Source organism: Ambystoma mexicanum, chromosome 8, assembly GCF_040938575.1.
Source record: "Ambystoma mexicanum isolate Mex_15411 chromosome 8, UKY_AmexF1_1, whole genome shotgun sequence".
NCBI lineage: Eukaryota > Metazoa > Chordata > Amphibia > Caudata > Ambystomatidae > Ambystoma > Ambystoma mexicanum.
In genome coordinates this window covers 1,184,910,919-1,184,983,007 of record NC_090929.1, presented here as the reverse complement: position 1 = coordinate 1,184,983,007, position 72,089 = coordinate 1,184,910,919, and positions in this window count along the sequence as shown.

Below are 72,089 nucleotides of genomic sequence, written 5' to 3'. Positions count from 1 at the left end.
GGAACGGGACTGGGGGTATGGACGGTTTACGGGTTCACCTATTTCCCTCAGGTCTGTTGCCGTTGGGTGGGGGTTGATGGTCAAAACCACTCCCTCACGCACAAGTATATAATTGATGACACAACCAGTTCTATGATGTCATTCATGTATGGCTTCTTGTCACATTTGGTGATGGAATAAATGTATAATACATGCGGCCGAATGCCAACCAAAGAATATCTCTGTCTGGTGTCACTCACTGGCCCTGTCGCCTACGTTGCCCACCAATGCCTGCATACACCCCTCTCCCATCTCCCGCCTCCTTCCAATATGCCTATATCCTCTCTCCACCCACCCCTATCCTCCCTCTCCCTCTATATGTTCACCTCTGTCACTCCGCCTCCCCTCTCCATCCCTCAATTGCTTAATTTTGCTTCCCTTTGCTCCTTCCATCTCTCACACTCACACTCCCTCAGTGTCCCTCCTTCGCATCCCTCCTTCTTTCTCTGCACGCATCAATCCCCAAACCTCTTTCATTCTTTCTTCCTTGCTCGCCATTTCCCAAAACCCACTTAGCCATGCTCTTTAATTCCTCACCACTCTTCCCCCTTCTTCCTCTATCCTCCACATGTCTATAACTAGCCTTCTCCCGGCCTCTTTCTGTCCATATCTTTACCTTCCTTCGTCCCTCTCTTTTTCCCCTTTCTCCATCTTTCTCTACTTTCCAGTCTTCTCGCCCAGTCTCTTAGGCAGCGGCACCCCCTGGGTGCTCACAGCATACCACATCAGGCACACTGACATTCTGAGCTATCTTATTGGCGTTTTAGCATGCAGCCTTTGAGTTAAAACAGATCTCTGCAACAGGTGTCTGCTTGCATTCAAATATTGATCTATGTTACGGTGGGCTAGTCGCTATGTCTTATTGGTAGGGTGCAGATTACTGCAGCCTGCTGCCCGTATACCCTCTATTTTACTGACTGGAAAATGCAGCTACAAGCCCCAGACTGTGGTAGAATAAAAAGTCCACCCTAGAGAGGAGAAATATCGTTTGAAGTTGGGATCAGGTCCCACGTATTACCTCCAGCAGAGCACAAGACTAGCTGTCTTGGAAACAACCTCCTAGGGGTAAGGCTACTGGGTCTTACAAGGGGGTACTGGTCTCTCTGTCCTTCGGAGGCTTTTGCCCTGAAATGGGGCAGTCCCCGCCACACAATGCAAGGAGGGTACAGAGATAAGGAGGGGACAGTGGAGTGAGGAGGGGGTTGCACCCCCGCAGAGGGAAATGGGAGTGGTTGGCACTCATTTATACTGCACAATAGAAACACTGTAAACCGATGTATACATCAAGGCGCCAGGTGAAGATGTGGGCACCAGATGAAGAGTGAGGGCACGAGGAAGACTTCAGAGAGAGCTGGTGGGAATGGGGAGCAGAGGATAGGCTCGGCCAGGGATATGTGAGCCGGGAGAGAGGGAGGGTTGAGTCACTCTTTAAGAGAAATAGGGAGACAGAGACAGCAGCAAAATAATGGGGGTTAAGGGATGGATGAAAGAGGGAGGGAAAAAGGGAGGGCTGACAAGTGAGATGGGCGGATAAAATGATTGAGATACAAAGAAAGAAAGAACGGAAATAAAGCGAATGCAGAAAATCACAGGAAGAAAAATGTAATAAACAGAAAAAGGTAGGAAATAGTTAAAGGAGAAACTTAACAATAACAGGAAAGGAATGGGAGAGAAAAGAAAAAGAAAACAATATACATATATATTACATGGACGCAGTAGCGTCCATGTACTTATGGCTAAGTTGGTGTTTCCATAGGAAGAGCATTTTTTGGGTGGCTTATAACTACGCTCCCTCTAGAAACATTGCAAAGTATATGGCCCACTCTGAATTTATTTGCAAAGTTTGGAGAGGTTTGGTCCAGGGGGGGCAAAGTTATAGGGGCGGTCCCAAAACTTTTGTTTTTTCCCATAGACATAATGGGAAAAAACTTTGTGCATGCCTACAGCCCAAACCGCTGGACGGATTTACACCAAATTTGCAGCAGGAGCGGGGGCTTGATCCCAAAAGCGTGCTTTTGCAAATTTGGTGTAAATCCGTCCAGTAGTTTTTTTTAAAATGACGAAAATGTAAGGCAAAAAAATTAGTGATATCTCGGTTCGCTTCGCGGACGGACTTCCCGGTTCGCTCCGCGGACAGTCCCCTGATTGGCCGAGCGGCTTGCGCGATGTCCGCAGACATCCGACGTGTTCGCTGATTGGACGGCGTGGTGCGTGAAGCGCGTCAGATTTTCTGTGGCGCCCGCCATCTTGCATTCGCGGATGACCACGGACAGCGCAGTGAAACTTGGATTAAAAATTGTATTTAGTGGAGTGTGTTGGTGTGTAAGAGTGTTTGGGGAGGGTGGGGGAGTATGAGATAGGTTCAATGTTCTGTTTTTTTATGTGCTAGACACTTTTGTTGTGTTTGATTTTTCTGCGGACAACACGGTTGTTCTGAAATGTTCGTAAATAAACAGAATGGATTCGGTGTCAAGTTGAAAGTGTCTAAGAAGACTCGGGGGGTCCTGGAATGTTCGAAAATAAACAAAATGGGGGTGTTCTGAGGACGTTCTCCGTATTGTGTGCCTGCTTAGCTGTATCCAATGAGGGAAATGGCACAGAGAATGAAGTGGAAATGGTAGAAGGGCTGTCTAAGAGGTCTGCAGACAGGGCGTGCTACATCTGGGGTTTTCCAGCCGCCTCCTGTTCTGTGTCACCAATTATTCTTTGGTCACCCACCACACTTAGTCCACCCATGTCAGTTGCAACTATCTAGACTTAATCATGTACTCCTCCACACCACACTCCACCCCTTGCCCTGAGATCACTTCATACTCCACTTAATTGTATCCGTCCCTCAACAACCCTTCCCCCTCCACCCAACATATCGGCACACTTAAATATCAACCTAACTCCCTGCTACCATACCTTGATTAGGAGAGGTCCTCCCTCCAGGCTCTTTATTCCCCTTGCCTCCCATTTGAAGCAGCATTCCAAGAGTTCTACACTGCTCTTTTAACTGCTTTGAGCAACAATATCCCATTCACTCATTCACTCCCTGATGCTCACATCCTCAATGTTGGGTCTACCCTGCCATTCAGAAGCTAAGAAATAGCATGCATCTGCATCTTAGTTGCTAGCGGGTAACCCACCCACCCTCTCTCCTTACCTCTTGTAAGCAGGCCCTCCTCTTGCTCTCTCTCTCCTATGCCCTGAATGCATCAGACTCATCCTACTATACCACCCTCACTATATCCACTCTGACCCTCACCAGCTAGCTAGTACCCTCTTCTAAATGCTTGCCCTCCCTTGCCCACGCTCACCCCTTCCTGTCTCACAACTGAAGACTTTGCATGTTTTATTATCTTCCAAAATAGCCATGATCTGTCTTTCCCTCCCCATCCCCCCTTCCTGCCTCTGCTCCCTCATTCTCCACATTACCTCTATTACCCTACACATCTAGTTTCTGAGATCTCTCCTACGTCTTCTGCTAAACTGCTTCGCATTTACCAATCAGCCAATCCCTTCTGTGCACCTCTAAATCCCTTATACTACTTCTAAACTGCCCTTTTTCCTGAATCATTCCTTAATTACTTGAAATTTCTGACCTGCTTCATAAACCCTACTGCATTGTACCTTCTCAAGAAACCAACACCCGAAACCCAACAATCTGGCCAATTGTTTCCTCATATTACTACCCTGTCACCACTCCAATATACTCAAGAGCATGACCGTTTTCTAATTCACACCTCACTCGGAAATGCACAAATGGAAATATCCTGTTCAATGCATCTTACATAGCTGCCCCTCCACAGAAACAGCTCTCGCATATGTTTCTTACTTCCTTACCCCATCTCAACGCTCCTATCTGTCTTCCATTCTAATCCCTTTAAATCTCTGTGCCCTTCACCACTGTTGACGGCTCTTCACTCATCATCACATGGATAGCCTCCTATCTGACTGGCCGATCAATGTGCATATCGTGGAATGGGAGAACATCAACTCACACTCCCCTACCAATCGGGGTTCCCAAAGAATCTTTCCTTGGTTCCCTCGTCTGCACTCTGTACCCCTTCTCACTGGTAATCTCATCATTTGTGTTTTCATACCATCTCTTTGCAGATAACACCCACATCATTTCCTGTATTCCTACTTTTCCATAGAGCGTGCCTCCAGAATTACTCACTGTCTGACCACGATATACCACTGGATGGTGTCAAAGACTAAAATCATTTATATCCCGGGCTCTTGGATTCATCCTTTCCTTTGCTCTCCATATCCTTTCCTCCTGACACACTCATCCTGGCACCTATTGCTCACTACCTGCGAGAATTCTTTGACAGCGACCTGCAACTTCAGCAACTTTATCACCTCTGCTGCCACACTTGAACTGCTGAACATTCACAGAATTCATCTCCATCTAACGATGTCAGCGACTAGTTTCTAATTAACACCTGCGCCTAGATGCAGTTCTGCTTGGACCCCTTGGGTATGCGTGTTATAAATGTTAAAATCAAATCAAATCTTCTTACTGTTCTCTTGGCCAAAACTCTAATCTTCACCCTTGTCCTCAGCTGTCTGCATTACTGCATCAGCCTACTCGTAAGTCCCCTCTTATTCTTTCACTCTACTGCACAAGGTAATCAGCATTGATGTGCATATTCTCTTCCTTCCTCCCCAATCCTGACTCCAGCTTGGAGAGCTATCTATGCACAACCTGTCCATTTTCAAACTTCTTCTTTCCGATAAATCCATCCATAGCCTAGCAGCCCCTCCTCTGGTTTACTCCACCTCTCTATACTTCCCCCCATATACACTGAGCTCTCCATCTATCCTCAAACTCTCGTTTCCTCACCCTTCTTGCGCCACCTGATGCTTCTGTTCCCTCTCACTACTTGCACCCCATCCCTGGAACTCTGTACCACTAGATATTAAATACATCCCCACAGTGGATGGCTTTAAATGTGCCTGAACAAAGCAACTCGCCACTCTTGTAGGAGCACCCTCTCTTCCTCACAGCTTACCTCCTCCGCCTCCAGAATTCTCTCACTATGTACTTTAATGCTAAACCTGTTGTATGAGATGTAAATAAAATTGTACATTCAATTTGACAAAAGTTACCACCCCCATGAATACTTTCTGCAGGCCCCGATGCCGTGGGACCCTCATGCCAGGACGGTGTCAGAGGTCCGTATTGTCAGGGTCCTGGCAGGCTGTGCCCCCACACCCCCCAACTGGTGCTGGTGTCCTAAAGTACCATGGGGCCTGCCGGATGTCCAGGGCAGGCCCCAACCCACACAGGCACTGGGCCTGTGGAGTGTCACTATCCATGGCACTCAAAAAGGGGGGAGTCACCGGATGTCCATGGTGAGCCCCCCCCACCACAGCAATCAGCAACCTTGTCTGTGGCCTTGCATATGTAACTGCAGCCTTACCTCCAAGTCTCCAACGCTATATTTTGTTTGGGAGAGGAGTACTAGCAGCACTAGTAGCAGCGCCTTCTTGCAGCAGCAGTACCAGCAGCACCAACACCTTGCTGCAGCAGCTGCACCAGCAACCGGGATCGCCAGTAGCAGGCAGTGGCGTAACACAAGATGTGGGGGCCCCCCTGCGATCCATGCTGAGGGGGCCCCCCAACTAAGCAACAATCAAGGGTCGCGCCACACTCTGGGCCGGCCTAGATTATTACACTTGCACAATACATACAAACGTGCTGCTGAACGGATATGCTGCACACTGCACTAGGAGAAAGATATAAATATGTATTTTAATATAACATACAGCACACTGTCTGAGAAAAAATGGCTAAAAAGCCAGAGTGTTTGCAATTGTTTTGTAGGGTAACACCAATCCAATAGATGCAAGTCACCAACAATGCACAGGAACATTAAATATTTGGTATTAAAAATTCCATGCCACAATGAAAACATGTCCAACTGGCTTCAAAATGTAGACCAGTGTAGACATGTAATAACAATATAGTAAAGCTTGCCAGGCCACATTTAGACATATCTAAACTGGTTGCACCAAAATGGCAGTCGAAGCAATAACACTCATCAAGAATAGAACACACATTCAAGCCTGTGTCTCTGTGACCTCTAACAACACGGACAAACTCTTTAAAATCTGAAAAGAACTGGTCAATCCTGTTGCAGTCTTTACGTCTCCTGTTTTCCCCCAGGCCCTCTGTATGGCTCTGTCATCTCACTTCTACGCTAAAACTCAGGACATCCTGTCCTCATTCTCCTCTTCCTCTCCCTCTTCCTCTCTCGGCCCCCCTTTGGCCATCTCTACCTCTCTTCCTCCTTTCTCCTCTTTCTCTCTGACAACACCTGACAAGGTTTCTAGACAAGTCCAATCTATGAAAGTGTCATCCAAACAGGTGCTCTCCTGCTCCCCCAGAACCATCAAGAACCATATTGACACCCTAGCTCCAGCCTTGACCGATTTCTGTAATCACTCTTTCCCCTCTCCCGTTAAGCACTCCCTTATGCATCCACTCCTCAAGAAGCTTTCTGCCGATCCTGCCTGCCCGGCAAACTATCGCCCAATCTCCATCACCCCTTTCCTGTGCAAACTGTTGGAAAAGCTGGCAATCTCCCAGCTTACTCTCCGCACGGAATCTGTTGGTTGTCTCCATGACCACCAGTCTGGCTTCAGAGCTGCCAGAGACACGGAAGCTGCTGTCCTGAACACCTGTGATTCCAGCATTGATTCCAGCATCTCTAACCTTGATTCCAGCATTCCTTCTGTCCTCATCCTCCTTGATCTTTCCTGTGCTTTCGACACGGTCAACCATGCCATCCTGATCAATCCTGATCAATCAACTCCATGAGAACCTGGGCATCATGGATCAGGCCCTTGAGTGGCTGACCTCCTTCCTCTTGGACTGCCCCTCCCAGGTCCAACTTGGTCCCTTTCTCCCTGCTCAATCCTCTCACTCTGGTTTTTCAACCTCTATGTGGCCCCTTTGACCTACCTGATCTCTACATTCGCTTTCCTTCAGGCTCCCCTCATACTCCTCAATTTCTCGTTCATTCGCGACTGTCTATCCGCGATTCAGGATTGGTGTGCCTCCAACGATCTCTGCCTTAATGTCAGTAAGATCCTTCTCATTTGGACTCCTGCCCCTGCTTTCCCTCTCTAACTCTGGCCGCCCGCATTGGGCCCTCTTCCTTCGCCTTCCTGTGAGGCAAACGACACTGGTGTCATCTTTGACTCCACTCTCTCTTTCTCTCCTCACATCTCGGACATCGCCAAGAAGTCCCACTACCAGCTGCTCCTCCTCAAAGGGACTCTTCCCTTTCTCACTTTCCCCCAGAAGCTCACTGTCTGCAGAGCCCTGGTTCTCTTTGGGCTGGACTACTGCAACAGCCTCTTTCTCAATCTGCCTTTCTCTACTTTCCAGCCCCTGCAACTAATCCAGAACAGGACTGCGAGACTTATCCTTGGCCTTAAGCATAGGGATCATATCTCTCCAGCCCTGAAATCTTTCCACTGGCTCCCAGTTGCTGCAAGTATCAAGTTCAAGACCCTTTGCATTGTCCACAAGGCTTTCTGGGCCTGGGGCCCGCACTACATCCAACGCTCTCTTCCAAAATATCTTCCTTCTCGAGCCCTTCGCTCAGCTACCTACAACTCTCTAAGGGTTAGACGCTTCTCCAGGAAGAGAGTGGGGGGTAGATCTCTCTCCTCTGCAGGTGTCTCCCTCTGTAATAGCCTCCCTTCCCCTCTCAAGTTTAGCGGACCACCTGAAGTTCTGGAAGCAGCTCAAAACTTTCCTCTTCTCCTCTGCTTTCTCTCTCTCCCTCCCCTGCTGGCCTACCTGACCTACCTGTTTGCTTTTCCCGACTGGTTGCTTGGCTACCCTCAGAGTCTCACTGAGTCGAGACTCTTTCTTGATCAGTCACCTTTGCACTGCCTCTGGTCCTACCATGCACTTAGGGGCTGTAACTGTAACCCTACAGTCCCTTGTTCTCCTTGCACTACCCAGAGCTGTGCTGCCCTGACAGCACTTACTCAGCCTTTCTGCCCTGTTTTCCCCTCCCCTCTCCCTTGCACTTCCCCCGTCCCTTTCCCCTTGTGCTTCTCGTTATCGCACTTCCACGATCTGAATGACACAAGGACTAGTAAGATTGTTTGTCTTGTCCTCCCTCTATCTTCCATCCCTTGTCTTGTCACGCCTAGAAACACTTGTGTGCAGGTGCGTTATAAATGACTTATATCATATAATATGATCACAGATGCCCAGAAAAATATACAGTGCCACAGTAAGGAATGCCTAGACTGGCAGCACCCAAATGGCAGTCTAGCCAGGTAATTCACTTAGCAGGACTGCTTTATCATAAATGCCCCATTAAAAAAAAGTCATACCAAACTAAGGAATGACTAGCCTGGCTGCACCAAAATGCCTCTCTAGCCACTAATACCACATGCCTGGACATGGACACCCATTATAATTTGTCATAAAATCCTGCCCCCCCACACATCTCCTCTCCCTCCCACCCCAACCTCCAAAATCAGCTCCTTGGCCCAGAATTACCTCCATGTCCCTCTTCCTTGCCGCAGAGCTTACGGTTGAGGCTCCTTGCCTCATAGGTAAGTACTGGGATGAGGAAGAGTGGGACTAGGAGTAATGAAGATTACAGGTAGCTAAATCAAGCATTATCTCCATGTACCTCTGCCTCATCCCAGTACTTGTGTATGAGGCAGAGTGCCTTATACACAAGTACTGTCTCATACACATTGGCACGGGGAAGAATAGGGCTAGGAGTAATGAAGATTACCAATAAGTAATCCACGCATTAAACACAAGTATTGGTGCAACACCATTGAGTTGACTGGGATTAAGCACTCCCCCCACTCCCCCTGCTATGTTGAACTGGCTGACCTTCAGAGCAGTTGCCAGACAGAAAAGGACACATATGTTAAACAGCACATGGGTTTCTCTGTTAACAAGAACCCATAAATTACTAACATAAAGCAATTCACTGTTAGTACCTGCATTCAAATGCCATTTTTTTTAGGCAATTGAAATCGTGATGTGGTTTTAATACTTGCATGCCAGGGGAGTGCTTGGACGGGTAGAGAGGGAACAGGAGACCACTCATTCTCACGGCAGTCCATAAGTGGGTGCTATAAACCTTAAAGGAGAGAGTTAACTGCTTGTAACATTGAAGCTGCACTGGACTAGTCTCATAAAAAATGCATAAAGAAATTAGATGACCCAAACAAATAAGTTTGCCCCTCCTCCACCGCCCATGAAGTTGGCACCCCCCCAACATTTGAAGGGTTAGCCCCCAAAATGTAGCTTTTGTTGCGCCCCTGAACGCAAGCACACACACCATTCACCATATACAGAAACGCACACCCAGCCATCCATACATTTAAGTGTGAATTCTTTCACCATACTGGCACACCCAGGTAGCCATCCATACATTTAAGTGTGCACCCTTTCACCATACAGGCACACCCAGGCAGCCACCCATACATTTACGTGTGCACCCTTTCACCATACAGGCACACCCAGGCAGCCACCCATATATTAAAGTGTGCACCCTTTCACCATACACTTGCATAGGCAGCCACCCATACATTTACGTGTGCACCCTTTAAACATACACTCACACATGCACACATCATGGGGTCGAGGGGAGCCCTAACACTTAAAAAAGAAATTGGGCCTCATTACAACTATGTCGGACTGTAAACAACGGTGCTGGTAAGCTTACCGGCACCATTGTTTCCGGGCTGGCATATTACAACTCTGCGGGCAGTTGCCGTCCTGCCCGGCAGGTCAGACCTGCCGGGAAGAAAGGCACCCACCCGCATAGTTTTCACGGGAGCACTGGCACCGTTATTAACGGTGCCGGTGCTTCTGTGGTCCCCGTTCCCATAGAGTCTGATCGGACTTTATGGAAATGGGGATTTACCATTTGCCGGAGCCTGACTTCCCAGACCGCCAGGGTTGTAATCCCCCGGTGTTACTGGGATGTCGGGCGCCAGTAAATCATTACGGTTCCGGCGCAAACCTGCAGGTAGCAATGGCATGGTTGCCGCCAAACCCGCAATGAGGCCTATCGTTTCTTTTTGAAGTCACTCTAACTTCATAAAGAAATTATTTCTGTTACAGAAATAATTTCTTTATAAATGCAGAGTGAATTCAAAAAGAAAAAACAAAGATTTTTTTTTTAACAAAAAAAAACATTTTTTTTTCTACAAGTCATGGGAGGGGCCCCCACACGTGCTGGCGGGGCCTGCGGGGGCCCCTGTTACGCCAGTGGTAGCAGGACCACCATCAGCAGCAGAACTAACAGCAAGAAGGAGGAGCTGCGTCAGCGGGACCCAGCTCATGATGGCGACAGGAGGCGATTCCCCACTGTATGCAGTGAGCAGCAGGAGCAACACACCACCACAGGAGCAACAGGACCTGTTTCCTGAAAGCAGAGCAACATCAGCAGATGACAGCCTTGGTGACCTACTGTCCAATGTGGCCTTCAATGAGAGCATATTGGCCACCATCATTGAAATGCAAAATGAAGCAGAGGAGGAGGTGGCATACCAGGGCACCACTCCTTAAACGGTGTCCAGTCAAAGGATCGAAAACAAAAAAATCGAATACAATAGGGTCGAGTCAAAAGGAACGAAAAAAAAGGTTGAATGCCTTTTTTTAAATGTATTTTTTTGGGGGTTTCTGTATAGGAAAAAAAGTGGTTTTTACACCAAAAACAGGGGTTTGGGGGGGACCTCCCCAGAAACAAAACAAACCAAAAAAATTCGACCTTTTTTTCCCGGTTCTTTTGACTCTAAACTATTGCATTTCGATCCTTTGTATTCGATCCTTTCACCCACAACCTCCTTAAACCTCCTACTTTGCAGCCCACAAACTTCATTGGCAATCAAGGGGACTGAGAAGGACTCACAGCACTCACCACCAGTACAGAGGTGGAAGAGGGAAGCTACCACTTCCACCAGCACATCAGCAACCATCACAACCACTCCCTCACCAGCACGCATGATCACCACTACCAGCACTGGACCAGTAGCAGCCATAACCACATCGGAAGATGACACCACTGCACTGCACCAGAATATGACACTACCACCCAATCAGACTCTGAGGAAGCCACCATTGTTGTCTTGAAGGATGATGAGGAGGAGACATCCTTCACCAGTCAAGGGACCTGCAAGCAGGGCCTACATCCCTTACAACAAGCAGGAGGCGGAAGAGGAGGACCCAGTGTCATTACCAGGACAGAAGCAGATAGGGCAGCAACCACCACTACCACTAGACCAGAAGACGGCACCAGCACCACAGCACCAATATTTGTCAAACCAGCAGACACCCTCACAGCACAAGACCAGCAACCACCCCTGCACAACAGGACCATCAGCTGCTGGACCATTAGCCACCATTGCCGGGCCATCAGCTCCCACCACAACTTCCAGTCCACCAGCTCCAACAACCTCTGCTGGACTATCAGCTCCCACCACCACCACTGCCAGACCATCAGCCACAGCTGGCACTGCCAGACCAGCAGTCCTGCCACCGCAGCTGGAGGCCACTCACGGACCTCAAACCACTTCGCCCTTCCACCTTGAGTCAACATGTTAAAGGCTGCTGCAACCTTCACATGCCTCAACTGCAGAAAAGAAGTTAGAAGGGGAGTTGTTTCTGGGAAATGTTTGCTTGGCACATCGTCCGTGTCCCTACACTTGCAGAGAAGTCACAAGATCTTGAGAGGTTCCGAAGGCCCAGCAGAACCACCGGTGATGACGACCTCCGGCAGCGCTTTCACCACTACTGCAAGAATGACTACCTCCACCACAATGACTGGCGCTGCAGCAACGAGGGACAATGCTTCTCAAAGTGCCTCATCAAAGAGCCTATAACTTCCAGTTATGTCCACAAGAATGCCACTGAAACGTGCTCCTCAGGTTCCTGATGTTCCTGCTCTAATGGGTTGTGGGATCCCAGTAGTGCTAACACAAGGCTGTGAGTCATTCTTTGGTGGCTTGTTTCAATCATGCCAGTTCTGTGGGTTTCTCCTGGCGTGTGGTGAGATGCTTCTACAAGATATGTTGACTATTGCCTGTGAACACATCAAGATGCACCACCCTGGAGATTACCCTGATATGAGGAATGAGGAGCGATGCATCAGCGGACAAGTGCCCCACCCCCGGCTGACACTCATCAGAGAAGAGGAGAAGGACAGGACCAGTAGGGACCATATGTTTGAGAGGCGATGCATCAAGCAGACGAGTCCCCAACTCTCGGTCGACACCCAGCAGAGAAGAGGAGAAGGACAGGACCTGTAGGAGTCGGATGATTGAGGAGTGACTCAGCAGTATATACATATTTATATGCACACACACACACTTTCCCAACTAACCACCACTTAGTCTGTTTTCTCCCCAGGACCCTTGTGAGGGAGCGTTGGAATGCAAGGGGTGGTGGCAGGATCCAGTAGACGACAAGGAAGCTGTCAGACCAGCACTTCAGGAAAGAATAAGTACCAAGTCGTGACTGTTTTTTTACTCTCTCTGTCTTTTACACACAAACACAGACATACACACTTTCCCAACTACCACGTTGTCTTTTTATTTGTATTAGAATCCAAAAACACAGGTAAGTAACGAGAAATCAACACTACTACATTTAGACTGTCACTTCAAACACTTTACTTTTTAATAGGATACTATAATTGTTTATTGAAGTGAAGAAAGGAATTCAAAATGGAATACACTGCCATATTAATCACCAATCCAACCCATCTTCTCCATTGCTGCTTGCATGTCCATCTTAAAGGGTGGTTGGTGGAAATAAAGGGGTTTTGGGTATGCGTGTCTTGTTAATTTTTAGAAATGTCAGTCTCTTAACACTGGTTGTAAACAAGCATGTCCTCTTGTCTGCCACTAGCTCCCAGTAGCAATGAAAATACACTCAGAATTGACACTTGTTGAGGGAACACTAAGGACTTCAACAGCGGCATATGCCAATTCTGGCCGAAAATCCATTTTTCCGTACCAGTAAGTACTCTAGGGGTTCATTTGGGGGCGTAGACTCATCTAGCACATATGCTGCTACAGTGTCTGGTGCCCTGGCCCCAGGGCTGTCCTCCTCAACATGAGACAAATCCGCAAAGAGCCCCAGACTCGATAGGTGCAATAGCACAAAAGATTGCTGCATCCACCACCACAGGGAGACCTTCCATCACCCTCGACTGCAAGGGCAGAACCACTGCCTGTGTAGTGACAGACTTCCTTTAGTTTGTTCTCAAGCGTTTTTCTACAACTGCCAATTATGGAGCCAGACTGCTCTTCAGGGAAAAGAACAGACACATGCTCCCTACACCACAGATCCCAAAAAAGTAGCAGTTATGTATAACTCATCTCGTTGACTTGCAAAGATCCGTGGGTCTGCTAGCAACAACATCAACATTTTCCTGCAAAGTGTCCCCCTTTCCTCACCCTATGAGTCCTCGTGGGATGTGCACCCATGCTGCATGTTCCCCACACCCTTTTCTAGAAGAGCAATGAGTGACAATATTTCATGCAGGCCCCCTTCCTGGTGACTCACTCTCACAGTTGCCTCTTCAAATCTCCAAAGTACTTTGCAGACAATGCCAATCAAGTGCCACTGGTTTCCTGACAGAGGAGTGGCAATTGGCTGGCCGGTATCCCATGCAATAGTTAATTACTGCAATTAGTTGTTCTAGGAGGCGTTTCAACATATAGAGAGTAGAATTCCAATCAGTGACAAGTTCCAACCAGATGGTGCATATCCGGGAACTGGGTCAATGCTTTGCGGGCAGTAAATGAGTGGCTGAAGTGTACACATATCTTGCGAACACACAGTAGCTTGAGGGAGTGTGAACCAAGCCATTCTTCAATAACTGAATCAAGTTTGGAGTGAATGTCTGATGCCTTGTGTGATATCTGATCACATTCTGCAAGCAGAGCATTGAATGTTGACAGTGATTGTTTGAAGCAGTGCGTGGTATGCTTGGGGATCCATCTGTGCTGCTTGATTGGGTTTTACCAATGGAGACCTTGTGTGCTGTCACATTCATGTACTCAGTGCTCTTAGCACTAGTACACGTCTGTGGTGAGGTGAACCTTCTTGGTCTCCGACCCTTGCAATGCATTATGCAGCTCTTTAACCTAATTTTTTATAAAGAGCTGGAACAGTAACCCTGGAGAAATAATGCCAACTTGGGGTCTTCCACCTTGGTACAGCGCATGCCATGAGTTCTTTGAACCCCTGGTTCTTTACAAAGGAGAAGTGCAGCACATCAACAGCAAGCATCTTTCATCTGTGAGCCTCGAGTTGCTGTGCAATGTTTGTGGTAGTTAGGATTTTTTTTATCCAAAGTCTCTGTAAGCATCAGTTGGTGCATGTTGCCTGCAGTGTGTATTTTTGACTTGTCGCTGCATATTGGTTGATCACACTGCTGTAGGGGCCCATCACTGGTACTGCTCCTATTCTGGCCCACTTGGCTCCATACCCAGTTGTGGTGGTTTTTCATGTGGACTAACTGGCTCAAAGTGCCTAGATGTTTCCCTGCTTTGCCCTGCTCACCACCTTTTTGTATAAGGAACAAACTGCAATGTCGCTGCTTGCTTTGCCAGTAGTGCAGTAAGCCCACACTGAAGACTTTCTGTGGCATGGGATACTTCTGCATTCAGTTTTTAGGCATGGTATTTGTGCCAGTGATGTGGTATGTGGGCTTGCTGTTGCTGAGTGCTGTTGGCAGACTCTAGGCAAATGACATCCTCAATTTTGTCAATTTCAGAAATGTCTTCAAAAGTTGAGTCGTCAGAGTCGTCATCAGCCAGATATAATGCGTTTGTTGATATGTTTTTTGTATTTTGTGCAGGCTCTCACTTCTAGCACTACCCGCAACACCATAACCTGCTGCTGCTATGCGTTTTTCTTGGCAAACAACGTCACTGCTGGCTGCCACAGCCAGTGACTGCGTTGAGAAAGTGGAACGACTTTTGCAGATGCAGGGAGAATGCCAGACAGTGGGAGACAACATATTCCTATTTTTTGTCGGGGCAAAGTGGGACAAACACAGAGCATGTGGTGGAACATTGAAGGGGCTAGACAACAGTCAGCTTGAAGGCCATAGAAGAGGTCCAGTAGAAGGCAAATAAGCATGAGTGAGTGTTGGCCACGGAGAGGAGCAAGATGGGGCTGCACGGCTATAGGTTCAGGACCTTAAGGCAGGCTGTTTAACCAGTACCCAAGCAGGCAGCTAGACACTTGCCGTGGAACCTTCTCAGGAAGAACCAATAGTGCATGAGACATCTTTGCCACAATATCCATCCAGTGGCCACCCAGTGAAGGCCACTGATCCACCAGGTCATCAATCACTGGACCAACATTATACAACAGACTGGTTGTGACACTGGGGAGAGATCCACAGAGACTCTCTGAGATCCCTTTTAGAACACGTTTAGTCATTTGGACCCTTTGGCTTTTCCCATCCCTGTGCAAGGTTCTGAATAATGCTTGTAAATCTAATCCTCAAGTTGAATACTTTGGGGAGTTCACTTGGCTATCTAATAGATGGTGTCCAGAATGGGATCCAGAGAGGTCTAGTTGAAGGCCCACCCTGTTCCTACAGATGAAACATTGAAGGTAGTCAACATGCAATGTAAGGCACAGCTTCACGTCCAAGGCACCCCGGGAGATGCCAACTTCGTCCTCTTCAGAATAAAAGATGTTGATAACCTTCCCATAGTTCGAGAACTAGTGCCTCCACGGTTGACGTTAGAGTTTCCAGAGGGGTCATTTGGTAGAATTGCAGCCAAATCAGGCCTTGCCATGCAGTATGGAAGTGATGTAGTCGCGATACACAAGGTGTTGCTATTTAATCACAGTGAGACAGCAGCTGGGACATTGAACCTTTTAGCCTGTAACTTGTAACTGCCTAAATAAATGACTGATCATAATGGTCTGCCTTTAAGGGGGTGATCCCTGAGTAGAAAGAGCATCAACACATTTCCTACAAGTTATATACACAATCCTTCAGCCCCAACACAAGTACTGTAGAACCTACCTAGATGACAGTGTCACCCATAGTAAGCACTTACAGTGCACATATGCACCACTTTTAATAAGTGACTCAAAACTTGCAATAGTCAGGCCTGTGAGTCACTCCAAGCAAGTGTCATCTAGCTACATCTGTGAAGAAGTATCTTGGCTTTTAAGGTTGGAAATGGAACCCCAAAACATGTAAAAGAAGTGGAACACATTCAAACTCCTAAAACAAAAATAGATTTGTGAGCCTTCCTGGGATTATATAATTATAGAAGGTTCAGCCCAAGTTTGAGTCGTTTTTTGGACCCTTTGATGAATTGACTGAAATAAACAGGTGAACCAGCTGAAGTGAACTGCTGAAGCAGAAGATTTTGGGAGGTTGAAGAGTTCTTTGTCATCTACGCCTGCTCATAATGACAGATTTCTAAAAATTGACACTTCACATGTAGGCTTGGAGGCAGTATTCATTTAGGTCTGTAATGAGGTAAAACTACCAATGATGTCTATCCTTCACAAACGATTCCACATAGAACTCAATTATGAAAGCCTAGAAATAGAATGTCTTGTCATTAAGTGGGCTATAGAAGACACAATATTACCTGACTGGGTGGAAATGTGTTATAGCAACAGACTATGCTCACCTAGTTTTCTAACCAAAAATAAAGAGACCAATGTGCAAGTTATGCATTTGTTGCTGACTCTCGAACAGTACCCCTTTATGGTATTCCACCATTGAACCAGCTGCAGGCCAGCATATATTAGCTGCAATCCCGGTGACACCTCTGGGGCTTAAATGATGGATAAAATGTATGACAATGTCCTGCTTCACTCTTTGAGGGGGCGATTTAGAGAGCTGGGCGCCACAACTTTCTCTGAAATCTGGGGTCTGGGTTAGTATGGGGAGGATCCCCTGGTGCCGCCAGAACACAGGGGCCCTGTGACAGTGGTTAAGCACATTGCCTATATCCCGTTACTGTCCCTTAATAAAATCAGACTGGTGAAGCAGGACCCATCATATTAGCCCCATGTTGATATCCTTCTAAAGCCTATGAAGGTTCTCATGTTCATTATCCTCACACCTGATGATGTGTAGGCAATGGAACAGACAAGGGTTCCATATTCAGAGCTTGCCATCTTCATCCCACCGTGCATATGCTAGTCAGAGAGATCCAACCGCCTTCCTCCTTTTCTCCCATTAATGGTGTAACGCGGTGGTAGGTCCTCAAGGCCCCCTTCCAGTCTTCCAGAATCATCATCAATGTATATCTAAATGGCACTGTCAAGGTCCAGGGACCTCAGCCCAATCTCCTTCTATTTGATAGGCCCCTCCCTGCCTCATCAACTTCCTTCCTTTTCCTGCTATTCCTTCTACCACTGCTCAGGCTACTCGGCCTCCTCCTCCTTCTACCGCTCTGGCTCCCTTGCCATCCACTAGATCTCTGACTCCTTGGCCACCTCTGTCTTCCTCCACTCAGGCCCCCTTCCTATCCATTACCTAGCTGGCTCCTTTTCCGCCTCCTCCTTCCAAATCTCTGGCTCCTCTGCCACTTCCGTTGAGGACTCAAAAGTGTCAACCTGTTCCACGTGGCTACTCTCAACTCTCACTCTGCTGTCAAACACACCTCTGACATCTGCCAACTCCTTGAACTTCTGGATCTGGATGTTCTCGCTCTTACCGAGACATGGTTCAAGGCCAGCTCTGTCACAAGTTTTGACGCACTGCTCCCTGAGGGCTACAAGATCCTTTCCAAGCCTAGACACAACAGGCCTGGCGGCGGAGTGGCCCTGATCTTTCCTGAGTGGATTCCTACTCCCATCATCCCCACTCAGACTTATTCCTCATTTGAATGTCTGGTCTGTAGGCTCTCTATCTCTCCTGAACTCTTTCTGACCTTGACCACCATCTACAGACCACCTGGCATGGTGAACCTCTTCCTTTCTGAATGGGCTGATCTCTTCTCCTCTCTCCTATCCTTCACCTCCCAGCTTCTCCTGCTTGGGGATCTCAACATATTCCTTGGGGCTCTTTCACAACCTATGCGACTCTCTTTCCCTCTCTATTCAACCCGCTGGTCCGACTCAGTCTGCCGGCCACACCTTGGATGCTCTTGAGGAATTCCCCTCTCTAATCCTCTCACTACTCCTCTCTCCTGCATTGACCACTTTCTTCTCTCTTCTCACTTGAAACTTCCTGTCCTTTTGTCAAAGGCCCTAGCACTGCCACCTTCCTTCATGGTTATTCGTCCTATGAAGCAAGTGTCACCTGCCGCCTTTGCCTCCACCTTCTCCTAACCACCTGCTCTGACTCCCATCCTGACACAGCCCTTTCCAACCTTAACCTCTCCATCTCAAACACTCTGGATATCCTTGTCCCTGTTATGAGGATCCACCTGAAGGCCGCCACAAAGTTCAGCTCTTGGTACAACTCTGATTTGGCTGCTCTGAAACGCAAGTGCAGAGTAGCTGAGCAGAAGTGGACAGCTGCGGGTGCACCCTCTGACAAACTGGCCTGCCGCCTGCTGCAAAGGCAATACAGACTCTCCATTTTCTCTAAGAAGAGGGTCCACATTCAAGCCTGCATCTCTGCGGCCTCTAACTACACGGACACACATTTCTAAATCTGCAAGGAGCTGGTCAATCCTACTGCAGTATCCTGCTCCTCCACACCCACCCAGGCCCTCTGCACAGCTCTGGCCTCTCATTTCATCACTAAAACCCAGGACATCCTGTCGGCACTCTCTGCCAATTCTCCTCTCTCTCTCCCCACCCCTCTCAGACCTGCCTTGCCCCCCTTCCTCTGCTTCGCCTTCTCTCCTCCTTCTCTCCTGTAAAACCTGAAGATGTTTCCAGACAAGTCAGGTTGATGAAACTCTCATCTAATCAGGTGACCCCTTGCTACTCCAGAACCATCAAGGACAACATTCGTTCTCTCGCTCCAGCCTTGGCCGATTTCTGTAATCACTCCTTCACCACAGGCATTTTCCCCTTTCTTCTCAAGCACTCCCTTGTGCACCCCCTACTAAAAAAGCCTTTGCCGACCCCTCCATTCCGGCAAACCATCGCCCGATCTCTATCACTCCTTTCCTTTTCTCCCAGCTAACCCTCCACACTAAAATCTATTGGTTGTCTCCATGACCATCAGTCTGGCTTCAGAGCAGCCACAGGCATGGAAACTACACTCCTGAGCACCTGTGAAGATCTGCTCTCAAATTTCGACTCTAGCTATCCCTGTGTCCTCATTCTCCACAACCTTTCCTCTGCGTTTGACAGGGTCAACCTCAACATCCTGATTACTCATCTCCGCGAGACCCCTGGCAACACCGATCAGACTCCAGCTTAGCTGACCACCTTGCTCCTGGACCAACTTTCCCAGGTCCAGCTTGGATCCTTTCTCTCCACCATCTCTCTCTCTACATGTGGTGTTCCTCAGGGCTCTATCCTCTCCTCCTGGCTATTCAACATCTATCTGGCCCCTTTGGCCCTCCTGATCTTTACCTTCACCTCTAACTTTTAGTGTTATGCGGATGACACGTCACACTCTTTCAGGCTACCCTCAGCCTCATCCTCGCTCATCCCTGACTGTCTATCTGCTATTCAGTCATGGTGCGCCTCTAACGTTCTCTGCTTCATCACCAGCAAGACTGAGACCCTTCTCATTGGGGCCCCTGCTCCCGCTTTCTCTCTCTCACTCTGGCTGCCCTCTGGTGAGGCAAAAAATCATTGGAGTGATCTCCGACTCCACACTCTCCTTCTCTCCACACATCACAGACCTTGCCAAGCAGGCCCACTTCCAGCTGTAGCTCCTGAGAAGTGTTCTCCCTTTTCTCACTTTCCCCCAATTTTCTCCAGAGCTCTGGTTCTCTATAGGCTGGACTACTGAAACAGCCTCTTTCTCAATCTGCCTACCTCTTCTCTTCTCCCTCTTCAACTCAACCATAACAGGACCGCAAGACTTATCCTTGGCCTCAAGCCCAGGGACCACATTTCTATGGACCTGAAATCCCTCCACTGGCTCCCGGTGGTTGTAAGGATCAAGTTTAAGACACTCGGTATCGTCCACAAAGCTTTCTAGGGCTGTGGCCCCTACTACCTTCAACACACTCTCTCCCTAAGTACCTTCATCCTAGAGCTCTTCACTCATCTTGCTCTAACTCTCTGCAGGTGAGTCACTTCTCCAAGCAGAGGTTTGGGGGCAGAACTCTCTCCTCTGCAGTTGCCTCCCCATGGAATGGCCTCCCTGCCTCTCTGCGCCTTAAACCGGACCTCCTTAAGTTCTGGAAACTCCTCAAGGCCTACCATTTCTCCTCTTCTTTTGCTCTCCCTCTACCCTGCTAACCTTCCCTTGCTCCTGCTCCGTCTGCCAACTGGCTGCTTGGTTTTTCTCTGAGTCTCACAGGACACCAGGCCCCCCAAGAATAGTCCACCTGCGCTTGCCGGCTGGCCCTACTTGCACTGCCTCCTGGCTATCCTTGCACTACCGGGCTGGGATTACCCCTTGAAGTCCCAGCCTCCCAAGCACTTGACTCATGGGCCTGCTGCTCTGGGTGCACTTCTCCCTGTACCTTCTCTCCTGCATTTATTGTTTGTGCACTTGCACAAATCAACGACACAAGGCTTAGTAAGATCATTGTCTTGTCCTCCCTCTATTCTCTCTCCCTTGCCTTGTTCCGCCTTGAAAAACTTGTGTAAAGCCACATAATAAATAATAAATCAATCAATCAATGTGGAGGACCAGCCTTTTTTGGGTTCGATCCACAGGTAAAGAATGGTGGACCAGAAGCAGGACTCGGACTCTGGGTCATCATGTTTATGGATTTATATTATCTTGTTTTACAATTAGTCTGACCTCTTGGACAGCTTCCAAGAAAATAACAAACTAAAATAATGAAAATTAACTCAAAGTGTTGAGTTCCTTCTTCTAAAATTCAAATGTTCAAGGGAAGGATATTCTTGTCAGGATAAATCAAATCATATAATCCCTAGCCCAAATCCTATACTTGCCTACCACATTTATAGAAAAACAAACACATATAAATCTAAAGGGTTTAACAACTAAAAAGATGCTTGGATGCTGCTTCTGTTTCAGGTTGTAGTCCCCTGTTTATACATTTCCTCATGTGCCACTGTAATGGCTTAAAATTCCCAATGTAGTTACAAATAAAATCTTACTTCAGTCTCTCTTTCTCCTGACACCTCAGGGTGCAGTTTTCACATGTTTACCCCACTCTGGAGTGTTTCTGTCCCCCTTCAGGGCTTCACACAATCTTACTTTCCACTCTGGGCATTTCTCTCTTTCATCCCTGTTCCAGGGTGTCTTCACTCTCTCCCCCTCTTCTGGGGTCTCTTGACTCCCATTCCTCTCGCTTGGGGTATCTTCAATCTCTTAGGTTAGCTTCACTTTGAGTAAGGGGATAGGCCTCTTACGTGACTCCTTTAAACTGAGTTCACCCCTTTTCACCTCTTGCCCTCTAGGAGTAGTCAGGCTGCCGACAGTCCCTTCTTCACTGAGGAACTTCAGGTTGACTAGCCCCTTCCATAGGCTAGAAAGGGCTACCTTTCTTCTAGCTCCTCTGGGGTCCTGGATAAGAGGGGTGCAGACCTCTTCTCCATCTCTGGGTTCAGCTGGGCTCTTTCAGGATTCCCTCTTCAGCATAGCAGGCTAGCTACCATGATGCACAAGACAGCCTTCCTTTCCCTGCTTCAGGTGTCTTCTCCAGTGCTTTCCCTTAACCAGCGAGACGGGGGAAGAGTCCCCCGTTGAGACAACTTGCAACTGAACTGGCTCTTCGTTTATTCATCCCATTCTTCCCTTAGCTGACTACTAATTGGCTGAACTGTCTGGCTTCACCATTGGTGGAAGTAGTGCTTACATCATAGCCTCCTAGGGTAGGTCATCCCCTATTGGTCAGTTTGAATAGCAGTTTAGTCAATTAGGCTTTCCAAATAACTCTCCTATTTAAGAGCTCTGCTTTAGTTTATCTGGTTAGCTCCTCCTGGGTTGATGGTAGGTATGGCTCTCTGTGTTCCTCTTGCTTTATGAAAGAAGGTTTTATTTTATTTCCCCATGCCTTTGTGTTGTTGTAGATGTTGTTTCATTAATTTAGATTCAGATTACCCAAGGTCCTTAATGGGGAATTGAATCCGGGTCGTATTCATGGGAGGGATTCAGTTATGAGGGAAGCTAAAGTCTTTTCGATGCAGCTGATGAGTGATTTTCCTCTCTCCATGCTGGCAGTGCACCTCCCTGCATGTTGCCAGCTTGACCAGCCACTCCTCTCCCTTCGCTGCCACAGAGATTCAGCAATATCTTATTTGTGTGAATCGAGGACAAACCTTGATTTACCACAAAAGGGAATCTGCAATCTTAGGACACGTATACCTGTGCACAGGACGATAGGTTGAAACAACACATTCCTAAATTAGTAAGATTGCTACGATAAGCTGTAAGACTTTACCATAAGCACAGACCAGGGGATGGAAGATACCGCTTTAAAAACCTGAGATGGGGAAGGTCTGGTGTGTGAGTTTGGATAGCACAGCAGTGAGAAGAAAAGCAGAAGAGTTGGAGCTGGACAAGATGGAGGCAAAGGAGGAGTTGGTGATACAGGAGGATTCGGTGGTACAGCTTAAAATGTAGGTACAGAAGGAGTTTGGGTTGCAGGAGCGGTTGGGTTGGAGGAGGAGTGGAGGTAAAGGAGGAGTTCTTTATGCAGGAAGAGTTGGTAGAACAGAAGGAGTTGGTGGAGCAGAAAGAGGTTGTGGCATAGGAGGAGGTGTTAGTTCAGGATAAGTTGCTGGAGCAGGAGAAGTGGAGAGAACCAGAGAGGCTGAAATAGTTAATACGCTAAAGGTAGAGGAGGAAGGAGTGGAGGCCAGAGGAGATGAGCAAGCGATAAAGGTAGGTGGCCACCATAAGAGGGGAAGGCAGAGAAGTTGGAAGGACAAACGAGAGCTAGTCAGAGAGAAGGAAAAGAAACAAACAAAAAGTGCGAGGGGGGCGAGGGAGGTGAGGGGGCCGGGGGAAGTCCCTTGGAGGTGGAGGGAGAGTACCAGACAGAGAGTGGGAGAACATATGACTATTTGTTGTTGGGGAGAGATGGAGAAGGAATGAGCATGCAGTGGAGTATCGAGGAATTTAGATGAAAGTCAGCTTGAAGGGCAGAGATGAGGCCTATTAGCCTGCCCATAGGCACCAGTGAGTATTTGCTCAGTGAGGAGAAGAGCAAGATGGAGTGGTAGGTTAGAGATTCTGGACCCTAAGGTAGGTAGGGGAACCAGAAAACATGCAGGTATCCAGATGCCCTCCAGACCAGCAATAAGGGTGCCCAATGCATTCTGACAATGCTATCTATGCAATGGCCATCCATGTCAGGCCGCTGACCCTCCAGGACATCAATCATTCAAGCACCTCTATACAAGAGACCATGAGTGTCCTATTAAATTGAGAATATTATTTGCTTTTTGAGTTGCCCATCCTTGTCCATAGTCCCAAATAAACCTTGCGAAACAAATCCACAAGTTGTGTATCTTGAGGTGTCCAAATGGCTTTCTGGAAAATACTTTTCTATTTACTGAAAGAAACAGGTTCTAACCTCCTGGAGCCGGATTATAAAGTTGCAATGAATTAGCACTAGAGAAAAGTTTGCCCTATTTCTAAAAACACATATTAGAAAGCCATTGCACTAGGACAAGTGCAGTTTGGCATGCTATAAAAACCAAGGCAAAAATTGCACTGGCACAAAAAACCAAATTTGTTAATGCATTTTTGCACCAGCGAAATGTTTGCGCTAGTGCTAATACCATTCTGTATTAGTAACCCGGCGAGAGCGAAGCAGAATGCAACAAGCATTCTGATTGGCTTTCGCCAGGTCCCTACCTGGCCGGGAATCCCTCTGTCGGGATTCCACGGCCTTTGTCCCCGGTGGAGGGAGTGGCAGCCCCTCATCCAATGAGGAGTCTCGAAGCGGGGCCATCCCCGCTCCGAGCCTCCCTGTGGCTGAGAGGCTGCCTTCGCCCCCCCCCCCGCCGGGGACTCAGGTACGTTTTTTTTTTTTTTATCCCTTCCCATTACCTGGGACGGTAATGCCCCCAACGCTCGGGTTCTATTGCTTAATTACCACTAGGGCAAACTTTGCCCTGATACAAAGTTTCTATAATCTGGCCCCTATGTTACAAGAAACTCCGCTGCGTGCAGCAATTGGAAATGTCCTTGGTGCTTGCTGCAGCGCCGGGTAACTCATAGGGACTAAAGACCATAAATACCCCAGCACACCATTCACCGCATCCCATCGTACATTCTCACAGGACACAGCACTCCCAGGAAATCGCCCGCTGCTCCTTCATTACTATAAAGAGCCGATGTGAACCTTTCTCCCGTGCAAATTCTTTACTGACTGTTGTGCTGCCTTTGCCCATTTTACTTGAACTCGCTATTCTGACCTGTTGGATCATTTTGACTTTGCTTTTGGATCACAAAAAGGATTTGTTTGCATGGATTATTCTGCTGGATACTCTGTTTTTCTACTACTTGAGATACGGACTTGAGCTAAGGGCCCTTTAGGAAAGTGCATATATAATGGATGGGATCATGCAGAATAATTCAGAGTCCAAATAACCGGACCAACTCAGGAAGATGGCAAAGTACTGTTTTATTAACAATTATCTAAAACAGGGAGTTTACAACGAACGTCAACAGACGTACGCTCAGTCTCTCTCAGCGATCTTTACACAAAATATGACTTTTATACACAAATATACATTAACATGCACCTTAACAAGGGATGATTCATCCTCTGTACGTTTGCTCATTTCCAGAATAGATAGCTGACCTTGGCTGTTTCAGTTTTGACTCCAGGCCAGACAACATCACCATGCTGCTCCACGATTCTGCTTATTCTTACTGCAACACAGTTTTCCCTTCCCGCTTGATGGGTCCTGGCTTACTAAGTTCATGAAACCGATGTCCAGCTTCTAAATAATGTCGGCTTCAACTGCGTTCTATCCACTACGTATAGCCAGCTTCTATGACGACTTAGTCTACCTTGCGTTTCAGCATCTGTACATTTATTGAACGGTTGATTTTGTGCATCACTTTGTGCACGTGTAATCTTCTTTGTATTAAAAAAGCTCACTTGATTCTTTACTTTGTCATTAGTTTCTTTAGGATCCATACCTCCTCTTCAGCCAGTATTTCGAGACGTCGTACATACTTTTAATGACATCCTTAGCTTCTTTTCTCTGCTCGTTCTCATATTCCTTCAGGGAGTTCCTCCCTTAGGAGGTCATCACTTCGGGGATACATTCGGTAGGATTATCTCAATTCGTATCTTCTTTCGAACACATGCTGCAGTATTGGCACAATGGCTGGTGTCAAGCACGGCACTGTCTCATGCTTCCTACATATAGGAGTAACAGGGACGGGGTCTCCTGTAGAGGTGTACAGACACTTCTCTACATTCCCCCCTCTGGTCAAGTCCTCGACTACCTCCTTGAGTAGTTCTTCTTCCTGGCGTTTCCTCTTCAAGAAGTGTTCCTTAGGTGTCCATATTTTCTTCACCCCCCTCAGGGTGTCTCTGGATTTGACATGTTCATCTACACTCCAGGTCATGTAGTTACACTGTCCATTCGGGGTACAATAGACCCATAGTCCCACGCATTTCTTATGATTCTTTGGATACAGGAACTTTGTATGTACTTTCTAACAGTGTCATCAGTCAGCTCCTTGGTGTTTGGTTCATCATTGGCATCAATCATGATCTTCATTCCTACTACCTTTTTTGATGTCTTCTTGCATTGGGCAAACACCATCCTGACTATACAGAATCCAAACATTACTAGTACCAGTATTACTCTAAGAACCTTGAATAGATTGACCAACCACTGAGGAATCCATCAAAACAAGGAGATAAACCAACTGTCATCTTCAATGTCCTCTGTCTCTTCTTCCATCTTGGCATGCAGGTCTGTCAACATCGATTGTAAGAAGGTAAATGTGTGCAACATGATGGCTTGATTTTGGCACAAACTCCTCCTTCCATTGCTGTGATCATATCAAGGGCAGGCCCATTCTGGGGGGTCATCAATCGTATGGCCTCAGCTCTTCTTTAATGGCGTTGAATCCCTTTATGATAGCATTGATTGTCTGCAAAAGCTCCCATCTGGTGATTTGCAACCATTTGGCGTTTGCCACTGTTTTGAATTCCAGGCATACATATAGCAGTCATTATTATAGCAGTCTTGCTGAACAACTTGTGCTCATCAGGAATGGTTTCATACGCTGTTATTTATTTATTATATTTATATAGCGTGCAAACAGCCCAAGGGCATTGAGGCACTGTTACTTGCAAGAGCTTAGTTACAGGGTTACAGAAGTGGTAGCAGTAGTAGGAAGTATTACAAATCAGTACAAAAATACAAATCAGTACATAATTCCATCAGTGCATCTTATGCAATGGGTCAGAGGTTATTATTCAAGGCTTATAGAAGGGGCCTTATGTGAAGAGAATAGCTTTCATAGCTTTACGGAAAGAGATGAGGGAGGCCTCACCTTGGAGCGTGGGAGGTAGGGCATTCCAATGTGTGGGTGCGAGATATGGGAAGCTGGATCCACCTGCTCTGGCTCTTTTTACTAGGGGCACACAGAGCATGTTGGTATAGGGTGATCTGGTTGGTCTTTTAGAGGAGACGGGGTGGATCCTTTGTAAGAGGTAATCAGGAGCAGTGAGGTGAATGCACTTGAGGGTCAGTGTCAGAGCTTTGAAGACAATTCTTTCCTTTATTGGGAGCCAGTGAGCTAGTTTCCTGGCCTCAGAGATGTGTTCTCTCTTAGCAATGCCTTGGGCTGCACGGAGAACACTATTCTGTATGACTTGGAGCCTCTCCAGGTTTTTAGTGGAGGTACCTAGAAAGAGTATGTTGAAGTAGTCTAGCCTAGAGGCAGTAATGGCTCTGGCTATGTTTGTGCAGTTCTATTTGGAGAGAAAGGGCCTAACTGCGTTGATTAGTTTAGCATGATATGCGGCAGAGGAGGCTATTGCATTGATTTGTCTTCCCATGGATAGGTTGGAATCCAAAAATACTCCAAGAGTTCTGACTGAGTCTGAAACAGGTATTTTGATGGAGTCAATGGAGAAGTGACTGAATTGGGAGTCTAGATTTTTTAAAGTGTCGGGGAACCTACCAGGAGGAGTTCGGTCTTGTCCAAGTTGAGGCATAGTCCATTGTCTGCCATCCAAGCTTGGATGGTGTTGTAGAGGTTATTGAGGGTCAAGGAATCTGTGTCATAGTTGCCAGTGAGGTTGAGGAGGATATGGGTATCGTCAGCATAGTTGGTGTAGGAGATAACCATGGCTTCGAGGATGAGGAAGAGGGGTTGTGTAAAGATGTTGTAGAGGGTAGGGGAGAGGCAAGAGCCTTGGGGCATACCACAGAGCATGATGGTGAGCGAGGCAGAGGCTAAGTCAGAGAATACTTGCAAGGTTATTGATTTGGCTGAGAAATAATTTTCTCTTTTTGTCCACGCAGGAGTTCAAGTGAACTTCTTTTTCTTAAATGGTCGTCCACTTTTGGAAATTCACCAATGTTTAGATCGCTCTGATGAATCACTAATGCTGGAACATGGATGAGCACCAGGGAACACACTCCGCCCCAATCCTTGGGCAACTTCATATGGGCTCTAGATCCACAAGCCCAATATCGATCCATAAGGATGGCTGTCCCTTTTCTCATTCCAGGAACTTCAATTGTGGTTTTGCATCCTTTGATATTTCCCACGTGCTTCTTTCCATAACCTGGGAAAGATATTGTCACATTAACCAATGGGATTACAGCTACTGGGCCTGATTCGTCTTCTACCCATGTCAGTAACCTGGAGTACTTAGCTCATGAATTTAAGCATCCATCATTCACTTTCTGCACTTCTTGTACCTATTCCGTTTTCAGCAGATGAGCTGCACAGGACATCATTCCATCTTCACATCCCTTCTTGGTATGCACTCGTCCATAACAACAGTTTGGTTCATTCCCAACATCCAGGCGATCTTGCTATTTCTGTCACATCAGGACATTTCATTGTCTTCATTTCTTCAACTATAACCTCATCCTATCCTACAGCAGGATACACACGCATTTTGTCTGTTCATCCAGGCTCCTTTTCCATTCGTATGGTCTTGATATAGTCATCCTGGTATGGAAACGACCATCTTGATCTTCATCGCAAGGTCGCCCAACTTCCTTGGAACTGTCCTCGAGTAGTACATGCTGCAAGATGACTGAGGCATTTCGCATTGTATGCTGATACCTCTTTCAAAATGAAATTCACAGCATAGGGGATGAGAGAGCAGACATAGCAACTTTCATTGGATGCTCTTTCCCCCACCTTTTTCATGTGTTGATACCACATGTTATTCCCCAGGTAAGCTGAATTATCTAGATAGGTATTTATCTGCTCACTATCTTCCTCTGCATCACTTTTATGTCTCCAAACATACCCATAGAGATCAAGGAAATTGTCATTATGCGTACTCATAGTGGGGAGAATCATCAGAGCTCTTTTTTCAGCAGAGCCATTAAGATAATAGAGACTGTGAAAAATAAGGAATAAAAAGATAACGAGAACAATCATGGAGATAAATATTTTACATAGAAATCTGGACAACCATTTCTCGTGCCATCCCACTGCTTGCTGAACTCGTGCACTCTCTATAATCATGCCATCTTCTTCATTAATCATTTTTAATACAATCATCGAGTTCTTTTACATTTGCAATTGTACAATTTGTTCAATTATAGCAATGAGGAGTCTTCTTATCACTGGGCCATTTTTAGGATCCTGTAAAAAAGTGTGTCTCTTCTAACAAGAGCAGGATAAGATTGAAGTATGAACACAAAGACAGCAACCACAAGCCGATGAACGTCACTATTGGCAGGTATTATGTATTTTTATCACTTTAAAACAGATATTCGCCACGAAATAAATCTGGATATTGATCTCACTTCCAATTTCTGATCAAGAACTGATGTTTAGGCATAATTTTGATGCATTATTCACTGCTTCAGTATATTCCTGTAAGTTCATTTCAACCTCTGGAATTTCTCTGCAAGTCCTTGCACTTCCTGCTAAAATATATATAAGGAGTGTCTATTGAATTCCAATCCAAATACAGTACATGTTAGTCACTCATTGCTTTATCATCCTTCTTCTTAGTCATCAATTGAATCTGCACACACAGAAATTCTTATTCTTGTCTTGCTTCTGGATCAGCACCGGTGGGAGGGAGGGTCTCACCTTTATAAATCTTCACGTCGTTCAGATGCAACCAAGCTCGTCTTCCCAAAATCTTAACAGCAGAAGGGGGAACTTCCTCAACAAGGAATGGTACATTAAATCGAGGCTCATGCTACTTGAGGGGGAAATTTCTAATCAGGATCAGGTACACAACATATAACTTAGGGGGTGGTAATAATTCACTTACATTTGTCACCAAATGATCTTCTTCTGTGTTCCTAGATCTTCCCCCCGATGCTTGACATGATCTGAAATGAAAGAAATACTGGTAGTCATACATGTCAAATAATCATGCATTTCATCACCTAGAGGTTCAGCTACAAACTGGGCATCACTCCTAACCCAAGACAGAGGGGTAAGGGGCATTCTCATTCAACGCCCTGTTACTAGCTTGTACGGGGTGCAGTGGTGGTCCGACCTGGCTGATTCCGAAGGGCCTATAAGGCCAGGGGAAGGCAATACAGCCATCCCGTTTTCAAAGTCAATTTATTTTTGGTGATCCTCTCTTTGAGGAGGCCATTGATTCTCTCACATATGCCATTTGCTTGCGGGTGATGAGAAGTAGAAAACTTGTTTTTTATGCTTAGTAAATACCCTATCTCTTCAAATAGCTTAATGACAAAATGCGGCCCATTATCGGATCTTAGTACTTCGCACACACCCCACCTCGGGAAAACTTCACGTACTAAAAATGTTGCTGCGCAAGTGGCATCAGGGTGTGCACACGGACCTGCTTCGACCCACCTAGAGAAGGGGCACACCACCACCAATAGATGCCTATATCCATTACATGTCTGGATATCCATTACATGTCTGGATAGACTCATTAAGGCACTACAACTTCCAGACATTACATGTCTGCAGCATATCAACATAGCCAATATGTAAATGCTGAAACAGACCATTCGGTCGAGGTATTACTCCTGTAATCGTTCTCAGTGTATGCGCAGCAGTAAACATTTGACACACGATGCAATTTGCCATAAACAGTGCAATGTGCTCCAACAAATTAGGAATGAACCACTCTTCTGCAATATTGGCAGCAAGACTTTCTCTAGTTACATGCGCGGGGTAATGCAGCTGTTCAAGCACGACTTTTAATAAAGTTACGGGCATCACTGGCTTTCCAGTGCTTTCCTGTCGCCATAAAGCTTGCATGTTTGTTTAGTATGCGCTGCACATTTTACGACCGCTATTGCTACTGGAAGTTGTAGTGCCTTAATGAGTCTATCTAGTAAGGACACATGCTGCACTGGAGAGCCGTCTGAGCGGAGTTAGCCCCTCCTTTTCCAACGTGACAACCCTGCATGTACGGTTGATGTCACATAGGCAGAGAGACTGCACACCATCACTTCTTGCCCTTCATGCTTCTGAAGCACGAAAATAAGCGCTACTCATTCTGCTGCTTGCGCTGAAAAATGAGACCGTAGCCATGCACTCGTCACCCCCTCAAATTCTCCATTTAATCTGTGTGTTACTACTGCAGGGCCTGAATGCCTTTCCCCAATAGTCTGAACAATTTTCGAACAACCATCAATAAAAAGAATCTCCCCTCCTGCCAAAGTATTTTCTTAAACATGCGGTATATCATCATACAACTCAACATAATTGGCACAGTCATGCACATGATCAGCTATGAACGTGACTGGGTTCACTATTTTACATCTTACAATTTTAATTGTTGGGTTAGAAACGATTACCTCATAAGCTGAAGCTCTTTGGTATGTCAATGTGCCCTTGGGTTTCTCTAAAATCGAAACAATGCATGCTCCACGTAAAGGGTCATAGAACAGCCCATGACAATACTTGTGGGGACTTCTCAATTGCAAACGCGACAGCTGGCAAAAATTGTTCGCAAGGGAAGTGTCCTCTCATAATTGGGTCTAAAATCCCACTGTGATATGCGAAAGGCTTATACGACAACGTGATCCTTTCTGTAAGTACTGCTGTCATGACTGTCCCATTTGTGTGTGAAAACAAATCAAATTCCTCACCAAAATTGGGAATCCCTAAAACAGGGGTTGTACAAATTGCTTTTCTCAAATCCTTCCTCCATTTCTTCGATCGATTCTATTTTTGTTTTACCAACTTGTGCTATCTTTAATGCTTGCAGAAGTGGTTTTGTGTACATGCTATAATCAAACACCCAAGCTCTAATATAACTGCACAAACCCATAAACTGCTGCATTTGTCTCACTGTGTTCGGGTTTTGGTGTTTTCATAATTGCCTCAGCTCTCTCAGGTGTCACTTTCATTCCTTCATGTGAAATTAACTGACCTATGTACAACACTTCTTCCTGACAATACTGTCATTTCTCCTTGCCCAATAAAATGGTCATCAAGTGAACAGAATCTTGCCCATCCTCTGTTTTACTGCAAATCAATAGGTCATCTACGTACTGTATCACCACACTTTTATCAATATTGCGTAGATCCATCTGTAGGACCCTGTTAAAGATTGATGGGGACTCACAGTACCCTTGAGGCTAACAAGTATGTATTAGTCTTTTTTGAAAAAACGTGAAGAAAGTCAAGTCTTGTGAATCCTTGTGCAACGGGATCGAGAAAAAATGTATTTTTCAAATCGATCACTGTGAAGTAATGAGCTTCTACTGGAATACTACACAATATTGGCACAGGATTTTTTAATCAGATACACCACAGTATTGCACAATGATTCTGATGGCATCGGAATCCCCTGATTCATGAGTGCTGAAATAGTCTGAAATATATCTTCATAAGCTTCTCGAGACATGTGGTACTGTTTTTCTAGGGGTAAAATTGCTCCTGCCTTAAGCTTTATTTTAACCTCTCCTATCTCCTTCAACAAACCTATGTCATAGGGGCCTGTGTTCCATAGGGCACTCAGCACCTTTTCAAGACCTCCCTGAAAAAATGCTGGTCGTTGCCGCATTATCGCCATTCTCTGTGGGACTTCCCTTTTTTCTATTTTTATCCAGCATGCAATGCTCATGAAGAACACCACTTTGCCATTGCCTTGGTCTTCCCTGAACATATCATCATCGGTTATTTCAGTCAATCTGTACCCCTCCTCAAGAGCTATCACTGTTCTCCATGGTCTACCCTCATCGTCTATCCCTTCGAGCATTGCCATCTCTCTTCGTACTACGGCTGCTTCCAACTCTATAGGAATTGTCTGTCCACCTTCCTCATCCATAGGTATTTGTGGTTTAAATAAAAACTCATCAGGTATCCTCACAATCTTTCCGACCAGAACAGGTAGGCACGTCAGCAAAATGCTTTCTCCATATAGACAAGTCTCTGGATGTACTGGAATGCCTCGCAGAGCCAATTGCCCTGTGAACGTCAGTATGAACTCTCCAATGTTAAAATAGTGTATTCCTGGAGTGGAGCAAACTATTCTTTGATCAGTAAATTAAATCGTCGTATTAGGTTTCGTCATTAAATCTTTTCCTAAAATGTTAACTGGTGTCTGTCGTGAATATAACAAAGGGACGGACATGTCACATTCTTCTATGGAGACCGGTAATTTATCAGTAAAATGAACTCAGCTTGTAGCTCCAGAGAACCCTTGAACATTCATGGCAATACCTGACATTGGATACTTTCTCGTATACACGAACGAGTTGCTCCAGTGTCTGTAAGAAAAGATAAAGATTTGCCTCCTATCGTCACATTGACCCTTGGTTCCTCTTGGGGGTCTGGTGTCACAGATAGTACTGAACACATCAAGTCACCCTGTGAGCTGTCCTATTGCGGGTACAAGCTCATCCCTGTCCCTGTGAAAGGATTTCCTCCTACCATTGTGGCAACTCCTATTCTAGGTGTTAGTACTTGTTCTGTATTTGCATACTGCTGTGTCTGCATGGGGCTTGTTGCGACTGCCCCTGGGATGGATTCATATGTGCTTGTCCCTTCTGTGGCACCTGCTGTACTTGTGGTGCTTGCGCCTGGTACGATGTGTGATCTTGGGCAAAGTCCTATCTGGTCTGTGTGCTTTATGGTGCAAGATAAGCTGCCCCGCCTCTGGACAACTGGCCATTTTGTACACTCCCTCAGCTCTTGCAGATGCCCGCAATTTGTCCTGTCATTCCACAATTCACACATACTGGTGAAGTCCTTTTTAGTAAACCCTCCTTGGTTATATCCTCCCTGAGCACTCTGGTTCTCGTTCTGTGTGTTTTGAAAGCCACCTTGGTTATTCTGAAATCCGCCTCCTCTTGCCTTATAACCCATACCTCTGCCTCGTGGCATGAACCCAGACCCACCATGGTCCATCGGGCATGGATTATTTGCCTGTGATGTACCTATTGATTCCTGCATTCCCATTCCTTCTCCACTCGTCAATACTGCCCCTTCTATGGCAAATTTTGACAACCTTTTCAGAACTAACTTGGCTTCCTCGATTTTTCTATTCTCATCTTTCTTCTTGATTTTCTCTTGTAATAACTGACAATGGTGTACTATTTTAACTGTATCTCAGCCCATGGCTTCGCTTCCATCCCCACTTGTTTTTTCATCTGTGTCTGTACTGGCTCAGGGAATCCTTGAAATAAAATATGGTAAAATAATGGCACTGTCTTTTCCACGGCTCACATGTTTCAAGCTGCCATTTCTCCTGAATATCCTGAATGTAAGCAATAGGGTCTTCATCTTCTTTCATTTTACATGTCATAAATGCACCCATATCCGATGTGTCCGGATATTGTACGCTGAGAGCCCTCCAAACATCTGCCCTACAATTGTTAATTGGCGCCCTACCATGCGCTGTGTTTTGTGCAGTCACACTTGAATATCCTGCTCTCCTCCACATGTCATCAGCCCTGTCTCCAAGAATAGCTGCCAGGAGACCTTTTATGTCCCCTATGGCCAGCTTATTTCCTTCTGTCATTTTCTCTAATCTGTATATACATATCCTAGCCCCTGAAGTCAAGGGTTGGGATTGGCTAAGGGGAACATCTAAGTATGTACCTTGTACCTCAAAAAAGAAAACATTTAAAAGAAAACAAACACAAAAAGAACCTATAGCAGATCTCCCAGCAATACCGCTAAAAAAAAGAACAGCTGCTGCTCCATCAAATAATAGAACCACACAACTCTCTAGTCCAAAAGCAACTGCACGTCCATCAGAACACAAAGAGACAAATGTCTCTTCTCAAACAAAAGCTGCAGGGTCATCAAAAGATACAGAGGCACAACTCTCTGGTCTACTCTTGGATTACTGTACACGAATGGTAAAATTCACCATAAACACACAGGAACATCCACAAGAATTCCTAATGTACTTACTGCAAGTACTAGAAACCAACAACATCCCTATGAATTACATCTTCCAGATTTCATACACGTGGAAACATATATACACTCTCTGCAACCATTTTTCACAAGAGCACATCCCTAATGAACAATTTGTGTATGTATCCATACCAAATTCTGAATCAATTCCATTTCACCAGCTTATGCAGAATGTAAAACATGGCATAATATGCCCTTTTTGCAATTCAGACAACCGTTCCAGCATACAAATAAACTCACATCGTCAATATGTGATACGAATGCTTCTAAGGTACAATGCATATGGTACCAGAAGTAACTGTAAGCTTACTAGCTTTACGCACAGCCAAGCATCTCTTGGCAAGAAATCCTTCACAACAGTGGGCATAATCTACCACACTGTTGCCACAACCACTTCAGGGCACTACACTGCATATGTCAAAAAAAAGTGGTTAGTATAAATGTATCAACACTTTCGTTACTCCAAAACATAGATTACCAGCAAATCTAACACATGCCTACTTAATATTCCTTCAACCCAAATTGACTCACTAAAGTTTAGTACAATAAACAGTTACAATAAACAGTTATAATATGCAAACGGGTATGTAACTGCATCCATAGTACTACAATACTACTTTTAAAATCCAAGACAGTTAGAATACACCAGCGGATATCTAAATACATTAAAAATACAAAAAAGTCCTGGTTACCTTGCAGTAAGTTATGTTATATTTGACCCTTGTAAGAAAAAAGGATCTCACGCAGGTTGCTGTGTCTTCACATGTGGTTTTTATTGTCCAGAATGTGTACATATAGTAAAAGGAAGGTGGTCATTGACACGTGTTTCAACCCAGAAGGGTCTTTATCAAGGCATGGTCGTATATCTTGGGGAATATTAACACATGTTGTTCTAGCTGGTGGTTGGCAAAGTTGCTTGTAAATCTTGTAGAGTCCCTAAAGCTGTTCATTGTGGGTAATTCCCTACATTAAAACTACCTTTCATTGTAATACACTTGAAATACGCCATCATTGTTATTGTTACTGCAAACGTCTTGCAAAATCCAATATAGTTAGAATAGCGAACGGGTATCTAACTACTTTAAACATACCCTTAATTACAACATACTTCAAACAAACATCCTATCACACTTACACTCATATAATAAATCCATGCTACCACACACATGTATTCTGTAACAAAAATATTCTTCAAAACTATGTAAAGGCCAAAAACTGTATGTAAATACAGTAAGGATTTTTTAATCCACTAGGGATTTCTTTTCTCCCAATGATTATTTCATGTTGATTCAACAACAGTGTACCACACACTAATGTTGTACGAAACATAGTACATAGAATGTGCTATTTATGAGGGTCAAAAAAGTAAATCTATATGTACAATTGTATGCATTTAAAGGTTTTAAACTATCTTGTTTAACAAATTATACTGTTTTTTTCACAGAAAAAGAACCAGAGATTCCAGCTTTATTACCACATGCAACTCAGTACACTTCAATGATATAATCCCACCATATTACAAATAATGTATACCCCCCCTACAGTACCTATAATTATTACAAACATATTACTATAGTCGTCGTGACCAGTGGCCAGATTCTTGGGCCAGGCCCCAAGAATCTGGCCACTGGAAACAACCACCACAATAGAATTAACCATATAACAAGTATGTACAACACACCTTCAAATAACAAGACTCGCCCAAAACGTCCCCACATCCAATGACGTCCGCTGACAATAAAAGTGACCGCTGACTCAGCGGCACCTGCACAGTATTTTTTCACCAATGAAAACAGTTCCATATCTCTTTCGGCCACAAAATAACCCAGAATGAATTTTCCAGACTTTTTTCTCACTGCCCTGTCTGCGGCTGTGGTCCACGGATCCAATATGACAACCTTTTCAAAAATTATGACGCACCTCACGTTTTTGAACATTCAATCAGCGTATGTCTTCTATAAATTCGGACACCAAGCCACCCCTTGAATGGCCCAGAGGTGCCGCAATATCGCTCATTTTTTTGGGAGCACACTTTCAGGACCAAGCCGCCGCTCCTCGCGCAAGTTTGGTGAAAATCCATCCAGTGGTTTGGGCTGCAGGCATGAGCCAACATTTTTTGCCATTATGTCTATGAGGATTTCAAATGTTTTGGGACCCCCCTATAACTTTGCCCCCCCCCTGGATGAAACCACACCAAACATCACAGAATCATTCTGAGGTGGCCACATACTTTTTTTTGCAAAGTTTGGTGAGGATTTGTCCAGGGGTAGAGAGGCAAAGTTATAAGCCACCCAAAAAGTGATCTTTCTATGAGTTGAGCAACTTCACTGTAACTTTGCGGCCGCTACCGCAATCCGTGTAATATAAATAAAGTCCAAATTGGCAAAATATTTTATACAGGATAGTCACTTTTAAACAGCTCCACTACTCCAATAAAGAATCAAAATGTGCCTAGATTAGCCATAGCAGAAAATTAAGGCAATTGCACTTTATCCATTGCAAAAAACATTGGGCCTAATTACAAGGTTGCCGGTCCGGACACAATGGTACCAGTAAGCTTACCGGTACCATTGTATCCGGACCGGCAAACTACGAGTTGTGCCGCAGGTGCCTTTCATTCCGCCAGGTCTGTCCTGGCGGAATGAAAGGCACCCGCGAGCAGTGCATGCCTGTAGCACCGGCACCGTTATGAACGGTGCCGGTGCTACAGGCATCCCCATCCCCATTGAGCCCTATGGGGCTCAAATGGGAATGGGGATATACCGGCTGCGGCACCGGCGAAAGGGCAATTACCGGGTCCGGCTGGGCCAGAATACCCCAGTAATTGTCCATTCATGGGTGTTAGACTTTCTTGCCGGTATGGAGGTAGCCTTGCCGGTTTTACCGCCACGGCTACCTCCAAACTCATAATGAGGCCCATTGGAAACACAAGCAAATAACTGACATTTTGCTGACTCATGCAGCTTAATCATGGTTGGGAAACATGAAGATAGGACTCACATTTAAAGTGTCAGTGCACAGAAATAAAACTACATTACCCACAATTAAAACTATACATTTGTAGTTTTACAAAAAAATGAGAAGAAAGTGCAAACAGACTGATACCACATTAAAGTGCAAGTGCACAACAGTATAAAGTGCATAATGCTAAGAATACTTTTATAAATAAATTGCAAGTAAAACTTAATTGTAAAAAGCCAAATGTTGGGAATTAATTAGAAACCAGATCATATTATTACAGATTGGGCCTCATTACAAGTGTTGCGGTGAGGCAACAACGACGCTGGTAGTGCTACCGGCGCCGTTGTTACCTCGCCACAACATTACTAGTTTGCTCGCGGATGCCGCTCTGGACACCTGGTTAGACCAGACGTCCAGAGCGGCACCCGCGACCAGATCAGGATGCTAACAACGGTTCCGTCATTAACGGGACTGTTGTTAGCATCCTCACCATTCCCATTCAGCCTTATGGGGGCTCAAATGGGAATGGGGACGTACCGGGTCCGGGTCCGGAAAATGGGAATTACTGGGCCCGCAAATGTCGGAATGGCCCGGTAATTCCCATTTTTCGGGACCCGGGTTTGGGGGTAGCCATGCCGGTAAAAACGGCATGGCTACCTCCAAACTCGTAATGAGGCCCATTGAATCCAAATCAAACTTATTAGTTTATGGTACGCTTGATCATATTCATCTGTGTCTTGATAAAGTGCAGTGATATATATATATATGCATTTGTATGTAATGAAACGCAAGAACATGTATCACCAAGGCTCTGCGACCCTGCTGGGTCCCCACATGCTCTTAGCTAGGATGCATTTCCCATGTATTGCAGTTACCCAATTGACCTATGTGAAACCACTGCAAACTACCGCATACAATAGTGCACGTGCGAATACAACCTAGGCTGACGTTTCTTCCTTTGCAACCACCACGCTAAAGGCACATTCTTTTCTAATGAGTAAGGTAAGGAAAATAACTCCGGAAATGTCAATCTGACGAAATGATCCCTGGCCCTTTGTGGTTTCCACACATTCACTGTATCAAAGCACCGTGTTAACTTTCCCAATGAGATCACAGGACGTGCACCGCAATGCCCGCATAGATAAATAAGCTGGGAAGTCCCTCGCTCGCTTGTTTACATTTCACAATCGGGGGATTTCCTCTTTGTGTTTGAATATCATTAAGTACCAAGCTTTTTTTTAAAGACCTGAGGGGCTTCTTGCATATTTTAGGTGTTGTTACATTGGACCCCTTTGTTGCACCATATTGGATGCAAAGAAATGTGATATACTGTGAGACTCGAAGGGCTCATTGGGGTATTCGCTGTGTATTTCCTGCAGAGAAACTGTCTCTCTTGTACTGTTACTTCATGCGGTCAGCATTTGGGAACGGGAAGGGCCTTATTACCAGCTTAGTGGTAAATGATACAAAATGTGGGATTTAAAATAACTGCATGGTTTACAGTTCACCAAAGTCCAAGTTTCAAACCAGAAGCTCTTCAATTCCACCCGTTTTTGTGCGGAGGTAATTTCCTCCACACAAATGCATTAATGGATGCAACCACATGCAGTGACATGGCATTTCCCATATATACATGAAGGACTCCAAAATAGGGTATGACTAAAGGGGTCCGCTTGACCCCAAAACACGTGAACGCTTCAAGTATCTCCATGCGGTAATAGTACTTCTATTTCCTGGTATACCACAAAAATTATAACCGCATGTGGTAATTATACATGCAGTGCGCTTTTTCTCCACACAAAAGCAGGTGGAATTTGAGAATTTCATTTATCAAGCTTGAAATTGGTCGGAGTTATAAAACATGCAGTATTTGGAAATACCAGGGACATGGTTTACAAAAGCCTTTTCACTGGGAAAACCCCATTAAAAAAAGCTTTGTAAATCAGGCCTCACATTTACCAGTATTGCCAAACTCGTAATGAAATCATCTGCCTTTCATAGTTTGGACCCAAGTCAGCAAAGTGTGTCAAAAAATTACCAAAAGCATGTGACCTTACAACACACTTACTTGGGTGTTTCTGCGTATTAAAAATGACACAAACATAGGGCATGGTTGTCAGTTGTCCCATGAAAGGTGTGAAATAATCAGCCAGTATTGTCTGGTATGCTCACATTGTATATTGCATTTTAGTAAATGTAGTCCTAAGTTTAGTAACTTAACAGAATGAAAGGTGAGATGTGCTAAAATGGCAGTGCTTACAGAACAGAAATTGAGAGCATCCGTTTGTAAAGCAAGAGTGTGAATGAAATAGTTGGGTGAGAAATGTGGGCAGTGGTTTGTCTGAGTTATATAGTCCAGAAAGTTTACACCCAGTAATAATTGTGCATGCAGATTACTGTTGTGTGACAGAAGAGAAAACAATCATCAGTGTGTGTATGTAAGGGATTGTAAAGTACAGATCTAGCTACCAAATATTTGAAAGCTGTACTTACAAGCATGAACAAAGCCAATAGTTTTGGTGTTTACTGCTGTTCTTTGTGTTTTTCATTCATAGGCACTGGGAGCAAGGAGGATAGTGAAAAAAGTTTCAATGGAATGTGCGATAAGGGGTGCGGGTGTGCAAGAGAATGAGAAGGCAGGAGAATAGAGCAGGGGAGGGAATGTTTGAGAGAGGATACCATTGATGATGAACAAGAGGAAATATAAGGTTGAGAGTGAGAGGGTAAGAAATAAAGCGAGAGTGTGAGAGGAAGGATGATAGCGGGTACGGAGTGGGGGTGGGGTGGGTGCAATTTTGAGAGAGTTGGGTGGGTAGAGAGAGAGAGGGGGTAGGGTGGGTGGTTGGGGGTAGAGAGTTGGTGTAGGGTGGGTAGGGTTAGAGAGTGGGGTATGGTGGGAGGGAGTAGAGAGTGAACGTAGCGTGAATGGGTGGAGTAGAGAGAGTGGAGGTAAGGTGAGTGTGGGTAGAGAGAAAGAATGGAGGTAGGGTTGGTGGATGCAGTACAGAGAGTGGAGGGTGGCTGGTGTAAAGGAGGCATGGTATCACAAGTATGAACCTGACACAAGAGCTACAGGTTTCAAAGCCTTTATTACATTCTTGGGGGTTGGAAAAACACCTTCTTTGCCCTATACCTATAATGGGAGTTGTCTCTACCAGCAAATAATAAAGAAAACACAGTCCTAGTCAGTCTATGTCAAATCAAAATGGCATATACTAAAAATCCTAATGCCTGCCCTATCTCTTATACAAACATTGTGTAAAAGGGAATGTGTGCAAAGGAAAGTAAGTGTTCTAAAATAAAGGATCAAGGTGGCTGAGCCAGCTCTCCTCCCCATGTTAGACAGCACAGAGTAAGGCAGCCCCCATAGACAGGATGACATACTCTGGCTCAGGTTATAATAAAAAAGGCAGCTCAAAATGTGGGTCAAGGCCTGCTTGGTCTGCCACGTTAAATTAACTTATTTTCAGTTCACCAAAAGTTCTTTCACAGTTCAACAAAAGTTGAAATAGGTCTCCTTCAGTCACACTCGGAGCTCTCAACAAAAAGTACCTGATTCAATGTAGATCTCCCTCAGCCGGGCTCAGACCTTGCAATCACATAACTTGCAGGGGTGCCCTTTCTCAAGCTTTATTCACATTCGTTAGGGATTCCCTACCCCTAACTTATTTCATATTCCATGTCTCCCTCAGTTAGGCTCGGACCTCACAATCACAGCACTTGCAGGGATTGCCTTCCCCAAGCTTTATTCACATTCGTTAGGTGTTCCTGTTCTTGAACCTATTTCAAATTCCAGGTCTCTCTCGGTCGGGCTCAGACCTTTCACTGATGTCAAACACTTTCGAATTGTCAATCTGGAAAAATGAATACCCTTCATTTGGATGATAGACGTATCTTGATGGCCGAAGGCCAACCGTTTTATGCACAGAATTATAGAAATACAGACTGCTATGCTTGACCAACAAGCGGCCATTTTAAACGTAGCAAGAATCACTAATTTTGCTTGTTAACTATTGCTCATTGCTTTCTGTCTAAACTGCTTTGCAGCTTGCAATTCTTGCAAATTCTACTTACTCTGCTCAACTGTTAACATTGTTGTCTGAATATGAAAGGGCAAGGCCGCGGGACTGAGGAGTTTGTTGAAACTCCTCATGAGCCGCCCAGAAAGCAATGCCCACGCTCCCTCTCTGTAGCCTTGAGGGAGAGCTGCAGGGCATTTAATCATTTCATAGCTGCCAGCCAGTCTCGTACTGTGGTAGAATATGTTAGAATAAAGCAGCTAAAGGCTTGAATTATGCTCTTCTTACGGCCCCCCTTCACAAAACCCTTTAGAGCGTGTCGGCTCCCAGGACACGAATAGCACCTCATAGATAGCAAAGCTTGGAATGTGACTCTTCCCCCGTGTGCAGCTTGCTTCCAAGAACAAAAGCACCGTGTTCTGTTCAACAACTATTGATGCCTCCGCACTTTCTAAATTGCACATTGTTACTAGAATAGACATCGAAAGTGTCATAATTGTCATACTCGTCGGAAATGTCCATCATCATCCCGAGTTCAAAGAAACTCAATAAAAGGGGGGTGTTAAACATGACATAGCTGATTGTATGATATGCATTTTGTATATATGTAACTGATGTACGTAATTCGCTCTCTTGCGTCCCTCGAGGTCTAGAGAATACACGTCGCGGGGCGTGAGACCACAGTTGGCCAATTGGGACTATTTTGCTTGCAATAAACCCTAGCATTGGGAATTTGAACCTCGTGTCTGGCGCATCCTTTCGTGTATGGTTATTGCCTTGTTTCCATATCGCTAGGGACCCCTAAGGGCCCCTTTCAGAATGTGCGAGGCTTTTTCCATAGACCTCTGCAGGACCACTTAGACTTTCACTTCAGCTTTCCCTTATGGCATTTGCCCCACTGTCTTGGTAGTTCCACAACACAATCAGAAGAATTCAAGGAAATCTTTCTCTTAAAGCAATCACCTTTTAACTTCCCTTTTCGACACGATTAATCTTGAACATTGCACATTTCAGAGTTTGTTCACTTTGTCACTTTTTAACAAAACATCAAACATTTCGCGGAGACTTTCGAGTGGGCTATTTCCTTTTGCTTGACCACTCTGCTACTTTGTATCACAGGGTTCACAGTTATCAGTAACTTTAAAGTAAACTACTGGTTTGCTTTCTTTAATGTCTCAACAGCATGCGCAAAACCTTCAATTGTGAGATACACTGTTGCAGCTTCAATCTTTCCTTGACACACAGCGGCCTTTCATGTCTTTCGCTAACTCACCGATTGTGTGCATTCCTTTGTTGTCTCTGCGGCTTTGATTCACGAGTCAAGGTTGGTACCACAGGCTTGGCCTCACCACCCCAACTCTACCGTTCACCCAGGATGGTCAGTGGCATCCTTTAAACACAAAGGGGCTTCTTCTTGTCTGGGATTTGGCATTCTCCGCATATCCTTCATGGTTTCCCGGAGGCAATGACCTTCTTGGTCAATCGATCTGTCGTCCTGCTCCAGTGGGTGCGCCTTTGCCCCGGGAAGATCTGCTCCTTCTTGTTTCTCACCTTTCTCAGAATGCGTCTCAATGTTCTGCCTTTTATCCATGTGGGGGAGCAAATGTGTATCAGATGTATGTGATTAAGGTCAAGTGCCTGACTTTGCCTGACCTTATTAACACCACATGTCCAATGAGATATGAAAGTGTTGGCCTTTTTACTCTTAGTCCTCCTCTTCCTCATCCCAGTGTTCGTGTAGAAATGGGGTGGGGAGTTGGAACGTCAGAGAATCCTATGAAATAGGATGGGGTATGGGAACGGGAATGGGGGGAATACTGTGTCTAACCATTGGGTGCCCCACCTCCACTCCACGAAGATCCCTCACCCAGGTTATCCTCCTGCACTGGTACACCCCCAGGGTCTAGATCCAAAGGCGATGTCTGTGCCCTGGCCACCTGAGAGAGAGATCCCCAGGGACTAGTACGTGAGACACCCTTTGGTTTCTCACAGTGGGTGGAGTAGAGAGAGTGGAGGGTGGGTGAGTGGGGGTAGAGAGTGGAGAAAGGGTGAGTGGGTGGAAGTAGAGAGCATGGGGGTAGGGTGGGTGGGATTAGATAGAGATGGGGTAGTGTAGATAGGTGGAGTTAGAGGGAGTGGGGATAGGTTGGGTAGTTGGGGGTAGAGAGTGTAGGTAGGGTGGGTGTGTGGGGGTAGAGAGAGTGGAGGTTTTGGAGGTAGAGAGAGTGGAAGAAGGGTCAGTGGGGGTAGAGACAGTGGTAGTAGAGTGAGTGGGATAGAGCGAGTGGGGGTGGGTGGATAGTGGGTAGAGAGAGTGGGGAATTTGGTAGAGAGAGTGGGGAATGGGTGGATGGGGCTAGAGAGAGTGGGGTTTGGGTGGGTGGAGATAGAGGGAGTGGAGCTAGGGGGTGGGTGGAGTAGAGAGGGAAGAGAAGTGTGGATGGGTGGGGTATGGTGAGTGAGAGAGGAGATGGTGGGTGTAGGTTGGGTGGGTGGGGGTAGAGAGGGTGCTGGTATGGTGGGTGGGTGGTGGTAAAGAGGGTGGGGATTCGGTAGGTGGCAGTAGGAAGGGGGGCAGGTGGGGTTAGAGACAGAGGGGGTAGGGTGGGAGGGTGTAGGTAGAGAGAGTGCAGCTTGGGTGGGTGGGGGTAAAGAGATAGTGGAGTTAGATTAGGTGGTTGGAGGTAGAGAGAGTGGATGTAAGGTGAGTTGGTTGGGGTAGAGAGAGTTGGGGTAGGGTTGGTGGGTAGTGGTAGAGAGAGTGGGGGCAGGGAAGGTTGGTCAGGGTAGAGAGAGTAGGGTAGAGTAGGGTGGGAGGGTACAAGTAGAGAGCGGGGGTAGGGTGATGGGTTGGGCTAGAAATAGTGGGGGTAGGGTGGGTGATGGGGTAGAGATGGGGGGCTTAGGGTGTGTGGGATGTGGCAGCGACGATGGGGTAGAGTGTGTGGGGTTAAAGCAAGTGGGGATTTGGTGGGTGAGTGTAGAGAGAGTGGGGATTGGGTGGCTGAGAGTAGAGAGGGTAAGGGTGGTGTGAGTGGGGTAGAGAGTGAGAGCAGGGTGGGTGAGTTGGGGTAGAGAGAGTATGGGTAGGGTTGGTGGGGGTACAGATGGTGGGGGTATGGTGGATGAGTGGTGGTAGACAGAGTGGGGGTTGGATGGGTGGGTGAGGGTAGTGACAGTGTGGATTGGGTGGGTGGGGCTATAGAGGGTGGGTCTAGAGAGCGTAGGGGTTGTATGTGTGGGGGTAGAGAAGTGGAGGTCAAGTATGGTGGGTGGGGGTAGATATAGAGCGCACGTTGGTTGGATGGGGTTAGAGAGAGTGGGGGTTGGGTAGGTGGAGGTAGAGGGGGTAGCGTAGAGAGAGTTGGGGTAGAGTAGGGTGGGATGGTAATAGTAGAGAGTGGGGGTAGGGTTGATCCGTTGGGCTAGAGAGAGTGGTTGTTGGGTGGGCGGCTGGGTTTTGTAGAGATGGTGTGGTTAGGGTGGGTGGGTGGTTATCAGTGGTAGACAGGATGTGGTAGGGTGGGTGGGGTTAGAGAGAGTGCTGATTGGGTGGATGAGGGTAGAGATGGTGGGGATTGGATGGCTGGAAGTAGATAGGGTGGGGGTGGTGTGAGTGGGGGCAGAGAGAGTGGGTGCAGGGTGGGTGAGTTGGGGTAGAGAGAGTATGGGTAGGGTAGGTGGGGGTACAGATGGTGGGGGTAGGGTAGATGAGTGGTGGTAGACAGGATGGGGGTTGGATGGGTGGGTGGGTGAGGGTAGAGACAGTAGGGATTGGGTGGTTGGGTCTAGAGAGAGTGGGATAGTATGGGTGGGGGTAGGGAAGTGGAGGTGGGGTAAGGTGGGTGGTGGTAGGGAAGTGGAGGTGGGGTAGGGTGGGTGGGGGTAGAGAGAACATGCATTGGTTGGGTGGGGTTAGAGAGAGTGGGGGTTGGGTGGATGGAGGTAGAGAGTGGGTGTAGGGTAGAGAGAGTTGGGGAGGTGTGCATGGTTGGGGTAGAGGGAGTGGGGGTAGGGTGGGTATGTGCGGCAGAGAGGGTTAGGTAGAGTGGGTGGGGGTAGAGAGGGTAGGGATAGGGAGGGTGGTTGGTTGTAGACTGGCTGGGATTAGGGGGATGTGTGGCTGTAGAGAGGGTGAGGATGGGTGGGTAGGGGTAGGGGTAGAGTGGGAGGGTGTAGGGTGGGTGGGGTAGAAAGAGTAAAGGTAGGGTGGGTGGAGGTAGAGAGAGTGGGATTAGGGTGGATGGGTGTGGGTAGAGAGATTGGGGAAATGTTGGGTCTAGAAAGAGTGGGGTAGGGTGGATGGGGCAGAGAGGAGTTAGGTTAGGTGGGTGCAGGTAGAGAGAGTGGAGGTAGGGTGGCAAGATGGGGTAGAGAGGGTGGAGGTAGGGTGGGTGGGGGTTAGAGAGAGTGGTGGTAGGGCAGGTGATATATGATATGATATTTTATTTATACTGTGCCCATACGCAAGTGGGTGTAGAGAGAGTGGAGGTAGAGTGGATGGGTGGGTTAGACAGAGTGGGTGGAGGTAGAGTGGTAGGGTGGGTGGGTGGAGGTAGAGTAAGACTGGGTGGGTGGAGGTAGAGAGAGTGGATGTAGGGTGGGTTGGTCAGGGTGGGGAGAATGGGGTTAGGGTGGGTAAATGGTGGCAGTGAGAGTGGGTGTAGGGTAGGGGGGTCGGGTAGAGAGAGTGGGGTAGAGTAGGGAGGGAGTTAATAGGGTGGGAGTAGGCTGGGTGGGTTGGGCTAGAGAGAGTGGGGGTAGGTGGGAGTAGAGATGGTGGGGTTTTTTGGTAGACAGGGTGGACGTTGGGTGGGTGGATGGGGTTAGATAGAGTGGGGATTGGGTGGGTGAGTGTAGAGAAAGTGGGCATTGGGTGGATGGGGGTAGTGTGGGTGGGGGTAGAGAGAGTGGAGGTAGGGTGGGTGATATGATATTTTATTTATATTGTGCCCATACATAGTGGGTGTAGAGAGAGTGGAGGTAGAGTGGATGGGTGGGTTAGACAGAGTGGGTGGTGTGTGTAGAGTCAGAGGGGTAGGATGGGAGGGTGTAGGTAGATAAGAGTGTAGTAAAATTGGGTGGGTTGGTGGGTGGAGGTAGGGTGGGTTGGTCAGGGTGGAGAGAGTGGGGCTAGGATGGGTGGATGCTGGTAGAGAGAGTGGGTGCAGGGTAGGGTGGTCGGGTAGAGAGAGTGGGGTAGAGTAGGGTGGGAAGGTAATAGTAGAGAGTGGGGGTAGGGTCAGAGTAGAGATGGGGTGTTTTGGTAGACAGGGTGGGGGTTGGGGTTAGAGCGAGTGGGGATTCGGTGGGTGAGTGTAAAGACAGTGGGCATTGGGTAGGTCGGGGTAGTGTGCTAGGGTAGGTGGATGTAGAGAGTGGGAGTAGGGTGGGTGAGTTGTGGTAGAGAGAGTGGGGGTAGAGTGGTTGGGGGTACAGATGATGGGGGTAGGGTGGATGGGTGGTGGTAGACTGGGTGGTGGTTGGCTGGATGGTTCGATGCGGATAGAGAGAGCAGGGATTGAATAGGTGAGGGTAGGGATGGTGGAGACTGACTGGGTGGGTCCAGAGATAGTGGGGGTATGGTGGGTGGGGGTAGAGAGAGTAGAGGCGGGGGGTGAGTGGGAGAGAAGATAGTGGGGTGTTGGTAGAGAGGGTGGTGGTATGGTGGGTGGGGATGGTAGACTGGGTGGGGTTAGGGTGGGCATAAAGAGGGTGGGGCTTGGATGGGTGGCAGTAGAGAGGGGGGTGGGGGTAGAGACAGAGGGCATAGGGTGGGAGGGTATAGGTAGAGTGCAGCTTGGGTGGGTGGGGGTAGAGAGAGTGGAGTTAGATTGGGTGGTTGGAGGTAGAGAGAGTGGATGTAGGGTGAGTTGGTTGGGGTAGAGAAAGGGGGTAGGGTTGCTGGGTCGGTGGTGGTAGAGAGAGGGCGGCAGGGAATGGTGGTCAGGGTAGAGAGAGTGGGGTAGAGTAGGGTGGGAGGGTAATAGTAGAGAGTGGGGGCAGGGTTCATCAGCTGGGCTAGAGAGAGTGGCTGTAGGTTGGGTCGGGTGTCTATTGCAGAGATGGTGGGGTGGGTGATGGTAGACAGGATGGGGTAGAGTGGTTGGGGTTAGAAAGAGTGCTGATTGAGTGGGCGAGGGTAGAGATGGTGGTGACTATGTGGCTGGGAGTAGTGTGAGTGGGGGTAGAGTGGGAACAGTGTTGGTGAGTTGGGGTCGACAGAGTATGGGTAGGGTGATTGGGCGTACAGATGGTGGGGGTAGGGTGGATGAGTGGTGGTAGACAGGGTGGGGTTGGATGGGTGGGTGAGGGTAGATACAGTGGGGATTGGGTGGGTGGGGCTAGAGAGGATGGGTCTAGAGAGAGTGGGGGTAGTATGGGTGGGGTTAGAGAGAACACACATTGGTTGGGTGGTGTTAGATAGAGAGGGGGGTAGGGTAGAAAAAGTTTGGGGAGTGTGCGTGGTTGGGATAGAGAGAGTGGGGGTAGGGTGGGCATGTGGGGGCAGAGGCGGTGGGGTAGAGTGGGTGGGGGTAGAGATGGTGGGGATGGGGAGGGTGGATGGTGGTAGACTGGCTGGGTTAGGGGAGTGTGTGGAGGTAGAGAGGGTGAGGATTGGGTGGGTAGGGGTAGATTGGGAGGGGGTAGGGTGGGTAGGGGTAAAAATAGTAGAGGTAGGGTGGATGGGGCAGAGAGTGTCGAGTTAGGATGGATGGGTGCGGGTAGAGAGAATGGACGTAGGGTGGCTAGATGGGGGTAGAGAGAGTGGAGGTATGATAGGTGGGCGTTAGAGAGGGTGGAGATAGGGTGGGTCGTGGGTGTAGAGAGAGTGGAGGTAGAGTAGACAGGGTGGGGTTAGAGAGAGTGGGAATTGGGTGGGTGAGGGTAGGGACTGTCAGGATTGGGTGGGTAGGGATAGTGTGGGTGGGGGTAGAGATGTTGGGGTTAGGGTGATTGTGTGATGGTAGACAGTGTGGATGGGTGGGTTAGAGAGAGAAAGGATTGGGTGGGTCAGGGTAAAGACAGTGCAGATTGGGTGGGTGGGATAGAAAGAGTGTAGGTTGGGTGGGGTAGAGAGTGTGGGGGTAGGATCAGTGGGGATAGAGAGAGCAGGGGGTAGTGTGGTGGGTGGGGGCAGAGAGGGGTCCAGGGGTACAGAGAGTGTGAGTGGGTTGGGTGGATGATGGTAGTTGGTTAGCGGCCAACAACATGTAGAGCAAAGCATCATCACGAGGACTCAGTAACCCAACATAGCTCAAACAAAACCCAACTAGCACACATAACGGGGCTGGGTGGGGGTAGATAGAGTAAGAATAGGGTGGGTGGAGGTAGAAAGAGTGGGGTTTGGGGTAGAAAGAGTGAGCATGGGGAGGGTGGGTGGATCATTGTAGAAAGGTATCCTCGGGAGGAAAAAAACAGATTTGCTGCTACAAGGGAACTTTTCATTCTCTCTCTCTCTCTCTCTCTCTCTCGCTCTTAAAACAGAACACTTTTACAATACTGTGTCTTGTCATTTCATCTTCACAGACTTAAAACACTAAGGTTTGTCCCCCCCTCCACACAGAACTATTTGTTGTTTCATCAACTCAAAGAAATACATTTGGTTGACCTAAATGTGGGTCTTCAATTTTGTTCTTTATTGGTGAGGGCAGCCTTATACACCCCTATCCTCCACCCTGCCCACCCCTCCCGCCTCTCCTACCCCAGCTTCATACCCACATTTATATATAATGTGAGTGATTTTGTATAGCATCTTTCTGCAACTATAGATTACCTTGCTGCGCTTGACTTTGTAAAAAGGGTGGACTTTATTAGTGAAACAGTGGGAAAGCTAGATGCAAATCCTGTGGTGTTGTATAGGTGCAAGTTGCAGTGGGTGGAAGTACCCAGCGTCTGAGTGGCAATCTGATGTTTATGGTTTTGGCAGAAGGAATGTGGGAGGCTGTTATATATAGGGAAGAGCCCAAGATCTGATAGGCTACATCGCTTTGGGTCTGGTTATGTGGATTATGCTGATGTGGAAGAGTGCATAGAGTATAATTCAGTCATGGTTCAGTTAGTGTTGATGTGCTAATGGCTAGGCCAGTGGTTGCCTTTTGCAGGATCGGGGGATTGTGTGTATAGTGTAAAGTCGTAGGAAATCTTAGAGGAGAGTTGGTTAGTTGGGAGAAGAAGGGAGTAGTCCTAACAAGTCAAAACAACCTGCAACCCTGAATGCATATCCTTGGCCATTTACAGACAGGTCCCATTTCACCTGCTCCCAATGTCCCCTCTCTGTCCTATAGATATTTTGTACCTTATGAGGAACAAAACAAACAGGGATATATATCTGGAAATAAAATATGAACGAGTTAATGTTAAACCAACAAAAAACCTTGTCTACAAACATTTGAAATACAAGTGTTAAGGTACCAACATTATGTACTTTGGCAATGCATTTACAAATATGTTATTTGTTTTGCAATATTTTGTTTCATAGTGAAGTGACTTTATGTGTTTTGTGAATATATGTTTGTTTCCAATTACATTTATAAAGTGCATGTTTTAATTTAGGGCATTAATGTTTATTATATTGATATTTTTGCTACCTTTGACATTTTGTATTAATCAAATATTGTTATGTGCAGCACACAAATGACATGTTTGCAATTATTTTATGAATAGCATAGTGATTATTGTACTTTAAATAAATACAAATGTTTTTATTACACTTTTTTAATGTAATTTCTACATACTTTACATTGATGTAATTTGTTGAAAAACATGTTAGCAAGAACATCTTGCTATCCATGATATTATTAATGGTTTAGTAGTTTAGGATATGTTAAATCTTATTCGTACAATGTTTATTGTTCATATTACATATCTGCACTTATGTCATGTAGGATATGTTGATTGTTGTAATTTCAATATTTAAATAATGTTAATTAAAATATATATGCTATTTTTAAGTCTAAGTACATAGTATGCATTGTTATTCTGGACATATATTTTAGGTTATGTATTATATTTCAAATATGTAATGTGTATTTTACTTTTTATTAATTTTTTAACAGTGCTTTTGTTGAAAATGTATGTTTGCAAGGCAACGTGTTACAATATTTTAATTAACCTTTACAAATATTTACATTTCATCTACTTTGTAATTCTATTCTATTTTATATACTTATTTTGTTGTATGCGTGTAAGTGTGATTCTATTTTTCAAAAATTGTGTGCATTTATGTTTCTTGGTGAGTTAAGCTTACTATGATAGTTTATTTAAATATAACGTGTTTGCAAGTTTATTGCAAAAGTACACTTAGTTGTTACCTTATAGGTATGACATGCAATTATTTAATTCTTTGACAGCCTCCACATCACCCCTTAAAGCCGTCCCTTTAAACCTGTGTTAATAAGAACCATTAAAAATGACTCCAATTAAGACAGCCACATTTAGAACCGCACATTTTTAAAACATGATTATTTATAATATTTATTGAGTGTAGACCTAGCTTCGCGAAGCAACAAAGCGCTTTACAGAGGTAAACAACAATACAGATACATAACAAAGCGCTTTACAGAGTTATTCAATATTACAGATGCATAACAGAGCACTTTTCAGAGGTAACAACAGAACAGATATACACGGGGGGCGCAGGATACAGAAGGGAACACCGGGTGGTGGAGAGATTTGATATGATAGTTTATTTGAATCACGCTCATACACAAGTGATTCAAAGCACGAGGGGGAGGACGAGAAGGCCGGTTGGCGTCTAGCGAGTCAGGTGGCGCCAGAGGCGATGTAATGTGTGTTTGTTTGTTTGTTTATTAATTTGTAGGGTGCACCAAACGCGTAGGTAGCTGGGCGCAACAGAGTACAAAGGATACTTAAAGCTTAGTTACATAGTGGAGAGGGTAGAGTAAGGTACAATGCATAAACAGAGGGACAAATAAGGTTCATATTTACATAAGTACAAAAGTCAGGATAAAATACATTAGGGGGCCAGGTAAAAGGGTATAAGCAAGTGCAGGAGAAGGTTGAGAGGCTAGTACCAGGTAGGTTAGTGGTGCTGGTCGTTGGATCATAGCCAGTTAATAGTGTTACGTCTGAAGCTATAGTAGGACTGGTCTATCCTGAGATCAAGTGGGAGTGCATTCCAGTACTGGGCAGCTTTTACCGAAAAGCTATTTCCACCTGCTCTTTTTAACCTAAATCTGGGGATCTGTAGGCAGTGGGAGTTGGCCGCTCTGGAAGGGCGGGTCGAAGTTTTTCAGACTATTCTTTCCATAAGGTAAGGTGGGGCTGTGTTATGAACGCACTTGAAGGTTAGCGACACTGTTTTTAGGAGGATCCTGTCACTTATTTTTAGCCAGTGATGATCTCTTCTCATATTTGATACATGTTCTCTGGTGGGTAAGCTCAGGGCCATTCTAAGGGCATTATTTTGAAGTGTCTGGATTTTGTTAGTGATGTATTTATTGGCTCCCAAGTATAGGGCATTGCAGTAATCAAGTTGTGATAGTATTAGGGCGTTGGCTAGGATAATGCAACTAGTTTGTGTTAGGAATGGTCTACATGATTTGAGGGTATAGGCGGTGGAAGATGCCAGGGAGTTTACCTGTTTTCTCAAGGTTAGGGTAGAGTCAAGGTAAAATCCTAACATTTTCACTTCTTTGACTACTGTGATTATATTGCCATCAATGTTAAAAGCAGAGTAATTGGTGTCTAGTTTTTTTAGATTTGTGGTAGAACCAAAAATTAGGATCTCTGTTTTGTTGTCATTCAGGCAGAGGCCATGAGTGGCCATCCATGCCTGAATGAGGAGGTATATTTCATTTACCAAGGCCGTATCATCGACAAAATTGCCCGAAAGGGGAATGAGGATTTGGGTGTCATCTGCGTAATTCGTGTAGGTGACATCCAGTCTGTCCAATTTGTCAAATAGGGGCTTGGTAAATATATTATACATAGTTGACGAGACACAAGGGCCTTGTGGAACACCACATGCTGTCTGGATTGGGTCTGCCGATGCTGATGTGGAGAAAACTCTCATTGTTCTATTGTCTAGGAATGACTGGACCCAAGCTATGGCTTTGCTAGAGAAGTGGGCAGCCAATGCTTGGTGTTTGCATAAAACTGCATGGTCCACCAAGTCAAAGGCCGCCAACAGGTCAAGAAGGAGCAGCATGGCAGTGTTTCATTTGTCGTTGAGCTCGTCAATTTGTGCCTTGATGTCAATTAAGGCCATCTCCGTACCATGTTGTGGTCTAAATCCAGATTGGCTTGAGCCCAAGAGCTGGTTGGCTTCAAGATAGTTCTGAATTAGAAGATAGGCCAATCAATCTATTATCTTGAGAAGGAAGGGTACCGTGGCAATGGGCCAGTAGTTGGTAGGGATGGATGGGTCTAGAGTTTGTTTCTTGAGAAAAGGTAAAACCCATGACTCTTTTAGGTTACTTGGGATGGTATTGGTTGAGAAGGAGGCATTCATTAATTTTGAAATGAAGGGGGCTAAGTCTCTTGCAGCATCCTTAATTATTTGGGCTGGGCAGTTGTTGCCCTTGCAATTAGAGGGCTTCAGAGATGCAATCATTTTTTCAGTTTCCTGTATGGATACTTTGGTGAATTTGAACAGTGCTGAACCAGGCGTGCCTTCAGTAAGGCTAGTTGGTGGCATTTCGGTTGGGGGCAAGGAGGCTTTTTTTGGCAATTTAAATTTGAAGAGTTGATATTTTGTTGGCTAGGGCATTCTGGGTGCTAGTGCACTATTGTTTGCCTTTAGGTGCATTGTCAGGTGGAGGTATAGGGCATTCTAATTCCTGAAGGATCACAAATAGTTCCTTGGTATTGGAGCTGGTGTTTGAGATTCTTTTGATGTAGAGATCTTTTTTTGTACGGATAATTTCTTTTATGTAGTTGTTTTCAAAGTGATTTAGGTTGCAGTTTGTTTTCATCAGTAGGGGAGTGTCCCCATAAGGTTTATAATTTTCTCTTTTGCAATCTTAATGCTTTAAGGCGAGGGGTAAACCAGGCGTTGAGGTGTGCCTGCTGTTTACTCTTGCGTAGCTTGAGTGGTGCGATAATGTCAAGTCCCTTAGTCATTGTGTTATTGTGGAGATCCACCAAAAGATCAGGATCTGAGTTACTTGAGAGAGCATTAATAGTGGGAAGGAGGAGTTGTAGAGTTTGTCAGGAGTGATGTTTTTTTTTTAGATCCGTTAGGGAGAGGAGGTGCCATGACTTTATCTTTGGCTATTTGTTTATCTAAAGTTATGGAGAAGTCAATTAAATGGTGGTCAGTCCATAGTTGAGGGGTGATTTTAGTAAAGGTGGTGGGGCAGTTCAAGGTGGCAACCCAGTTTAGGGCCCTTCCTTTGTCATAAATTGGAATGAGGACTTTTTGGATTAGGACATGTTCGGCAAGCATTGTCGCTATTGTTTGGGCTTGTTTGTCCTCTGGATCATTGAACCCTAAGTTAAAGTCGCCCAGTGAAGTAATTGAGAGGAGTCTTTGTTATTAGTGGCTAGGAGGCTAGATAAGTCCTCCTCAAATGTGCCGATGGGCCCTGGTGGCCGGTATATTAGGTGGATTGTAAGGGTGTGGCATTAGGAGATGGGCAATTTAGCTGTGAGTAGTTTGCATGATTGGAGTAGGGGTAGAGTTAGGAGTCTCAAGGCGAGGTTGGCTTTTGCTATAATGGCCTAGATGTTGAGGAGGAGGGTCTCTTTGAAGAGGTGGGTCTTGAGTTCTTCTCTGAAATGTAGGAGCATCAGGGCGAGTGTGTTGCTGACGGGAAGGAGGATCCATAGTCTTGGAGCATAGGCAGTGAAGGCTTGTTTTCTGATCATTTCCTTTTTGCAGTGCCAGATTTCAAGCCGGCAAGTGTCCTGGCTTCTGGTGGTGCGCTGCACACCACAGATGCTGAGGGTCTCTGAGAGGTAGCTGGGTGACTTGAGGGTGACTGCCTTATAGTTGATGCAGCAAGACTTGAAGGTGATTTGTGCGTGCAGAGGGATGAGGGTGAGGGTGATGTGGTCGTATCTGCATAGACCCTTGATGAGGCATGTAGCCACGTGTAGGACACTTCTCAGGGGAACAAGGGATGACGATGGGAAGCCTTCAAGGAGTGCATTGTCCCCATGAAGGTGAGATAGGACCAGTGCTTGAACGGTGGATCTGAAGCTGTCTGGAGGGAGGAAGGGATTGACTTTCTGCTAGAGGGAGAGTTGATACCATGCTGTCTGAGTTTTCTTAGCTATGTGCGTCTTGGAGGAGAGGTGTTTGTTGATGTAGAATCTGAGGGACTTGGAGCAGCCGGTGAGCTCAGGTGTGAAGCCCTCAGAGTTCATGACTGATAGCCAGGTCTGGGTGTTCGGTGTTGTTGGTGAGAAGTAGGAATTCAGTGTTGGAGAGCTTGAGCTTCAATTGTGGACCTTTAATGTACATGACATTTTGAAAATAGACCAATTAAAGGTTCTGTTACTATACATATTATAAGACAAATAGGTGTATATACTTGTTCAGACTTCCTCTGGGTATCATAACAAAAATAGAGAAAGTATGAAAAAGTACACTTAGATGTTATAATTAAATTAGATGTCATTTGAAAATGTATTTGGTGAGTTGTTTTGTGTTATTATGTAACTGTGGGACTTTTAGATTGCTGTTGCCCTTTTAAATAACATGATGTATGTTTCTTTTAAATGCCATTCTTATGGTCATTTAACGCTTCTTATTATGGGCATGGATCCTTTTTGTCTGATTACGGAAGATGAAGGGTAGTTCCATATATTTCGATGCTGTACTGTGCATGTGTTTAGAAGGAAACTGGACAAAAAAAAATATATAAATGTGGATTGTTGATTTTGGCGCATACCATCCCTAGCATTGAAGCCTATGTGTTTCTGATGGGAATGTTGTCATAGATATTTATAAATGGGGGACTGTTTGTGTTCAAACAAACATTTTGTCTTGGGCCACCCCTGACTGGCCATTTTGGGATTGATTTGTTAAAAAATGAAAATGTTATCAAGAAAGCAAAGAAATGCTGTTTTTGGCCTAGTACTAAGGTTTTCACAGTGGATTTCAAGGGTTTTTTGCTATACCATCGTTTTTTTAACAAGCCACTAGCCATGGCATTGTGTCATGGCCAGTGGCCACGGTCTTTGGCTGTGTCCACTGTACATGTTCCCCCAGTATGTTTCTTTTGTGAAAAATAGCAGTCCTATCCCTCATGCAAGTTAAATGTTATTAGCAATTCAATTTCCGGGTTTCCTATGAAATTTGATACTCCACTTAACTATAGTGCTGTTACCGCCACACTATAATGCATATTTAAAAACCAACCCCTGTATATTCAATACGTACGTCAACATTCCATCCATAAACATGTAGCGTAGTGCCATGTGTATGTTAAATGTATAAGCACCCAAAATATCCCATATGTTGTTTGAAATGTCAATGTTACAATGAGATAGACGTAGCTCACAGTTTAAATATATGTAAGAGCCTTTAAACACCCATAATCCTCCATATATTAATGAGGTATGTCAATATTCCCACCAAATACAGTAAGAGTGAAGTACATGGTATATGTTAGAACCTTTAAACCCTGATAATTCCTCAACAGATGAGATAGGTGTGTCTATGTTCCCACTGAGGTTCTCAACACAATATGAAAAGTACAGGAAATGTAAATGTCCCAGGCTTTGAACACAAACAGTCCCCCATTTATAAATATCTATGACAACATTTCCATCAGAAACACATAGGCTTCAATGCTAGGGATGGTATGCGCCAAAATCAACAGGCTGTGCTCACTGGCCAGAGGCGGATGCCCTGGATAGTGGGCCGCAGAGACATGAATAGTGGCCACAGCACGTAGTGGGTTCAAAAGAAACATATTGGGGGAACATGTACAGTGGACACAGCCAAAGACTGTGGCCACTGGCCATGGCACAATGCCATGGCTAGTGGCTTGTTAAAAAAACGATGGTATAACAAAAAACCCTTGAAATCCACTGTGAAAACCTTAGTTAAGGTGCAGTTAAGTTGTACAAATTTAATGAAACAAAACCCTTGAAATTCAGACGATGTGGGAAGCCATGACCAGCTTAACTCGGTGCGTTCCGCTTGCAAAGCCCATGAGCATATATATATAATATAAGAGAAGGGATTCACAATGACATACAGAAAGGCATTATCGGGTAGATAGCATTATGGGGCACATCAGTGGGAGCACACCGAGTTAAGCTGGTCATCACTTCCCACATCCGCTGAATTTCAAGTGTTTTGTTGTGTTAAATCTGCGCAGCTTACTTGCACTTTAACTAAGGTTTTTTCAGTGAATATTTATATAGCTGGTACCATTCTCTGAATTTACCTGGTGGGAACATTTATATACCTACTTAAACTATGTGGGATTGTGTGTATTTCAATGTTCCTACCTGTACCTGACATTGTAATCCACAAGTATCTGTTAGGACCAATGACAAATATGTTTAATATGTTGGGGCTTATTGGGTGTTTAAAAGCATTGGAAGTCATTACGACCTTGGCGGTAAGGGGTTAACAGCGCCGGTAAAGGTGCCGGAGCTGTCAACCCCTTACCGCCTCATTACGAGTCTGCTCACGGGAACCCGCTAAGGAGGCCTGGCAAAAACCAGGCATCTTTAGCGGGTCCTGCGAGCAGACCAGGATGCTAACAACGGGCCCGTTATTAACGTGGCCCGTTGTTAGCATCCTCTCCATTACCATTGATCCCTATGGGGGCTCCAATGGGAATGTGGATGTACCGGGTCTGGGTTCCTTGAATGAGGAATTACCGGGCCCTCCAAGGTCGGAATGGCCCGGCAATTTCTCATTCAAGGAACCCGGACCCGGTACCTGGTATGAGGGTAGCGACGGCATCGTTACCGCCATATTTGGAATGGCCCCCATTATGCTTTCCAAGGAAAACCTGCTACATGCAAGTTGTGAGAATATTGACTGTTTAATGTATTGGGGAGGTACTGATTTCAAAGTGCTAACATATACCTGGATGGATTGGAAATGGAAATATTGATAAACCTATTTTATATATGGCAGAATATAGGTGTTTTATTCTTGGAGAAATATGACACGTATTGTCACTTATGACATTGTTCCTGCTGATGTTTGCTATTTCATGACTTGTAATCCCCAGCACATTGACAAGTGTCAACAATTGGACTTGGGTAATGATCGAGCTATAACTGATTTTGAGACGCGTTTATGTACACGATCGATGGCTATGTGTACTGATGTGTCTAATGCTATGTTCTGTAATTTTACTATTTTAACTGCCAAACATCTTCAAAATGCTAAACTTCTGACAGGTTGGTTGTTTTCCTGAAGTCACCTTACCTACACCTATATTCCTGCTAATATTTCTGGTGGCCCTTGTGCTTTGACGCAACTTCATTTGATGATGTTTCCCTTGCAGCCTGCTATTCGTCGTTCTATGTGTTCTGTTCATCATATTGGCCTGTCCCCTGTTTGTGATTCTAATGTGCATTTGTTTCCTGAACCTGAAGTTTTGGCTCTTGCATTTTCCTTGGTAGGTGTTTGGGGTTTAGCTACTGGGGGTTACACTGACTCATGGTCTGTCGTAAATGGACTAGCTTTGTGGCTGCCAAAATGGCAGAAGAATGGATGGAAGAATCATTCAAAATTGCTGAGACGTTGATGCATAGCACAGATTTTCGAATTGCTGAATTAAAGCTGCTCCTGGCAATAATACAGCATTGGTGTTCCTGCAGAAACTTGATTTGAATGTCCAGCGCGACGGCTGGTGACCCCGCCCACCCCAGAAGTACAGGCATAAAAGCGCTGTGAACTTTCAGCTCGGGGCTTTTTGAATTGCTGAATTAAAGCAGCTCCAGGAAAAAATGCAGCATTGGTGTTGCTGCAGAAACTTCATTTGAATTTCCAGCACGATGGCTGGTGACCCCGCCCACCCCGGAAGTACAGGCATAAAAGCGTTGTGTTACCACCCTTGTGGCGTTAGGCCCGCGAGGAGTAAAGGGCTAGAGCAAGCTGTTGGGCTGTTGGGCGTGTGGTCGAGTTGTAAACCCATATATAGAGCCATCGCTGACCAGCTACTTATTGTAGCAGCCAGAGGTCTACCTGGATGGTTCAATTCGGAAGTAAGAGCACTACTGTTTGCAACAAATAGGATCGCCCGGTTGGGGGGGAGAGTCGGACTAAGGCAGCTCCCTGAGCTGTCGGGCGTACCCAACACGGGCGGTCCGTTCTATTTAACTCTGGTTAAGTCCGGATGCTGCCTTCTATTGGACTTGGCAAGAGTTTTACAGCCTGATTGATGTTTATAAGTTTCATTATATGAACTTTTTTTTTTATTCTTGTCTGATTATGATGGATTTGTAAGACTATTGCTCTTGGACATAGTGTTACCTTTTTCTTTTTCTGCGGTCATATTATATTTATAGCTGCCCCTATTTTAACATATTATACACCACTCACATGAGGGCTGCGAAGATTTCTTCTCCCCTGTAAATTTCAATACAGATTGAAATCCTTTTATCTTTGGATCAATTAATAGCCCTTCTGTTATTCATCTTTGTTTATGGCACTTTGCACTTTAAATATGGTCTTTACCCCTGCTTGTAGGGAGTTTTGTTAGTATTGAAATCATCCTGATCTCAAAGCATCAGAGGCTGCTGCCCTCTTCTCTGGTGATTTTTGTTTGTTGAAAATCTAAGTTTTATTGGCATTTTCAGGTTATAACAGCATGCAATAAAAATCAACTTTCTTTTTCAAAATACCATTATAACAATAGTCTTCCCCCCACCTCAGTCCCTCAGCCGAAGATCAAGCACGAATATCAGCCGCATCTATAGAGCCACAAACAGTGTTTCAGGATACAGTCAGAATTGTATTCAGTTCAATTTCACATCGTAGTCTTGGGCTCGACTCTTTTCACTCCATGGCTCATATTCCACATGACAATTTGTCTTAACAGGTTACAATATGCAGCTGTCTACCACATCTGGGGTTACCCCTGCATATATTCAGGTTATAACAGCATGCAATAAAAATCAACTTTCTTTTTCAAAATACCATTATAACAATAGTCTTCCCCCCACCTCAGTCCCTCAGCCGAAGATCAAGCACGAATATCAGCCGCATCTATAGAGCCACAAACAGTGTTTCAGGATACAGTCAGAATTGTATTCAGTTCAATTGCACATCGTAGTCTTGGGCTCGACTCTTTTCACTCCATGGCTCATATTCCACATGACAATTTGTCTTAACAGGTTACAATATGCAGCTGTCTACCACATCTGGGGTTACCCCTGCATATATTCTTTTGCAATCTCAAGTCAGGAGTCCATACTTTTCAAAGAAGGGGAGCCACAACCCTTTGATGTCTGATTTGGATTCATCAATAAGGTGTGTTAAGAACTCCATGTTAACTTGCGGCCACCAACATCACCTGCAGCATGTGACCCTGGGTCTCCTCCTGGTCTCCCTTCACATCTACTCTGAAGAGGAGGAGCCATAGGCATAGGGTCCTCCTCACACCATCAACCCCTTTAATCCAAGACAGCACTCCCCCCCGTATACCTGTACCAGTGGGCATTTCCACCACATATGTATATAGTCACCCTTTTCCACCCTGCACTTCCAACAGTTAGGATTGTATCCCGCCCTCATCCTGGCAATCCTCTGTGAGGGATAATGCCACCTGTCCATCACCTTCAAGGCCTGGTGTCTGAAGTGGTGGGAGGCTGTTGATCGGTTGGCACACCTGCACATCATAGACCATCTTTTATCATCTATTTCTCCCTCTTGATCCCTGCCCCACTGTGTCCTCGCCAGTGGTGGGTCTCTCAGGACTGAAAAAAGGAGGAGCTTGTAGAGTTGGGATATTACTCCCCTTGACCCCCCGTTTGGAAATAAGAAGTTTTTCCAAATCTGTTAATTCCCTTCTAAGAGTATGCCCCCATGATGGTTCAGTGACCACCCCCCTAAATTGGAGATAGCGAACGGAGAGAGGTTGCACAGTCCCAGGGCTTCTTCTAACTCTTTCAGAGACATGAAAGAACCTCCCACCCCCAGTTGGCCCACTCTACTGAGACCAGCCTCATACCATTGTTGAAATGTACGGGTCAACTATCTTGTCCCAAATAGGATGGGCCCAGATGCAGCTCAATGTGGAGGGCCATGTCGTAAGCCACCGAAAATAACCCCCTTCCTTCCACACCGACCATAAGACACCTAGTACTGGTATGCGCACCGAGGGGGCCCGCTGCCATTCATCCAGGGTTACTGGAGCAAGCAACCTGTTGTCCATGGCTACCCATTGTTTCTCTGTCCATGGGGTGAAGTGGTCCACCAATATTCTCAACTGGGAGGCACTGTAGTATGTATCCAGATCCGGGAACCCCACTCCACCATCATCTTTGGGCCTAGTGAGTACATCGTAGGAAATCCTGTGTTTCTTGCCTGCCCAGAGAAACTTCAGGAGGGCTTGTTTTACCTCTGTTAGGAATGTCCTTGGCACCTGGACCGGGAGCATCTGGAACATTTTCACAAAGTTAAGAAGTGCCATCCACGAAAGTCCCGATCCCGCCCACCTTTCTATGTCCCTTTTCACCGCAGTCTAGAGGAGGAGAAAATTATTAGGGAAAAGGTCGTCGGGGTTGTGCGTCACTTGAATCCCCATATATCGAAACCCGACCCTCTGGATCCGGAAAGGGAGCCCCTTCACATAATCGATCTCTGCATCCTGCAGGGAGCCCACCATGAACGCCATCGATTTACTAAAATTTACTTTGAATCCAGAGAGCTCTCCATAGTGTGTTACACTCTGCAGTATCCGGCGCACCGTCTGAGATGGCTTAGTAATGTAAAGCAATGCATCATCGGCAAAGAGGCCTATCTTGCAGTGCGAGTCTCCAATTCTAACCCCATCGATCCCTGTATCGCTACGAACTGAAATCGCCCAGGGTTCCTTGACCAATGCGTATATCAGGGAGGACAGAGGGCAGCTCTGCCTCGAACGCCCTTGATTCCATCCCATTCACCACCACTCTGGCCGAGAGAGCCGACATCCAACCCCGCCAACTAGGTCCCATTCCCAGAGATGATAAGACCTCCCCCATAAAGACCCAGTTGACCCTATCAAAGACCTTTTTGGCATCCAGGGCTAGGAAGAGAGCCCCCTCCTCCGAGACCACCCCCGAGTTCAGAACTTGGATGGTCTTTTGCATGTTATCTGAGCCTTGCCTGTTCAACACAAACCCCACCTGATCAGGGTGGATCAAGCGGGGGAGGTACCTCTCCAGCCGTGTCACTAGAATTCTGGTGAAGATCTTGGTGTCTAGATTCAGGAGGGAGATGGGTCTATATGAGCCACAGTCCGCCTGGTTCTTCCCTAACTTAGGTATCACCACAATCAGGGCCTCCAAGAACATGGGCGAGATGGAGTCCTGATTTCTAATTTGGTTGCACAACTTGGCCAATGGTTTTGCCAGTATGGATTCACACTGTTTATAAAAGTCAACCGCTTATCCATCACCTCCCGGGGCTTTACCCATTTTGAATCCCTTGATGGCCATCTTAACCTCTTCCACCGTTATTTCCCCGTCAAGACCCTCAAGTTCCAAGACCAGTAGTCGGGGCAGGGGATATTTGGCCAGGTATCCCCGGATCTCTGTCATTGATTCATCTCCCTGTTTGGTATATATTTTTCTATAGAAGTCCACAAAGCGTTCCACTATTTCTTCGCCTTTCTTGTGTATGTTACCTCCCCTATCTCTAACAAACCCTACCCCCCTCTCCATCCTACATCCCCTCGCCCTGTATGCCAATAGAGTTTCCACCCTGTTCCCTTTGTAATACCTTTGCCTTGTGTGCCTCAACTTTTTAACCACTTCCTCAATAAGGCCTGTGTGTAATACCTGTCTTTTCTCTCGCATTTCCTATAGAAGGGTTTCTCAGTCTTCCCCCTCATGGCTGAATCTGGCTCGCATGGCCCTCAGGTCTTCACGGAGCCCGTTTTCAATGAGTCCCCTTTCCCATTTACGTCTGGATCGCTCTGCAATCAGTAGGCCTCGAAAAGAGGCCTTTGCTGCTTCCCAAACCATCACCATATCGGTTTCCCCGTCATCGTTTGTTTCAAAGTAAGCTATCATGTCCTCCTTCAGGGAGTCCCTAAAAACCGGATCTCTCAGGAGCATATCGTTGCAGCGCCATCTGGAGGTTCTCTGCGTCACAGGTAGTGACCAATGTGCCACCAGGAGCTCATGGTCGTACCATGTGATTGCTTCCACGCTTGGCGCGTCAATGTCACCTCCCCGCTCTTGAGAGATTAACAGGAGGTCCATTTGATTGTGTGGTGAGGAGGAGAAAAGAAGATGTATCCCCCCGGTCCCGGCCAGGATCTACGCCATACGTCTACCCAGTAGTGCTCCCTCAGAAGGGCCTGTAGGGCGATGTTATCCTTGATGTCCCCTTGATCCCCGCACCCTTTGCTGACCACCAGTCTAGTTGGGGGTCCATTATAATGGCAACTCCAAAATAGCTATATACCCTGATTACACCCAGAAAGTACAGCGAGAGTGGAACTCATTCGTGCCAATTAAGGCAAGGCTCAGACAGTTAAACCTAAAATACATGCTGCTCTACCCTTCCCGATTGAAGGTAATACACAAAGGCTGTGCGATTTTTTTGGAGTCCCCTGCTGCTGCCAATATGTGGCTAGAAGACAATAACCTGGCGGAAGGCAAAGACGCTTACCCTCGGGAAGACTGAGATGAGTCCCAATGAAACACGCAAGATAAGGTACTACCTGTGAATTCGCGTCCTCAGAAGAGAAATGAAGCGACCAGCAACCAAGAAGGTAATCCACACGATAGATAGCTACACAGATGCGGCCCTCGTTCGGCCCTTCGCCAGGCACAAGGCACGATCCCCACGAACAGTCCAGGACAGGCCAGTTGCCTGTGCGAACCCACTCGTGCCCGATACCCGGATGGGCTTAGAAGGTGCGAGAGCGCCCGAGCGCCACAGGAGAAGTGTAGCCGCTGGGCGCACCAGTTCCAGTTCTGTTAACCGTTTTGTTAGTTATGCAGTCTTCAAAACACTAAGGGGGGAGTAGAGGAGGACCAGTTGGACTCGAGGACCGAGGAAGGACAAAATCCAGAGCTTAAACACAGAACCTTATCACCAGGGGCTGCGGCCGCCCTGGGACACCTGGGGAGATCAGAAAGATTGGAATAAAGCACCAACGCAATGGCATCCCAACTCAGGATGGTGACGTGGAACGTGAGGGGAATGGGCACATACCTGAGAAGGAACCAGATTTACTCTTTCCTGCGCAGAAAGAAGGTCTCGATAGCAATGTTGCAGGAAACCCATCTTGCAGAGGAACCCACATCCAAGCTGTCTGAGAGAACGGGAGGGACCGGAAGAGGGGCACCCTATTCCAAGTTTGCCAGAGGAGTATTCACATGGGTAAACCCATCCGTGCCCTTCCAACTGTTGGGCCACGAAGCTGACAAAGAGGGCAGATTCCTGATAATGTAGCAAACTATTGAAGGCTTGGCAGTATGCCTGGTTAACTCATACTTACCACAACATGGAATACCTTCACACCTCAAGATGCTAAGTGCTAAAATGATATTCCACAGGTAGAAAGCACGTATATGGGGAGGCGACTTCAATTGTATCAGGGACGGTTCCATGGACAGATCGGACCCCCCCGCCACCTAAATAACGCCGCAACTAACGTACTAAACAACACCATAGACTACCTCGACCTAGTGGATATTTGGAGGGAACAATACCGCAACGAGAGGGGTTACTCCTATTATTCGGCCCCTCACAAGATCCACACGAGGATTGACTACCTGCTCATAGACCGTGAACTGGCACAACAGGTGGAATCCACGATGTATCTAGGCAGATCCATATCAGATCACTCTCCGCTGGTAATGCTATGGAAGCTCAAAGGACCGAGACCACCAATTCCGGTATGGAGAATGCCGCCGACAGCACTCACAGACCACGCATTCAAGGAGGAACTTGGCTTCAAGCTGGAGGACTACTTAGCCATCAACAAAGGCTCAGTATCAAGTTGGGCCACGCTGTGGGAAGCCATGAAGGTAGTGACACGGGGAGAGGTGATATTGGGAGCGGGAGGCATCCGCAAACATCTGAAAACGGAACTGGAAGTTCTGGAATCCAAGATTACACATCTGAAGTCCGAAATCGATGCCTCACCGGACACCGAATCGGACCTAAAGGAAACCCGGGAGGAATGCCTGTCCGCCTGGAATAGATTGTCCAAATTCGACTATGCAATTTATATAGCTAGGGCACACAAAGAAGCGGACAAACCTGGTAGGATGCTGGCCTGGCTTTGCAAACAGGAGCTCCCAAGGCACCTCCCAACCGAGATCGCAGACGAAAGGGGGACAACACACAGGACGCAGCAGGGTATTAACCGTGCGTTCGCGAACTTCTACTCTAATCTGTATACACATGGAACGGAAATACCTGCGGAGGACATAAGAGCCACCCTGGAGGAGACTGAGCTCCAAAGATTGTCGGATGACCAGAGAGAACTACTGGACGCGGAAATCACTGCAGAAGACATAACTGAGGCGATTAGATCACTAGCGACATGCAAGGCCCCCGGGAGTGACGGACTTCCGCCAGAATTCTACAAGGCATATGAAGCGACTCTCACCCCGATACTACACGAAGTGTAAATGGAGGCATACGAAAAAGGAATCCTACCCAACTCCATGAAAGAAACAATCATTATTCCTATACTTAAGCCCGATAAACCTAGTGACAATTGTGACTCATACCGCCTAATTGCAATGCTAAACTATGATTGCAAGATTCTGACCACGATCCTGGCCAAAAGGCCGGCGAGGGTGGTGGGAACCCTGATCCATGATGACCAGAATGGCTTCGTCCAAGGATGCAACAGCACAGCAAACCTGAGGAGACTCCAGCACATCATGGCAGAGACCTACGACAGAGAAGAAAATCTAGCGGTACTGTCGCTCGACGCCACAAAAGCCTTCGATTCCATCTATTGGGAATGGCTGGTCGAGGTGTTAAAGGGGTTCGGCTTTGGCGAGGGCTTTGTGCGATGGGTTAAGGTGCTGTATAACCCACCAGTGGCTAGAGTAAAGACCGGAAGAACGGTGTCCGAATCCTGGGCGATACAGCGAGGCACAAGGCAGGGCTGCCCGCTGTCCCCGATGTTATACATTCTAGGCCTGGAACCAGTGGCCATTTACTTCAGGAAACAACACTTTGACGCAGGTATCGGGCTGGGCAATGTTCACTCCATAATATCCTTGTACGCGGACGACATTCTTCTATACCTGAAAGATCCACACCTTAATGCACAAGTAGCCCTGGATATCCTAGATAACTATGCCTGATACTCGTGGATAGAATTTAGCAGACTAAAATCCTGTGCGTTCCCACTGGCTAGACTCAGGAACATGGATAATTCTGACCTACCGGACGTCGAGATAAGATGGCAACCGGTGAAGTTTCGGTACCTAGGAATCGATGTGAGTCACACCCCTGAACTTACACATGAATATAACACGGAAAAAGCAATAAAAGGCCTCTGCAAACCCATGAACTTTTGGTCAAAGCTACCGCTTACAATGATGGGCAGAGCAGCAATTGTCAAAATGATAATCCTCCCCCGACTCTTATATTATTTCATGAACGTCTGTTTCTATATCAGACCACCCTTCTTCAGAAAACTGGAATCGTTAATCAAGGACTTCATATGGGGGTCATCCAGACATAAGGTTTCCGGGCTACTACGGCAAACACCCTCCAAGTTATTCCCCAAAGAAATGCTTTGGAACCCGATGAAACAACTATCGGAAGTCCCCATGATTGTCAACTTGGGCAGGCAAATATGGGCCAGAACTTGCATCCTCCGACAATTAAAACACCCCTACACTCCCAATACTCCCATCCTGGTTGATGTCTGCAAAATCCCGACAGACCTTGCGACCGCCAGAAACTGGGAAAAAGCTGGAATTTATACATTGGGTGACATGTTCGAAGAAGGCATATTCAAAGAATTGGAATCACTACAAGCTAACGACGGAATCCCGAGTGGCCAATTCCTGTGGTACCACCGCCTTAAGAAGACGGCCAAAACACAATGGACAGCCTGGCCGGAGGAACCCGCCCCAGATCCCCTCCTCCAAGAAATGTACACCCTAGCAGACGGCTGGAAGCCGGTTTCCCGCCTATACAGTAAACTGATCGACAGACCCAACCCGAAAAACGCATCACTGAAGCAAAAATGGGAAACTGAGTTGGAAATCGCACTATCTGACAATGAATGGAAGAGATTAATACTATACCCCAAGGAGGTGTCCAGAAACACTAGATTTAAACAGGTCCAATTAAACATCTTATATAGAACGTACATGACCCCGCTAAGAGTTGCTGCCTTCAATAAACAAGCATCTCCAGAGTGTCCCTGGTGCGGAAATGACAATGCTGACATGATTCACATGTTCTGGACTTGCACCAAAACGGCGAAATTCTGGTCCATGGTGAAAAACACCTGCACAAACGCTGGACTAACGCGATACGAATGGAACCCGAAGGAATGCTTATTAGGGGCTCATCCCAGATTGAGCAAACACAGGCACCTAGTCAAACTAATGGACATAGCCTGCATTCTCGCAAAGAGATCTATAGCAATGGCATGGAAGTCACCGAGGGGTCCGAGACATGAACGATGGCTTAAAGACTTGGAAAGATGGACGGAAGCTGAGACCAGAGCCTGGCAAGACGGAACCAACTCAGGCGGGGATAATGCCAACGACACCCTAGAAGCATGGAAGGCCCTACTGCGTGACACACAGTTCGGCGTTGACCACAAACCTCCATGAGAACACACCCCTATAAGTGCTTGATTGAGAACCACCTGTGAACCGAAAACCCCTAGAACTCAAACCCTCTGGGCTTCTGAACCACTGGACACCTACACCCGCAACTTCCTGTCTTTGCCTGTCCTTGCCTGATCTTGCCTCTTGCATGAACCCCTGCACAACCAGACCTGATGCCAAGTCAAAAAACTAAGGTACAGTCTACCTACGCCCTACACTTTGCATCATCACACAGCCACTCGCAGTGACCATATCTCCCAGCTACTTCTCATGAGCACAAACTATCCGTTAATATTTCCCAATACATGCCACTTTACTTCTGACTACCAGACGGTATACCATTGATTATTAATGTAATGTCTGTCAATATGAGCCTGCCTTTGGTAATTGCTGCTCACATTGAACCCATTAATTGGCCCTAAGCCATCTATGTCATGCGATCTGACACTGCGCCCAACTGAGGTTTTTTTTGGGCCATGTTCTACTGCTATTGTTGTTGTACCTAGCCTGTTACCTGCATCTAGCCTGCCTGTCTTTGGCCACTTCAAACTGCTATTGAATTTGTACCTACCCTGATACTTGCATCTAGCCTGCCTGTCTTTGGCCACTTCAAACTGCTATTGAATTTGTACCTAGCCTGATACTTGCATCTAGCCTGCCTGTCTTTGGCCACTTCAAACTGCTATTGAATTTGTACCTAGCCTGATACCTGCATCTAGCCTACAGAGTCTTAGCCACTCTCTAACCACCACTGAACCCAACTGGCCTCTACTCAGCCACCTAGCATGTACACCTTGAGTCCTGCCTACAGGCCACCCTGGCTACCCTTGTATATCGCCTTCTTCACCACACTAGGAGTACAATCACTTACTCTGAGCACCAAAGCTCACATTCCTAGGCCCTGCACCACGTCATATTCGACCCCTCTTACCCACCCTTTCATGCTCAACATACAACAACCCAATACTGGACCTAAAATGACCCTTTATCCAGAGAACACCATCTTACATAGGTCATGTAATATTGCAGACAGAAACCTGAGACTACGCGCTCGCCTGTCCAAACTACATGAACCACCAGCCAAGAAAGTCGAACTACTTAAACTTCTAAACAAAACACAGTTACCCTTGAAGGGTATTGCAGAACCCACCAAGAAACAGTCCAAGCCCAATAGACCTAGAATAAACGACACCAAACGGACAACCAAAGGTAGCCACAACACCGACCATAATCCTTATCTCAAAGGTGCGCTTATAAACACCAGGTCGCTAGTCGCACACGCTACAGAGATATCAGATATCATTCTTACAGACAACCTAGACTTCCTGGCCATCTCAGAATCCTGGCTACATGATGCGGCAGGCCCTGCCCTATCACTAGCAGTCCCAGATAACTATACAATTCTGCGAGCGGACAGACTCACCTCCCGAGGTCGAGGTCTAGCAATCATAGCTAAAACTAGCCTGGACATGAGGATCATCACCACTACCACTATACCATCCTGTGAATGCCTCACGGTCAAAATAGCCATTGCCAATTCCCAAACCCTAAACATCATCCTCATCTATAGACCCCCAGGTCCCATCGGAACATTTGCCGAGGACATCTCAACAGCCCTGTCCAATAACCTAAAAAATACATCCCAAATAATAGTGCTAGGCGACTTTAATCTAGGTTACAACGACAACAAGGATACCCAATCTACAGCGATTGCTCTGACCTTGAAAGAGCTAGGATTCTCCCAAAAAGTGGAATTACCTACCCATAACAAAGGTCGTATCCTTGATTGGATAGCAGAACATAATTGCGAAGTAAATATTACGGACTCTATACCACAGATCTGGACTGACCACCACCTGATATTATTCAAAGTGACAACTAGCCGGGCTACTGCCCTGTCCTCACCTGCCCCACCCGTGCCCACGAGAAACAAAAAACTAATGACAGCGGAAAATCTGATGCCTGTTATAACACCTATATTGAATTCACTACCAGACAGTATGGACCCAAATCTGTTAGTTGAACATTACAATGTAGCCATGACCTCAGCCCTTGATCACATAGCCCCGCTCAAGCTTAGAAATGGCAAACCTAAAAAACACCTCAATTCATGGTTCACTCCCCATTTAAAAAATCTCAGGCTGGCTAAAAGAAAACTTGAAACTATATGGAGACTCTCCCCATCAGTCAATAACAAGCTCAACCTCTCCAAAGCCTCCTCCCAATACAAGAAAGAAATACTATTAGCCAAACAAGAAACCTACAATACTAGAATATCTAATTCAAAATCCAGTGTCAAAGAACTGTTCAGCATTCTGAAAGAACTGGAAACGCCCGTTGTACCCCAAGAAAACTGAACTAAGGATAAAAAATGGTGCTCGAGCATACAACATGTTCTAACAAAGAAAGTAGCAAATCTACAAACCAAAATTGCCATCAAGAAGGCATCGCTAACGCCCCACATCCCTCAGAGCGTAGCGCCACCTCCACAGCCTAATATTGAAGCCCGATTCTGCTTTTCTAAGGTATCGACCATAGAGGTAGAAAAGGTCATCCTGGGACTTAAACCGTCCAACTGCAAAGGCGACCAATGCCCAGCACAACTCATCAAGGATGCTGCAAGAGAATTAGCACCATTTATAACTAAACTAATCAACTCATCCTTTACCTCAGGCTCAGTCCCAAACAACTTAAAAGAATCTTGGGTACTGCCATTACTAAAGAAACAAACCCTTGACCCTGTCATTCCGACCAATTTCAGGCCCATCACGACTGTGCCCTTTCTTCTAAAAATTCTAGATAAAGTGGCTTACATGCAAATACAAAACTTCCTAGAGTCTAACCACTTACTTGGTACCCGTCAATCAGGATTCCGCCCACAACATGGGACCGAGACAGCGCTAATAGACCTTAAGGCCCAAATAGACGAATGCAGAGATAATGGCCAAGCTGCCCTACTTCTCCTTCTGGACCTATCAGCAGCATTCGACTTAGTGGACCACACAGTCCTCTGTAGTCACCTGGACTCTATAGCCCACTTCTCTAAAGAAGCTATAATGTGGATTAAGTCATTCCTAAGTAACCGGACCATGAGAGTCTTCGCTCCATCAGCCTCAGCAGATCCTATTCCCATAACTTACGGTGTACCACAAGGGTCTTGTGTGTCACCCACCCTCTACAATGTCTTCACGAAGCCCCTCTTCGATGAAATGGATCATCTGGGTATCGCCTACACCAACTACGCAGACGATACCCAGATCCTCCTCCCACTCTCGGGAGACTACGCCGAGGACCTGGCTCTAGTGAACAGAATATATAGCATCGTTCAGGCATGGATGGCCACACACGGCTTATGCCTGAACGATGATAAAACTGAGCTTATCATCCTAGGCACCACCTCCTACATATCCAAACTTAGCCCCGATTATGACAACTTCATTATCGACGGGAACAACATAAAAGTAGCTAACAAAGTGAAAACCCTTGGATTCTACCTAGACGCTACCATGAACTTTACCAAACAAGTTAACTCCTTAGCTTCTGCTACTGCATACACATGCAAACTTATCAGAGCGAGCAAACAATTCCTCTCCACAGAGAGTTGCATTACACTTGCCAGAGCCTTGATACTTTCCAAATTAGACTATTGTAATGGACTCTACATTGGGGCAAATAAACAGACCATCCACAAAATTCAAGTCCTTCAGAATAATGCCTTGAGAGCAGCACTCAAAATGAATAGAAACAAGCATATATCCTCTATAAGAAGAGAATACAAATGGCTCTCCACCGCAGACAAAATTCATCTCAAAATCGCCTCCCTCACCCACAAATGCCTTAACAACAAAGCTCCACCCTACCTCAAGGACAGATTACGCAAAAGAACCTCTTCCAGACCTACTAGATCAGCCAACGCCAATTGCCTCCAAGTTCCGCGCTTCAAACTCTCCACCATAGGAGGAAATAGCTTCCCGGTTAAGGCTGCGCAGTTATGGAACTCCCTCCCTCATGACATCAGAGAACCCCAGCCCTTCGCAAACTTTAGACTGAACCTTACTAGGTGGTTAAGAGCCAAGGACAGCCAACTAAGTTAACTCGCGTGACCCTATATGCCACACTGTACATAACTGTATATAATTCATATTTCGCGACCTTGACTACGCAGGAGATTGCTTCCCGCTCCCCTGTTCCTTGATCGCTCCTTGTACATAATTGCTTACTGTAACACTGTCGATGCCTATACTATCTGCTTATTTCATGTACGTGCAACTAGCTGAGCATATCTGTAACCAAGCTCAGCATATTTCTGCACCCTCGTATTATTCTTATGTAACTGTAACCAAGTTGAGCATATCCTTGTCTGTTTGCGCCCTGATGCTCCAGGGCATGGCGCGCCATACAAATAATAAACTAAACTAAACCACACTCCCGGGACCAATATACCGCATCGTGAAGACTGTGTTGGTTATCTGTTTGTTATGGTTATTGTTTTTTAACTGTTGAAGTATGAGTGTATTTTTACAAATGTCAATAAAATGCTTTATAAAAAAATAATCTT